Genomic DNA, 71,860 nt, shown 5'->3' on the forward strand with positions numbered 1-71,860 from the left:
CAAAAGCGGGAGGAGAGGTCTTCGGATGAAATTGGTTGAAAATTTCCAACCATAATGTATAAAATGCGGTGAAAAAAAAGGTGTGATAGAACACTAAAAGGTGGTACGGAAGTGTTCGGCTGCAAGAAGGTGTGAATGTCCGACTATATTTGGTGAAAAGCAGGTGAAGCAAGGTCTGAATGCCCAACCTTACATCATCAAAAGCAAGATCAGAGTTGTTTGGCTGCAAGAAGGCCATAGTTTGCCAAAAGCGGGTAAGGTGCGAATGTCCGACTAAATATCAACAAAATTTGGGGCGGAGGTCTTCGGATGCAAGTGGGTGGGAATATCCCACCATACAAGTATGGTGGAGAGGAAGCTGTGAATAGCCGACCATAGTTTGGAAAAAGCGGGTAAGAAAAGGTTTGAATGCCCGAACATACACCATCAAAAGAGGGAGCGGAGGTGTTCCGCTGTACGAAGGTGTGAATGTCCGACCATACTTGGTAAAAAGCGGGTAAGAAAAGGTTAAAATACCCGACTGTACACAATCAATAGCGGGAGCGGATGTGTTCGGCTACAAGAAGGTGTGACAGTCCGACAATGGTTTGTAAAAAGCGGGTAAGAAAAGGTGCGAATGTCCGAAAATGTATGATCAAAAGAGAGAGCGGAGGTTTTCGGATACACGAAGGTTTGAATGTCCTACCATAGTTTGTAAATAGCGGGTAAGAAAAGGTTCGAATGCCCGACTATAAACCATAAAAAGCGGGAGCGGAGGTGTTCCGCTGTAAGACGGTGTGAATGTCCGACCATAGTTGGTAAAAAGTGGGTAAGAAAAGGTTAAAATACCCGACTGTACACAATCAATAGCGGGAGCGGAAGTGTTCGGCTACAAGAAGGTGTGAAGAAGATGCAGTAGAAGAAGTTGAAATCCATCTACACATTGATAAATATGAAGGACAAAGCAGTTCCCACTTGCCCATAAGAAAATTAAGCTTATTCTCGGATTCCTGATCCTTCAGTGTTGCTCTTTCTTCTACTGCAAAATACAGTGTTGTTCTTTGTTGAAGTCGATCTAGACATTGAGAAATATGAAGGAAAAAGCAGTTTTAACTTGGTTTGAGTGAATGAATTCATTTTATACATAAAATCCGAAATCGTGCAGAACTCATGAAAATAAGCTTATTCTCGGATTCCTAAAACTTTTGATTGGCTCTTTCTTTTACTGCAAAGTACAACGTTGTTTTTTTGTTTAAATCTATCGAGACATTGATAAATATGAAGGAAAAAGCAGTTTTAACTTGGTTTGAGTGAATGAATTCATTTTATACATAAAATCCGAAATCGTGCAGAACTCATGAAAATAAGCTTATTCTCGGATTCCTAAAACTTTTGATTGGCTCTTTCTTTTACTGCAAAGTACAACGTTGTTTTTTTGTTTAAATCTATCGAGACATTGATAAATATGAAGGTAAAAGCCGTTTTAACATAGTTTGAGTGAAGGAATTGATTTTATAGAAAAAATCCCAAATCATGCAGAACTCCTCAAAAGGGGCGTATGGCTTAATCACAAGTGTGGTTCTTTCTCATTCAGGGTAGTATGAGGAAGTTTATGCTTGAAATATATGTAGAAATGGGAACATATGAAGGACAAAGCAGTGTTAACTTAGTTTGAGAGAAGGAATTCATTTTATACATAAAATCCCAAATCATGCAGAACGTATGAAAATAAGTTTATTCTCGGATTCCTAAAACTTTTGTTTTGCTCTTTCTTGTATTGCAAAGTACAACGTTGTTTTTTTTTATTAAATCTATTGAGACATTGATAAATATGAAGGAAAAAGCAGTTTTAACTTGGTTTGAGTGAATGAATTCATTTTATACATAAAATCCGAAATCGTGCAGAACTCATGAAAATAAGCTTGTTCTCGGATTCCTAAAACTTTTGATTTGCTCTTTCTTTTATTGCAAAGTACAACGTTGTTTTTTTTAATTAAATCTATTGAGACATTGATAAATATGAAGGAAAAAGCAGTTTTAACTTGGTTTGAGTGAATGAATTCATTTTATACATAAAATCCGAAATCGTGCAGAACTCATGAAAATAAGCTTATTCTCGGATTCCTAAAACTTTTGATTGGCTCTTTCTTTTACTGCAAAGTACAACGTTTTTTGTTTTTTTTTTAAATCTATCGAGACATTGATAAATATGAAGGTAAAAGCCGTTTTAACATAGTTTGAGTGAAGGAATTGATTTTATAGATAAAATCCCAAATCATGCAGAACTCCTCAAAAGGGGCGTATGGCTTAATCACAAGTGTGGTTCTTTCTCATTCAGGGTAGTATGAGGAAGTTTATGCTTGAAATATATGTAGAAATGGGTACATATGAAGGACAAAGCAGTGTTAACTTAGTTTGAGTGAAGGAATTCATTTTATACATAAAATCCCAAATCATGCAGAACGTATGAAAAGAAGCTTATTCTCGGATTCCTGATCCTTCAGTTTTGCTCTTTCTTCTACTGCAAAATACAATGTTGTTCTTTGTTGAAGTCGATCTAGACATTGATAAATATGAAGGAAAAAGCAGTTTTAACTTGGTTTGAGTGAATGAATTCATTTTATACATAAAATCCGAAATCGTGCAGAACTCATGAAAATAAGCTTATTCTCGGATTCCTAAAACTTTTGATTTGCTCTTTCTTTTATTGCAAAGCAAAGTACAACGTTGTTTTTTTGTTTAAATCTATCGAGACATTGATAAATATGAAGGTAAAAGCCGTTTTAACATAGTTTGAGTGAAGGAATTAATTTTATAGATAAAATCCCAAATCATGCAGAACTCCTCAAAAGGGAGGTATGGCTTAATCACAAGTGTGGCTCTTTCTCATTCAGGGTAATATGAGGAAGTTTATGCTTGAAATATATGTAGAAATGGGTACATATGAAGGACAAAGCAGTGTTAACTTAGTTTGCGTGAAGAAATTCATTTTATACATAAAATCCGAAATCGTGCAGAACTCATGAAAATAAGCTTATTCTCGGATTCCTAAAACTTTTGATTTGCACTTTCTTTTACTGCAAAGTACAACGTTGTTTTTTGTTGAAATCTATCTAGACATTGATAAATACCAGCCGAAACTCTGCTGCCGCTTTTGATAATTTATGGTTGGGCATTCTTACCTTTTCTTACCCGCTTTTTACAAATTATGATCTTACATTCACACCTACTTGCAGTCGAACACCTTCTCATCCACTTATGATCATGTGCGGTTGGGCTTTCGCACCTTTTCTTACCCATTTTTCAGTAATTATAGGTGGATATTCAGACCTTCTTGCAGCCGAAAACCTCCGCTCCTCTTTTGATCATACATTGTCGGGCATTCACACCTTGTCTTACCCGCTTTTTACAAACTTTAGTCGGACATTCAAACCTTCTTGCAGCTGAACCACCTCCACTCCCTGTTTTGATCATATATGGTCTGGTAATAGTACCTTTTCTTACCCGTTTGTGAGTAATTATGGCTGGACATTCACACCTTCTTGCAGCCAAACACAACCTCTCCCGCTTTTGATGATATATGGTCCGGCATTCTTACCTTTTCTAACACATTTTTCAGCAATTATGGTCGGACATTCACACCTACTCACAGACGAACACCTCCGCTCCCACATTTGATAGTGTATAGTCGGGCATTCTCACCCTTTCTCATCAGCTTTTTGCAAATTATGATCTGATATTCACACCTACTTGCAGTCGAACAGCTCTGCTCCCGCTTTTGATTATGTTTGGTTGGATATTCGAACATTTTCTTAATGCTTTTTACAAACTTTGGTCGGACGTTCACACCGTCTTGCAGCCGAACACCTCCGCTTCCGCTTTTGATGGTGTATAGTCGGGCATTCGAGCCTTTTCTTACCCACCTATTACTTACTATGGTTGGACATTCAAACCTTCTTGTAGCCGAACACATCCGCTCCTGCTTTTGATGATGTGTGATTTGGCATTCGCACCTTTTCTTACCCATTTTTCAGTAATTATTGGTCGGACATTCAGACCTTCTTGCACCTGAACACCTCTGCTCCCGCTTTTGATGGTGTATAGTCGGGCTTTCGAGCCTTTTCTTCCCCGATTTTTACAAATTATGGTTGGACATTCAGACCTTGCAGCCGAAAACCTCCGCTCCCTCTTTTGATCATACATTGTCGGGCATTCGCCCCTTGTCTTACACGGTTTTTACAAACTTTAGTCAGACATTCACACCTTGTAGCTGAACCACCTCCATTCCCTGTTTTGATCATGTGTGGTCTGGAAATACTACCTTTTCTTCCCCCGTTTGTGAGTAATTATGGCTGGACATTCACACCTACTTGCAGCCGAAAAACCACCTCTCCCGCTTTTGATGATGTATTGTCCGGCATTCTAGTCTTTTCTATCACATTTTTCAGCAATTATGATCTGACATTCACACCTACTTGCAGTCGAACAGCTCTGCTCCCGCTTTTGATTATGTTCGGTTGGATATTCAAACCTTTTCTTAACTGCTTTTTACAAACTTTGGTCGGACGTTCACACCTTCTTGCAGCCGAACACCCCCGCTTCCGCTTTTGATGGTATATATTCAGGTATTCGAACCTTCTCTTACCCGCTTTTTACAAACCATGGTTGGACTTTCATACCTTCTTGTAGCTGAACAACTCCACTCCTGCTTTTGATGATTTATGGTTGGACATTCGCATCTTTTCCTACCCATTTTTCAGTAATTATGGGTGGATATTCACATCTTCTTGCAGCTGAACACCTCCTCTCCCGCTAATGATCATGTAAGGTTTGATATTCGAAAATTTTCTTTCATGTTTTAAAGCAATTATTAATGGACATTCACACTTACTTGCAGCCGAACACCACCTCTCCCGCTTTTGATGATGTATGGACCGGCATTCTTACCTTTTCTAACACATTTTTCAGCAATTATGGTTGGAGAATCACACCTACTCACAGCCGAACAACTCCGCTACCGCATTTGATGGTGTATAGTCGGGATTTCTCACCCTTTTTCATCAGCTTTTTGCAAATTATTCTCTGACATTCACACCTACTTGCAGTCGAACAGCTCTGCTCCCGCTTTTGATTATGTTTGGTTAGATATTCGAACCTTTTCTTAACTGCTTTTTTACAAACCTTGGTCGGACGTTCACACCTTCTTGCAGCCGAACACCTACGCTTCCGGTTTTGATAGTGTATATTCGGGCATACGAACCTTTTCTTACCCGCTTTTTACAAACCATGGTCGGACTTTCACACCTTCTCTTAGCTGAACAACTCCGCTCCCTCTTTTGATTGTGTACAGTCGGGTATTTTAACCTTTTCTTACCCGCTTTTTACCAACTATGATCGGACATTCACACCGTCTTACAGCGGAACACCTCCGCTCCCTCTTTTGATGGTGTATGTTCGGGCATTCGAACCTTTTCTTACCCGCTTTTTACAAACCAGGGTCGGACTTTCACACCTTTTAGTAGCCGAACAACTCCGCTCCCGCTATTGATTGTGTACAGTCGGGTATTTTAACCTTTTCTTACCCGCTTTTTACCAACTATGGTCGGACATTCACACTGTCTTACAGCGGAACACCTCCTCTCCCGCTTATGATCATGTACGGTTTGATATTCGAAAATTTACTTTCTTGTTTTAAAGCAATTATTGATGGACATTCAAACCTTCTTTTTGATGGTGTATAGTCGGGCTTTCGAGCCTTTTCTTCCCGGTTTTTACAAACCATGATCGGACTTTCACACCTTCTTGTAGCCGAACACATCCGCTCCCGCATTTGATGATGTATAGTCGGGCATTCTCACCCTTTCTCATCAGCTTTTTGCAAATTATGATCTGACATTCACACCTACTTGCAGTCGAACAGCTCTGCTCCCGCTTTTGATTATGTTTGGTTGGATATTCGAATCTTTTCTTAACTTCTTTTTACATATTTTGTTTGGACGTTCACACCTTCTTGTAGCCGAACACTTCCACTCCTGCTTTTGATGATGTATGGTTGGGCATTCACACCTTTTTTTTGCCCATTTTTCAGGAATTATGGGTGGACATTCACACCTTGCAGCTGAACACCTCCTATCCCACTTATGATCATGTGCGGTTTGATTTTCGAAAAGTTTCTTTCATGTTTTCTAGCAATTATTGATGGACATGTAGACCTTCTTGCAGCTGAACACCTCCGCTCCCGCTTTTGATCATACATTGTCAGGCATTCGCACCTTGTCTTACCCACTTTTTACAAACTATGATCGGACATTCACACCGTCTTACAGCGGAACACCTCCGCTCCCTCTTTTGATGGTGTATGTTCGGGCATTCGAACCTTTTCTTACCCGCTTTTTACAAACCAGGGTCGGACTTTCACACCTTTTAGTAGCCGAACAACTCCGCTCCCGCTATTGATTGTGTACAGTCGGGTATTTTAACCTTTTCTTACCCGCTTTTTACCAACTATGGTCGGACATTCACACTGTCTTACAGCGGAACACCTCCTCTCCCGCTTATGATCATGTACGGTTTGATATTCGAAAATTTACTTTCTTGTTTTAAAGCAATTATTGATGGACATTCAAACCTTCTTTTTGATGGTGTATAGTCGGGCTTTCGAGCCTTTTCTTCCCGGTTTTTACAAACCATGATCGGACTTTCACACCTTCTTGTAGCCGAACACATCCGCTCCCGCATTTGATGATGTATAGTCGGGCATTCTCACCCTTTCTCATCAGCTTTTTGCAAATTATGATCTGACATTCACACCTACTTGCAGTCGAACAGCTCTGCTCCCGCTTTTGATTATGTTTGGTTGGATATTCGAATCTTTTCTTAACTTCTTTTTACATATTTTGTTTGGACGTTCACACCTTCTTGTAGCCGAACACTTCCACTCCTGCTTTTGATGATGTATGGTTGGGCATTCACACCTTTTTTTTGCCCATTTTTCAGGAATTATGGGTGGACATTCACACCTTGCAGCTGAACACCTCCTATCCCACTTATGATCATGTGCGGTTTGATTTTCGAAAAGTTTCTTTCATGTTTTCTAGCAATTATTGATGGACATGTAGACCTTCTTGCAGCTGAACACCTCCGCTCCCGCTTTTGATCATACATTGTCAGGCATTCGCACCTTGTCTTACCCACTTTTTACAAACTTTAGTCGAACAGTCACACCTTTTTGCAGCCGAACACCACCACTACCGCTTTTGATGATGTATGGTCCAGCATTCTTACCTTTTCTAACACATTCTTCAGCAATTATGGTCGGACATTCACACCTACTCAGAGCCGAACACCTCCGCTCCCGCATTTGATGGTCTATAGCCGGGCATTCTACAGCGGAAAAGACTCATTCTTATGTTTGGTTAGATATTCGAACCTTTTCTTAACTGCTTTTTACAAACTTTGGTCGGACGTTCACAATATCTTGCAGCCGAACACCTCCGCTTCCGCTTTTGATGGTGTATATTCGGGCATACGAACCTTTTCTTACCCGCTTTTTACAAACCAAGGTCGGACTTTCACACCTTCTCTTAGCTGAACAACTCCGCTCCCTCTTTTGATTGTGTACAGTCGGGTAATTTAACCTTTTCTTACCCGCTTTTTACCATCTATGGTCGGACATTCACACCGTCTTACAGCGGAACACCTCCGCTCCCTCTTTTGATGATGTATGGTTAGGCATTCGCACCTTCTCTTACCCATTTTTCAGTAATTATGGGTAGACATTCACACCTTCTTGCAGCTGAACACCTCCTCTCCTGCTTATGATCATGTGCAGTTTGATATTTGAAAATTTTCTTTCATGTTTTCTAGCAATTATTAATGGACATTCAGACCGTCTTGCAGCTGAACACCTCCGCTCCAGCTGTTGATGGTGTATAGTCGGGCTTTCGAGCCTTTTCTTCCCCGATTTTTACAAATTATGGATGGACATTCAGACCTTCTTGCAGCCGAAAACCTCCGCTCCCTCTTTTGATCATACATTGTCGGGCATTCGCACCTTTTCTTACCCGCTTTTTACAATTCATGGTCGGACTTTGACACCTTTTAGTAGCGGAACAACTCTGCTCCCGCTATTGATTGTGTACAATAGGGTATTTTAACCTTTTCTTACCTGCTTTTTGCCAATTATGGTTGGACATTCACACCTTCTTACAGCGGAACACCTCCGCTCCCTCCTTTGATGGTGTATGTTCGGGCATTCGAACCTTTTCTTACCCGCTTTTTACAAACTATGGTCAGACATTCAAACCTTCTTGTAGCCGAACACATCCACTCCTGCTTTTGATGATGGGTATTCAAACCTACTTGTTGCCCGCTTTTCATTAATTATGGGTGGACATACACACCTTGTCGCAGCCAAACACCTCCGCTCCCTGTTAGGATCATGTATGGTTGGGCATTCGTACCTTTTCTTACCCATTTTGCAGTAATTATGGGTGGACATTCACACCTTCTTGCATTTGAACACCTCCTCTCCCGCTTATGACCATGTGCGGTTTGATTTTCGAAAATTCTCTTCCATGTTTTCTAGCAATTATTGATGGACATTCAGACCTTCTTGCAGCTGAACACCTCCGCTCCAGCTGTTGATGGTGTATAGTCGGGCTTTCGAGCCTTTTCTTCCCAGATTTTTACAAAATATGGATGGACATTCAGACCTTGTTTCAGCCGAAAACCTCCGCTCCCTCCTTTGATCATACATTGTCGGGCATTCGCACCTTTTCTTACCCGCTTTTTACAAACCATGGTCGGACTTTCACACCTTTTAGTAGCGGAACAACTCTGCTCCCGCTATTGATTGTGTACAATCGGGTATTTTAACCTTTTCTTACCTGCTTTTTGCCAACTATGGTCGGACATTCACACCTTCTTACAGCGGAACACCTCCGCTCCCTCCTTTGATGGTGTATGTTCGGGCATTCGAACCTTTTCTTACCCGCTTTTTACAGACATTCACACCTTCTTGCAGCCGAACACTTCCGCTCTACCTTTTAGTGTTCTATGGGGTATTCACACCTTTTTTTTCACCGCATTTTATAGATTATGGTTGTAAATTCTCACCCACTCTTATCCGAAGACCTCTCCTCCTGCTTTGGTTAATATATAGTCGGGCATTCGAACCTTTTCTTACCCGCTTTTTACAAATTATGGTCGAACATTCACACCTACTTGCAGCCGAACACCTCCGCTCCCGCTTTTGATGGTGTATAGTCGGGCTTTCGAGCCTTTTCTTCCCCGGTTTTTACAAATTATGGTTGGACATTCAGACCTTGCAGCCGAAAACCTCCGCTCCCTCTTTTGATCATACATTGTCAGGCATTCGCACCTACTTGCAGCCGAATACTTCCGCTCCACCTTTTAGTGATGTATGGTTGGCATTTGCACCTTTTCTTACCCTTTCTTACCCTACTGATTGCTTAAGATTAAGTTGTTTTTTCTCAAACTACAACATTTTTTTAATTGTTGAAACTTGATTTGAAGTGGATAAATAAGGAGGACAAACAGTTTTGAGTCAGGCTGATAGAAGGAATTAATTTTATAGCAAAATCTGTATTTCGTCATATGTCGAGAGATGCTTATTGCTGAAGAAGTACAAAGTACAACGTTGTTTATCGTTGAAACTTGATTAGACATGAATAAATATGAAGGACAAAGCAGTCTTAACTTGGTTAGAGTTAAGGTTTTATAGGAGAATCCGAATTCGTGCATAACTCGTAAAATAGAGCTTATTTTCGGATTCCTGAAGAATGAGTCTGGTTCTTTCTCATAATACAAAGTTTGTTGTTTATTGTTGAAACTTCATCAGAAGTGAAGAAATAAATGAATGCCTATCAACAAATGTGGGATCTAAACTCTAGTGCTTCCTCTAAAATAATTTCCTTTCTCAATTCAGAAATGTGTGTGTGTAAGTTACAACACCCGTGACAACAAAACGGCTTTCTTTTCTCTCTTTTCTCTACACTCTGCACTGTGAGAACACACACCAAATCAGAAAGGCTTTTTTCTCTCTTTTCTACATTATGGACTGTGGGGACACAAAACCGCTCTCTCTTTTTTTTTTTGATTGTGTGCCAGGGCGTTGTCTCACGTATTAGATTATGCTTACGATACGAATGGGTTTATCAGTCACATCAGAATCCATACATACTGATCCTCCCGTAATAAAATGGTCGGATCTTATCAAACACACTTTGTTTCTTGTGACAATCAAGTCAGCGAAACAGCGTATACACGTCAAGACACTGAATCAAGTTTGCCACAAGAACTCATAAGTTTGGCAGTATTGCTCTGCCGTCAGCAATCATACACCCATTTTATTTTCGTGAGACATGTGCAGGCACCTGTTCATCTACTGTTCTATCACTATGAATTAGTTTATCTATTATCAATAAGGATACTTCTACAACTACTATCAAAGTATGTCCAGACTTCTTATGTTGTCAGTTGCTATCTATGAATAAGTGGGTAGCTACTGACAAGCATTAAGCATGTCACACAGCCCAAACATATAACATTTCAGGACACACCACACAGTTAACAACCACCGTGAAGTGTCAAAGCCCAAACATGTAACATTCAACAGGACACTTACACAAGACATTCTAATCAAACAGTCAGACAACATACAAGAACATATACCCCAGCCGGCATTGCTCCCTGCCTATTTTCCTACAGCTCACTATGTGTGCGCACACCTTTATTCACAAACTCTTCAACTTATACTCTTTTACCAAAGCTGCTACAGCTCGATTGGCCGAATACCCTTAGATCCTAATTCGGTGAATTTGACATCTGCCTTACATGTAACAGATTAGCGGTTTAGCAGTTTTAATTTAGTTTGAGTGAAGGAATTCATTTTATAGCAAAATCCGAAATCGTGAAGAACTCATGAAAGTAAGCTTATTCTCGGATTCCTGAAACTTTAGATTTGCTCTTTCTTTTACTGCAAAGTACAACGTTGTTTTTTTTTTTGTTTAAATCTTTCTAGACATGGTAAATATGAAGGACAAAGCAGTTTTAACATAGTTTGAGTGAAGGAATTCATTTTATAGATAAAATCCCAAGAGTCTGCTGAGAAAAGAGAGTGAATGCGAAGTAGACTTTAACACGGCTCTGGGAGCGAGCCGAGTGTGGGCTAACCGGGAGAATTGCTTGAAAGAAACGCGACACCGAATGAGCGGTCAGAACAAAGCCTCAATACGGTGTTCCCGTGGTGTTTTTGTTGCTGCCTTGTCGATTGCACAGGGGCAAGCGTTTCAACCAAGCAACGCTCACCATGGGGAAGGTGGCTATGGCAACTAGCCTGATGCCCTGCTCCCGCAGTGACGGATAATCGTACTCTGGTTTCTCTTCATAACATACAAGTCTTTCGCCTTTTACTAAAGACTTTCGTGGAGAGCAGCACTAATGAGTTGTTTCTATTTTTGGCAGGCTTTACCTTTGCGGGTGAAGCCCTTTCTGTCTGTGCAAAAGAAATCTTGTTACTGTGCAGAGTGACTTCTCTGAGTAGAGTCGCCTTACTTGTTGCGATTTTGCCGATATTCGAAGCTGGAGTGCAAAGTTGTTGCTTGAATGGTGCTTGCTGGAGCATGCGGGAGTGCAAAGTTATACCATTTAAAAGGGCTGAAGAGTGCTCAGTGCAGCGGGTGGGCGGAGGTGCAACGTGACACTCTGGCCACCTATGGCCATAAAAAGAACACTGCTACAAGTGCGCATTGTGCCAGCAAGGGCCCTCGGACCTGAAACAGTGGACAGTTATCGCTTCTCGGCCTTTTGGCTAAGATCAAGTGTAGTATCTGTTCTTATCAGTTTAATGTGTCCTCTATACGAGGACTACATATTAAATGGATTTTTAAGAATAGGAGTTGAAAAAGAAGCTTGCTCCGTTCACTCCAAGCATCGACCCAGTACTGCAGTGCCGCTGGGAACGGTGCGCTCTTCTCTGCTCTTGTGAAAAAGCAAACAGCGGTGCAGGATGGAAGTTTCAGGGAGCCCAAGATGAAACTTTCTTTTAATCTGCTGAGAAAAGAGAGTGAATGCGAAGTAGACTTTAACACAGCTCTGGAAGCGAGCCGAGTGTGGGCTAACCGGGAGAATTGCTTGAAAGAAACGCGACACCGAATGAGTGGTCAGAACAAAGCCTCAATACGGTGTTCCCGTGGTGTTTGTGGCTGCCTTGTCTTTTGCACAGAGTAAAAGACAAGGCAGCCATCGAATAGGGCCCGATTGTTCCTACTTGGTCAGCCGAGGAGCAAGGGGGGGGAGCAAGCGTCTCAACCAAGCAAATCTCACCAAGTAGGAACAATCGGGCCCTATTAGATTGCTGCAACACCTGAAAGAGATATTGATGCGAGACCCGATCAAAAGCTTTTTCAAAGTCTAAATTTAAGATGACAAGCCGGGTGTTTCTGTCTCTAGCGTAATCAATGATGTCTCGAATCAGTACGAGGCTGTCGGTGAGTTGTCTCTCTGAGATGGCACAAGCCTGGTCTGGGTGAATTACCTCCTCTAAAACAGAGGACATCCGTGTCGTTAAAACCTTGCTAAAAAGTTTACAGTCAAAGTTTAAAAGTGTGATGGGCCTCCAATTCTTTAGGTCAGTCTTATCATTTTTATCAGAAGTGAAGAAATAAATGAATGCCTATCAACAAATGTTGGATCTAAACTCTAGTGCTTCCTCTAAAATAATTTCCTTTCTCAATTTAGAAATGTGTGTGTGTAAGTCACAACACCCGTGACACCAAAACGGCTTTCTTTTCTCTACACTCTGCACTGTGAGCACACACACCAAATCAGAAAGGCTTTTTTCTCTCTTTTCTACATTATGGACTGTGGGGACACAAAACCGCTCTCTCTTTTTTTTTTTATCGTGTGCCAGGGCGTTGTCTCACGTATTAGATTGTGCTTAAGATACGAATGGGTTTTATCAGTCACATCAGAATCCATACATACTGATCCTCCCGTAATAAAATGGTCGGATCTTATCAAACACACTTTGTTTCTTGTGACAATCAAGTCAGCGAAACAGCGTATACACGTCAAGACACTGAATCAAGTTTGCCACAAGAACTCATAAGTTTGGCAGTATTGCTCTGCCGTCAGCAATCATACATCAATTTTATTTTCGTGAGACATGTGCAGGCACCTGTTCATCTACTGTTCTATCACTATGAATTAGTTTATCTATTATCAATAAGGATACTTCTACAACTACTCTATCAAAGTATGTCCGGACTTCTTACGTTGTCAGTTGCTATATATGAATAAGTGGGTAGCTACTGAGAAGCATTAAGCATGTCACACAGCCCAAACATATAACATTTCAGGACACACCACACAGTTAACAACCACAGTGAAGCGTGTCAAAGCCCAAACATGTAACATTCAACAGGACACTTACACAACACATTCAAATCAAACAGTCAGACAACATACAAGAACATATACCCCAGCCGGCATTGCTCCCTGCCTATTTTCCTACAGCTCACTATGTGTGCGCACACCTTTATTCACAAACTCTTCAACTTATACTCTTTTACCGAAGCTGCTACAGCTCGATTGGCCGAATACCGAATAATCCTAATTCGGTGAATTTGACATCTGCCTTACATGTAACAGATTAGCGGTTTAGCAGTTTTAATTTAGTTTGAGTGAAGGAATTCATTTTATAGCAAAATCCGAAATCGTGAAGAACTCATGAAAGTAAGCTTATTCTCGGATTCCTGAAACTTTAGATTTGCTATTTCTTTTACTGCAAAGTACAACGTTGGTTTTTTTTGTTTAAATCTTTCAAGACATGGTAAATATGAAGGACAAAGCAGTTTTAACATAGTTTGAGTGAAGGAATTCATTTTATAGATAAAATCCCAAGAGTCTGCTGAGAAAAGAGAGTGAATGCGAAGTAGACTTTAACACGGCTCTGGGAGCGAGCCGAGTGCGGGCTAACCGGGAGAATTGCTTGAAAGAAACGCGACACCGAATGAGCGGTCAGAACAAAGCCTCAATACGGTGTTCCCGTGGTGTTTTTGTTGCTGCCTTGTCGATTGCACAGGGGCAAGCGTTTCAACCAAGCAACGCTCACCATGGGGAAGGTGGCTATGGCAACTAGCCTGATGCCCTGCTCCCGCAGTGACGGATAATCGTACTCTGGTTTCTCTTCATAACATACAAGTCTTTCGCCTTTTACTAAAGACTTTCGTGGAGAGCAGCACTAATGAGTTGTTTCTATTTTTGGCAGGCTTTACCTTTGCGGGTGAAGCCCTTTCTGTCTGTGCAAAAGAAATCTTGTTACTGTGCAGAGTGACTTCTCTGAGTAGAGTCGCCTTACTTGTTGCGATTGTGCCGATATTCGAAGCTGGAGTACAAAGTTGTTGCTTGAATGGTGCTTGCTGGAGCATGCGGGAGTGCAAAGTTATACCATTTAAAAGGGCTGAAGAGTGCTCAGTGCAGCGGGTGGGCGGAGGTGCAACGTGACACTCTGGCCACCTATGGCCATAAAAAGAACACTGCTACAAGTGCGCATTGTGCCAGCAAGGGCCCTCGGACCTGAAACAGTGGACAGTTATCGCTTCTCGGCCTTTTGGCTAAGATCAAGTGTAGTATCTGTTCTTATCAGTTTAATGTGTCCTCTATACGAGGACTACATATTAAATGGATTTTTAAGAATAGGAGTTGAAAAAGAAGCTTGCTCCGTTCACTCCAAGCATCGACCCAGTACTGCAGTGCCGCTGGGAACGGTGCGCTCTTCTCTGCTCTTGTGAAAAAGCAAACAGCGGTGCAGGATGGAAGTTTCAGGGAGCCCAAGATGAAACTTTCTTTTAATCTGCTGAGAAAAGAGAGTGAATGCGAAGTAGACTTTAACACAGCTCTGGAAGCGAGCCGAGTGTGGGCTAACCGAGAGAATTGCTTGAAAGAAACGCGACACCGAATGAGTGGTCAGAACAAAGCCTCAATACGGTGTTCCCGTGGTGTTTGTGGCTGCCTTGTCTTTTGCACAGAGTAAAAGACAAGGCAGCCATCGAATAGGGCCCGATTGTTCCTACTTGGTCAGCCGAGGAGTAAGGGGGGGGAGCAAGCGTCTCAACCAAGGAAATCTCACCAAGTAGGAACAATCGGGCCCTATTAGATTGCTGCAACACCTGAAAGAGATATTGATGCGAGACCCGATCAAAAGCTTTTTCAAAGTCTAAATTTAAGATGACAAGCCGGGTGTTTCTGTCTCTAGCGTAATCAATGATGTCTCGAATCAGTACGAGGCTGTCGGTGAGTTGTCTCTCTGAGATGGCACAAGCCTGGTCTGGGTGAATTACCTCCTCTAAAACAGAGGACATCCGTGTCGTTAAAACCTTGCTAAAAAGTTTACAGTCAAAGTTTAAAAGTGTGATGGGCCTCCAATTCTTTAGGTCAGTCTTATCATTTTTATCAGAAGTGAAGAAATAAATGAATGCCTATCAACAAATGTTGGATCTAAACTCTAGTGCTTCCTCTAAAATAATTTCCTTTCTCAATTTAGAAATGTGTGTGTGTAAGTCACAACACCCGTGACACCAAAACGGCTTTCTTTTCTCTACACTCTGCACTGTGAGCACACACACCAAATCAGAAAGGCTTTTTTCTCTCTTTTCTACATTATGGACTGTGGGGACACAAAACCGCTCTCTCTTTTTTTTTTTATCGTGTGCCAGGGCGTTGTCTCACGTATTAGATTGTGCTTAAGATACGAATGGGTTTTATCAGTCACATCAGAATCCATACATACTGATCCTCCCGTAATAAAATGGTCGGATCTTATCAAACACACTTTGTTTCTTGTGACAATCAAGTCAGCGAAACAGCGTATACACGTCAAGACACTGAATCAAGTTTGCCACAAGAACTCATAAGTTTGGCAGTATTGCTCTGCCGTCAGCAATCATACATCAATTTTATTTTCGTGAGACATGTGCAGGCACCTGTTCATCTACTGTTCTATCACTATGAATTAGTTTATCTATTATCAATAAGGATACTTCTACAACTACTCTATCAAAGTATGTCCGGACTTCTTACGTTGTCAGTTGCTATATATGAATAAGTGGGTAGCTACTGAGAAGCATTAAGCATGTCACACAGCCCAAACATATAACATTTCAGGACACACCACACAGTTAACAACCACAGTGAAGCGTGTCAAAGCCCAAACATGTAACATTCAACAGGACACTTACACAACACATTCAAATCAAACAGTCAGACAACATACAAGAACATATACCCCAGCCGGCATTGCTCCCTGCCTATTTTCCTACAGCTCACTATGTGTGCACACACCTTTATTCACAAACTCTTCAACTTATATACTCTTTTACCGAAGCTGCTACAGCTCGATTGGCCGAATACCGAATAATCCTAATTCGGTGAATTTGACATCTGCCTTACATGTAACAGATTAGCGGTTTAGCAGTTTTAATTTAGTTTGAGTGAAGGAATTCATTTTATAGCAAAATCCGAAATCGTGAAGAACTCATGAAAGTAAGCTTATTCTCGGATTCCTGAAACTTTAGATTTGCTATTTCTTTTACTGCAAAGTACAACGTTGGTTTTTTGTTTAAATCTTTCAAGACATGGTAAATATGAAGGACAAAGCAGTTTTAACATAGTTTGAGTGAAGGAATTCATTTTATTGATAAAATCCCAAGAGTCTGCTGAGAAAAGAGAGTGAATGCGAAGTAGACTTTAACACGGCTCTGGGAGCGAGCCGAGTGCGGGCTAACCGGGAGAATTGCTTGAAAGAAACGCGACACCGAATGAGCGGTCAGAACAAAGCCTCAATACGGTGTTCCCGTGGTGTTTTTGTTGCTGCCTTGTCGATTGCACAGGGGCAAGCGTTTCAACCAAGCAACGCTCACCATGGGGAAGGTGGCTATGGCAACTAGCCTGATGCCCTGCTCCCGCAGTGACGGATAATCGTACTCTGGTTTCTCTTCATAACATACAAGTCTTTCGCCTTTTACTAAAGACTTTCGTGGAGAGCAGCACTAATGAGTTGTTTCTATTTTTGGCAGGCTTTACCTTTGCGGGTGAAGCCCTTTCTGTCTGTGCAAAAGAAATCTTGTTACTGTGCAGAGTGACTTCTCTGAGTAGAGTCGCCTTACTTGTTGCGATTGTGCCGATATTCGAAGCTGGAGTGCAAAGTTGTTGCTTGAATGGTGCTTGCTGGAGCATGCGGGAGTGCAAAGTTATACCATTTAAAAGGGCTGAAGAGTGCTCAGTGCAGCGGGTGGGCGGAGGTGCAACGTGACACTCTGGCCACCTATGGCCATAAAAAGAACACTGCTACAAGTGCGCATTGTGCCAGCAAGGGCCCTCGGACCTGAAACAGTGGACAGTTATCGCTTCTCGGCCTTTTGGCTAAGATCAAGTGTAGTATCTGTTCTTATCAGTTTAATGTGTCCTCTATACGAGGACTACATATTAAATGGATTTTTAAGAATAGGAGTTGAAAAAGAAGCTTGCTCCGTTCACTCCAAGCATCGACCCAGTACTGCAGTGCCGCTGGGAACGGTGCGCTCTTCTCTGCTCTTGTGAAAAAGCAAACAGCGGTGCAGGATGGAAGTTTCAGGGAGCCCAAGATGAAACTTTCTTTTAATCTGCTGAGAAAAGAGAGTGAATGCGAAGTAGACTTTAACACAGCTCTGGAAGCGAGCCGAGTGTGGGCTAACCGGGAGAATTGCTTGAAAGAAACGCGACACCGAATGAGTGGTCAGAACAAAGCCTCAATACGGTGTTCCCGTGGTGTTTGTGGCTGCCTTGTCTTTTGCACAGAGTAAAAGACAAGGCAGCCATCGAATAGGGCCCGATTGTTCCTACTTGGTCAGCCGAGGAGCAAGGGGGGGGGAGCAAGCGTCTCAACCAAGGAAATCTCACCAAGTAGGAACAATCGGGCCCTATTAGATTGCTGCAACACCTGAAAGAGATATTGATGCGAGACCCGATCAAAAGCTTTTTCAAAGTCTAAATTTAAGATGACAAGCCGGGTGTTTCTGTCTCTAGCGTAATCAATGATGTCTCGAATCAGTACGAGGCTGTCGGTGAGTTGTCTCTCTGAGATGGCACAAGCCTGGTCTGGGTGAATTACCTCCTCTAAAACAGAGGACATCCGTGTCGTTAAAACCTTGCTAAAAAGTTTACAGTCAAAGTTTAAAAGTGTGATGGGCCTCCAATTCTTTAGGTCAGTCTTATCATTTTTATCAGAAGTGAAGAAATAAATGAATGCCTATCAACAAATGTTGGATCTAAACTCTAGTGCTTCCTCTAAAATAATTTCCTTTCTCAATTTAGAAATGTGTGTGTGTAAGTCACAACACCCGTGACACCAAAACGGCTTTCTTTTCTCTACACTCTGCACTGTGAGCACACACACCAAATCAGAAAGGCTTTTTTCTCTCTTTTCTACATTATGGACTGTGGGGACACAAAACCGCTCTCTCTTTTTTTTTTAATCGTGTGCCAGGGCGTTGTCTCACGTATTAGATTGTGCTTAAGATACGAATGGGTTTTATCAGTCACATCAGAATCCATACATACTGATCCTCCCGTAATAAAATGGTCGGATCTTATCAAACACACTTTGTTTCTTGTGACAATCAAGTCAGCGAAACAGCGTATACACGTCAAGACACTGAATCAAGTTTGCCACAAGAACTCATAAGTTTGGCAGTATTGCTCTGCCGTCAGCAATCATACATCAATTTTATTTTCGTGAGACATGTGCAGGCACCTGTTCATCTACTGTTCTATCACTATGAATTAGTTTATCTATTATCAATAAGGATACTTCTACAACTACTCTATCAAAGTATGTCCGGACTTCTTACGTTGTCAGTTGCTATATATGAATAAGTGGGTAGCTACTGAGAAGCATTAAGCATGTCACACAGCCCAAACATATAACATTTCAGGACACACCACACAGTTAACAACCACAGTGAAGCGTGTCAAAGCCCAAACATGTAACATTCAACAGGACACTTACACAACACATTCAAATCAAACAGTCAGACAACATACAAGAACATATACCCCAGTCGGCATTGCTCCCTGCCTATTTTCCTACAGCTCACCATGTGTGCGCACACCTTTATTCACAAACTCTTCAACTTATACTCTTTTACCGAAGCTGCTACAGCTCGATTGGCCGAATACCGAATAATCCTAATTCGGTGAATTTGACATCTGCCTTACATGTAACAGATTAGCGGTTTAGCAGTTTTAATTTAGTTTGAGTGAAGGAATTCATTTTATAGCAAAATCCGAAATCGTGAAGAACTCATGAAAGTAAGCTTATTCTCGGATTCCTGAAACTTTAGATTTGCTATTTCTTTTACTGCAAAGTACAACGTTGTTTTTTTTGTTTAAATCTTTCAAGACATGGTAAATATGAAGGACAAAGCAGTTTTAACATAGTTTGAGTGAAGGAATTCATTTTATTGATAAAATCCCAAAAGTCTGCTGAGAAAAGAGAGTGAATGCGAAGTAGACTTTAACACGGCTGTGGGAGCGAGCCGAGTGCGGGCTAACCGGGAGAATTGCTTGAAAGAAACGCGACACCGAATGAGCGGTCAGAACAAAGCCTCAATACGGTTTTCCCGTGGTGTTTTTGTTGCTGCCTTGTCTTTTGCACAGAGTAAAAGACAAGGCAGCCATCGAATAGGGCCCGATTGTTCCTACTTGGTCAGCCGAGGAGCAAGGGGGGGGGGGGGGGGGAGCAAGCGTCTCAACCAAGCAAAGCTCACCATGGGGAAGGTGGCTATACCAACTAGCCTGATGCCCTGCTCCCGCAGTGACGGATAATCGTACTCTGGTTTCTCTTCATAACGTACAAGTCTTTCGCCTTTTACTAAAGACTTCTGTGGAGAGCAGCACTAATGAGTTGTTTCTATTTTTGGCAGTCTTTACCTTTGCGGGTGAAGCCCTTTCTGTCTGTGCAAAAGAAATCTTGTTACTGTGCAGAGTGACTTCTCTGAGTAGAGTCGCCTTACTTGTTGCGACTGTGCCGATGTTCGTAGCTGGAGTGCAAAGTTGTTGCTTGAATGGTGCTTGCTGGAGCGTGCGGGAGTGCAAAGTTATACCATTTAAAAGGGCTGAAGAGTGCTCAGTGCAGCAGGTGGGCGGAGGTGCAAAGTGACACTCTGGCCACCTATGGCCATAAAAAGAACAGGGGTGTTAGCGGACAAGTGCGCATTGTGCCAGGAAGGGCCCTCGGACGTGAACCAGTGGACAGTTGTCGCTTCTCGGCCTTTTGGCTAAGATCAAGTGTAGTATCTGTTCTTATCAGTTTAATATCTGATATGTCCTCTATACGAGGACTACATATTAAATGGATTTTTAGCAATAGGAGTTGAAAAAGTAGCTTGCTCCGTTCACTCCAAGCATTGACCCCGTACTGCAGTGCCGCTGGGAACGGTGCGCTCTTCTCTACTCTTGTGAAAAAGCAAACAGCGGTGCAGGATGCAAGTTTCAGGGAGCCCAAGATGAAACTTTCTTTTAGTCTGCTGAGAAAAGAGAGTGAATGCGAAGTAGACTTTAACACGGCTCTGGGAGCGAGTCGAGTGCGGGCTAACCGGGAGAATTGCTTGAAAGAAACGCCATACCAAATGAGCGGTCAGAACAAAGCCTCAATACGGTGTTCCCGTTGTGTTTTTGTTGCTGCCGCTGTTTGCTTTTTCACAAGAGCGCACCTGTTGAGGGGGGGCCTGGGGGGGCCTGGGTGATGGTGGGTCTCAGGCCCGGGCTGCTGCGACTGGTGTGACCGGGTGGTTTGTTTGTTTGTTTTTTGTTGTTGTTTGTTTGTTTTTTGTAGAGGTCCTCCGGAGTGGGGTTGGGTTGAGTGGGGTGGGGCGGGATGGGTACCTTCTGGGGGTACAGTAGCTCCCAGAATATGGTCGCTGCAGGCCCCGAGCCTGGTGGACATCAGGCCCTCCTGTCCTGTGTTGGCTCCCTTTTAAAAAGTACAGAACTTAGAACAGGTCTAGTCCCTGGCTTTCGGCAGAACTGTCTTCTTTACTTTTTTTTTTTTTCCCCTTATCGTGTTCAGCATTATGGCAGCAGAATTGTAGTCTGAATACCTTTGATGCCAAACAGATTTGCTTTGCCAAGGGAAGTTTTATAAATGTAAAGCTCCCCTTGATGCCCATTTATTTATTTCTGTTTACAATATATGACATGTAATAGAACTGAACCGGACCGGGGGACAAGGAAAGAAGAAGAGGAAAGAAGAGAAAAACAGAACATACATCGCATACAACACAGCTGTGGATATAGATGACCTGAGACGACATGATAATACATCAACTGCTTAGCGACCATGCTACTGGACTAATGAATGTGGTTGTGTGTGTGTGAGAACATGCAACACCCATGGCACAGGACCTACATGATAACCGTGCTTAGTTATGAGTGTATAAGCGTACAGGGCCACAATCCACAGCCCCCCCAAGCAATCAGAAGCAGGCAGAGAGGGCCACAAGACCCAGGCCACCAGCAGCCCCCACAGAGCACAGAACCCAGGAAGCCCACCGCAGGGGCAACCACGCATCCACCCAGAAGACTGCAGAGGAAGCCCCCGGAAAGAGCCCCCATAAGCATAGGGCAGAGGCCCTCCGGGAGCCAGGGGCAACAGCCCACCGACGTCGCCAGGCCCCAGCCGCCCAGACATGGGCCGTGCACTGGATCCGGGCCCCAGGAGCCCGAGCGCCCCCAAACCCCCCGACAGAGGCCCCACCCAATACCCAGGAGGGCCAAGCGCCCCAGACAGCCACACAGTGGGTCAGCGCCTGCCCCAGCACCCCTGGCCAAGTGCCCTGGGAGTCAAGACGTGCCCACAGGTGGGTGAAGTCGCGAGCAGCGGAGAGAGGCCACGCCGCCCCCCCCATCGGGAGAAGCACAGGCAGGCCAGGCGACAGCAAGTCCAAGATCCAGGCCCAATCATTACCACACACACTTTCATGTCCCATACATCCACACGTCCTCCCTCCCTCGACTCCGCTGGGGTGTAGTGCAGCGGGCACACCAGGGGGCCAGCAGCCCCCCAGCCACCACAGATCCCAAACCAGCAGAACAATTAATTAATCCTCCTGGCCCCTCCCGCCCCGAGCAGCAACCAGGAAGCAGGGGTGTGCGAAGAAGACCCCTCCCCTCACCCTTCTGGCTCTTCAATATTTTCTAATAGTGAGCAATTAAAATTGAGGGGCAGCCAAACTTGTAGAACTGGGAGCGTCGCCCTCTGGGCAGCCTACATACCCAAAGAGCCCCGCCCACCAGATGCCACTCAGTGTAACCACCCCCCAAGACCTAATGTGTGTGTGTGAGTGTGTTTGATAAGTAGTAATGTCTAAGGTGTAATTAAAACAGGGGTGGGAACTGCAGAGTGCAACTACTGCAGAGTCCACTACACCCCACCGAACACACACGCCCCCAAAACCCTTCATGTGTGAGTGTGTGCTGTGTACAGGAGCCAGAAGGGAAAATGGGGATATACACTGGGGGCAGCCAGGGACTGGCTGCAATAGGCATCCCCGCTACCAGGGAGCCAACACAGGACAGGAGGGCCTGATGTCCACCAGGCTCGGGGCCTGCAGCGACCATATTCTGGGAGCTACTGTACCCCCAGAAGGTACCCATCCCGCCCCACCCCACTCAACCCAACCCCACTCCGGAGGACCTCTACAAAAAACAAACAAACAACAACAAAAAACAAACAAACAAACCACCCGGTCACACCAGTCGCAGCAGCCCGGGCCTGAGACCCACCATCACCCAGGCCCCCCCAGAGCCCCCCTCAACAGGTGCGCTCTTGTGAAAAAGCAAACAGCGGCAGCAACAAAAACACAACGGGAACACCGTATTGAGGCTTTGTTCTGACCGCTCATTTGGTATGGCGTTTCTTTTAAGCAATTCTCCCGGTTAGCCGACACTCGGCTCGCTCCCATAGCCGGGTTAAAGTCTACATCGCATTCACTCTCTTTTCTCAGCAGACTAAAAGAAAGTTTCATCTTGGGCTCCCTGAAACTTGCATCCTGCACCGCTGTTTGCTTTTTCACAAGAGTAGAGAAGAGCGCACCGTTCCCAGCGGCACTGCAGTACGGGGTCAATGCTTGGAGTGAACGGAGCAAGCTACTTTTTCAACTCCTATTGCTAAAAATCCATTTAATATGTAGTCCTCGTATAGAGGACATATCAGATATTAAACTGATAAGAACAGATACTACACTTGATCTTAGCCAAAAGGCCGAGAAGCGACAACTGTCCACTTTTTCACGTCCGAGGGCCCTTCCTGGCACAATGCGCACTTGTCCGCTAACACCCCTGTTCTTTTTATGGCCATAGGTGGCCAGAGTGTCACTTTGCACCTCCGCCCACCCGCTGCACTGAGCACTCTTCAGCCCTTTTAAATGGTATAACTTTGCACTCCCGCACGCTCCAGCAAGCACCATTCAAGCAACAACTTTGCACTCCAGCTTCGAACATCGGCACAGTCGCAACAAGTAAGGCGACTCTACTCAGAGAAGTCACTCTGCACAGTAACAAGATTTCTTTTGCACAGACAGAAAGGGCTTCACCCGCAAAGGTAAAGCCTGCCAAAAATAGAAACAACTCATTAGTGCTGCTCTCCACAGAAGTCTTTAGTAAAAGGTGAAAGACTTGTACGTTATGAAGAGAAACCAGAGTACGATTATCCGTCACTGCGGGAGCAGGGCATCAGGCTAGTTGGCATAGCCACCTTCCCCATGGTGAGCTTTGCTTGGTTGAAACGCTTGCTCCCCCCCCCCCCCCCCCCCCTTGCTCCTCGGCTGACCAAGTAGGAACAATCGGGCCCTATTCGATGGCTGCCTTGTCTTTTACTCTGTGCAAAAGACAAGGCAGCAACAAAAACACCACGGGAAAACCGTATTGAGGCTTTGTTCTGACCGCTCATTCGGTGTCGCGTTTCTTTCAAGCAATTCTCCCGGTTAGCCCGCACTCGGCTCGCTCCCAGAGCCGTGTTAAAGTCTACTTCGCATTCACTCTCTTTTCTCAGCAGACTCTTGGGATTTTATCAATAAAATGAATTCCTTCACTCAAACTATGTTAAAACTGCTTTGTCCTTCATATTTACCATGTCTTGAAAGATTTAAACAAAAAAAACCAACGTTCTACTTTGCAGTAAAAGAAATAGCAAATCTAAAGTTTCAGGAATCCGAGAATAAGCTTACTTTCATGAGTTCTTCACGATTTCGGATTTTGCTATAAAATGAATTCCTTCACTCAAACTAAATTAAAACTGCTAAACCGCTAATCTGTTACATGTAAGGCAGATGTCAAATTCACCGAATTAGGATTATTCGGTATTCGGCCAATCGAGCTGTAGCAGCTTCGGTAAAAGAGTATAAGTTGAAGAGTTTGTGAATAAAGGTGTGCGCACACATAGTGAGCTGTAGGAAAATAGGCAGGGAGCAATGCCGGCTGGGGTATATGTTCTTGTATGTTGTCTGACTGTTTGATTAGAATGTCTTGTGTAAGTGTCCTGTTGAATGTTACATGTTTGGGCTTTGACACTTCACGGTGGTTGTTAACTGTGTGGTGTGTCCTGAAATGTTATATGTTTGGGCTGTGTGACATGCTTAATGCTTGTCAGTAGCTACCCACTTATTCATATATAGCAACTGACAACATAAGAAGTCTGGACATACTTTGATAGTAGTTGTAGAAGTATCCTTATTGATAATAGATAAACTAATTCATAGTGATAGAACAGTAGATGAACAGGTGCCTGCACATGTCTCACGAAAATAAAATTGGTGTATGATTGCTGACGGCAGAGCAATACTGCCAAACTTATGAGTTCTTGTGGCAAACTTGATTCAGTGTCTTGACGTGTATACGCTGTTTCGCTGACTTGATTGTCACAAGAAACAAAGTGTGTTTGATAAGATCCGACCATTTTATTACGGGAGGATCAGTATGTATGGATTCTGATGTGACTGATAAACCCATTCGTATCGTAAGCATAATCTAATACGTGAGACAACGCCCTGGCACACAATCAAAAAAAAAAAGAGAGAGCGGTTTTGTGTCCCCACAGTCCATAATGTAGAAAAGAGAGAAAAAAGCCTTTCTGATTTGGTGTGTGTTCTCACAGTGCAGAGTGTAGAGAAAAGAGAGAAAAGAAAGCCATTTTGGTGTCACGGGTGTTGTAACTTACACACACACATTTCTGAATTGAGAAAGGAAATTATTTTAGAGGAAGCACTAGAGTTTAGATCCCACATTTGTTGATAGGCATTCATTTATTTCTTCACTTCTGATGAAGTTTCAACAATAAACAACAAACTTTGTATTATGAGAAAGAACCAGACTCGTTCTTCAGGAATCCGAAAATAAGCTCTATTTTACGAGTTATGCACGAATTCGGATTCTCCTATAAAACCTTAACTCTAACCAAGTTAAGACTGCTTTGTCCTTCATATCTATTCATGTCTAATCAAGTTTCAACGATAAACAACGTTGTACTTTGTACTTCTTCAGCAATAAGCATCTCTCGACATATGACGAAATACAGATTTTGCTATAAAATTAATTCCTTCTATCAGCCTGACTCAAAACTGTTTGTCCTCCTTATTTATCCACTTCAAATCAAGTTTCAACAATTAAAAAAATGTTGTAGTTTGAGAAAAAACAACTTAATCTTAAGCAATCAGTAGGGTAAGAAAGGGTAAGAAAAGGTGCAAATGCCAACCATACATCACTAAAAGGTGGAGCGGAAGTATTCGGCTGCAAGTAGGTGCGAATGCCTGACAATGTATGATCAAAAGAGGGAGCGGAGGTTTTCGGCTGCAAGGTCTGAATGTCCAACCATAATTTGTAAAAACCGGGGAAGAAAAGGCTCGAAAGCCCGACTATACACCATCAAAAGCGGGAGCGGAGGTGTTCGGCTGCAAGTAGGTGTGAATGTTCGACCATAATTTGTAAAAAGCGGGTAAGAAAAGGTTCGAATGCCCGACTATATATTAACCAAAGCAGGAGGAGAGGTGTTCGGATAAGAGTGGGTGAGAATTTACAACCATAATCTATAAAATGCGGTGAAAAAAAAGGTGTGAATACCCCATAGAACACTAAAAGGTAGAGCGGAAGTGTTCGGCTGCAAGAAGGTGTGAATGTCTGACCATAGTTTGTAAAAAGCGGGTAAGAAAAGGTTCGAATGCCCGAACATACGCCATCAAAAGAGGGAGCGGAGGTTTTCGGCTGAAACAAGGTCTGAATGTCCATCCATATTTTGTAAAAATCTGGGAAGAAAAGGCTCGAAAGCCCGACTATACACCATCAACAGCTGGAGCGGAGGTGTTCAGCTGCAAGAAGGTCTGAATGTCCATCAATAATTGCTAGAAAACATGGAAGAGAATTTTCGAATATCAAACCGCACATGATCTAAGCGGGAGAGGAGGTGTTCAAATGCAAGAAGGTGTGAATGTCACCCATAATTACTGCAAAATGGGTAAGAAAAGGTACGAATGCCCAACCATACATGATCCTAACAGGGAGCGGAGGTGTTTGGCTGCGACAAGGTGTGTTTGTCCACCCATAATTAATGAAAAGCGGGCAACAAGTAGGTTTGAATACCCATCATCAAAAGCAGGAGTGGATGTGTTCGGCTACAAGAAGGTTTGAATGTCTGACCATAGTTTGTAAAAAGCGGGTAAGAAAAGGTTCGAATGCCCGAACATACACCATCAAAGGAGGGAGCGGAGGTGTTCCGCTGTAAGAAGGTGGGAATGTCCAACAGTAATTGGCAAAAAGCGGGTAAGAAAAGGTTAAAATACCCTATTGTACACAATCAATGGCGGGAGCAGAGTTGTTCCGCTACTAAAAGGTGTCAAAGTCCGACCATGAATTGAAAAAGCGGGTAAGAAAAGGTGCGATTGCCCGACAATGTATGATCAAAAGAGGGAGCGGAGGTTTTCAGCTGAAAGAAGGTCTGAATGTCCATCCATAATTTGTAAAAATCGGGGAAGAAAAGGCTCGAAAGCCCGACTATACACCATCAACAGCTGGAGCGGAGGTGTTCAGCTGCAAGAAGGTCTGAATGTCCATCAATAATTGCTAGAAAACATGGAAGAGAATTTTCAAATATCAAACCGCACATGATCATAAGCGGGAGAGGAGGTGTTAAAATGCAAAAAGGTGTGAATGTCCACCCATAATTACTGCAAAATGGGTAAGAAAAGGTACGAATGCCCAACCATACATCATCAAAAGGAGGAGTGGATGTGTTCGGCTACAAGAAGGTTTTAATGTCCGACCATAGTTTGTAAAAAGCGGGTAAGAAAAGGTTCGAATGCCCGAACATACACCATCAAAAGAGGGAGCGGAGGTGTTCCACTGTAAGAAGGTATGAATGTCTGACCATAGTTGGTAAAAAGCGAGTAAGAAAAGGTGAAAATACCCGACTGTACACAATCAATAGCGGGAGCGGAGTTGTTCGGCTACTAAAAGGTGTGAAAGTCCGACCCTGGTTTGTAAAAAGCGGGTAAGAAAAGGTGCGAATGCCCGACAATGTATGATCAAAAGAGGGAGCGGAGGTTTTCGGCTGCAAGAAGGTCTGAATGTCCAACAATAATTTTGTAAAAACCGGGGAAGAAAAGGCTCGAAAGCCCGACTATACATCATCAAAAGCGGGAGCGGAGGTGTTCAGCTGCAAGAAGGTCTGAATGTCCATCAATAATTGCTAGAAAACATGAAAGAAAATTTTCGAATATCAAAGCACACATCATCATAAGCGGGAGAGGAGGTGTTCAGCTGCAAGAAGGTGTGAATGTCCGACCATAGTTTGTAAAAAATGGGTAAGAAAAGGTGCGAATGCTCAACCGTACATCATCAAAAGCAGGAGTGGATGTGTTCGGCTAAAAGAAGTTTTGAATGTCCGACCATAGTTCGTAAAATGCGGGTAAGAAAAGGTTCGAATGCCCGAACATACACCATCAAAAGAGGGAGCGGAGGTGTTCCGCTGTAAGACGGTGTGAATGTCCAACAATAGTTGGTAAAAAGCGGGTAAGAAAAGGTTAAAATACCCGACTGTACACAATCAATAGCGGGAGCGGAGTTGTTCGGCTACAAGAAGGTGTGAAAGTCCGACCATGGTTTGTAAAAAGCGGGTAAGAAAAGGTTCGAATGCCCGAATATATACCATCAAAAGCGGAAGCGGAGGTGTTCGGCTGCAAGAAGGTGTGAACGTCCAACCAAAGTTTGTAAAAAGCAGTGAAGAAAAGTTTCGAATATCCAACCAAACATAATCAAAAGCGGGAGCAGAGCTGTTCGACTGCAAGTAGGTGTGAATGTCAGATCATAATTTGCAAAAAGCTGATGAGAAAGGGTGAGAATGCCCGACTATACACCATCAAATGCGGTAGCGGAGTTGTTCGGCTGTGAGTAGGTGTGATTCTCCAACCATAATTGCTGAAAAATGTGTTAGAAAAGGTAAGAATGCCGGTCCATACATCATCAAAAGCGGGAGAGGTGGTGTTCGGCTGCAAGTAGGTGTGAATGTCCATTAATAATTGCTTTAAAACATGAAAGAAAATTTTCGAATATCAAACCTTACATGATCATTAGCGGGAGAGGAGGTGTTCAGCTGCAAGAAGATGTGAATATCCACCCATAATTACTGAAAAATGGGTAGGAAAAGATGCGAATGTCCAACCATAAATCATCAAAAGCAGGAGTGGAGTTGTTCAGCTACAAGAAGGTATGAAAGTCCAACCATAGTTTGTAAAAAGCGGGTAAGAGAAGGTTCGAATACCTGAATATATACCATCAAAAGCGGAAGCGGGGGTGTTCGGCTGCAAGAAGGTGTGAACGTCCGACCAAAGTTTGTAAAAAGCAGTTAAGAAAAGGTTTGAATATCCAACCGAACATAATCAAAAGCGGGAGCAGAGCTGTTCGACTGCAAGTAGGTGTGAATGTCAGATCATAATTGCTGAAAAATGTGATAGAAAAGACTAGAATGCCGGACAATACATCATCAAAAGCGGGAGAGGTGGTTTTTCGGCTGCAAGTAGGTGTGAATGTCCAGCCATAATTACTCACAAACGGGGGAAGAAAAGGTAGTATTTCCAGACCACACATGATCAAAACAGGGAATGGAGGTGGTTCAGCTGCAAGGTGTGAATGTCTGACTAAAGTTTGTAAAAACCATGTAAGACAAGGGGCGAATGCCCGACAATGTATGATCAAAAGAGGGAGCGGAGGTTTTCGGCTGCAAGGTCTGAATGTCCAACCATAATTTGTAAAAATCGGGGAGGAAAAGGCTCGAAAGCCCGACTATACACCATCAAAAGCGGGAGCAGAGGTGTTCGGCTGCAAGACGGTGTGAACGTCCGACCAAAGTTTGTAAAAAGCATTGAGAAAATGTTCGAATATCCAACCAAACATAATCAAAAGCGGGAGCAGAGCTGTTCGACTGCAAGTAGGTGTGAATATCAGATCATAATTTGCAAAAAGCTGATGAGAAAGGGTGAGAATGCCCGACTATACACTATCAAATGTGGGAGCGGAGGTGTTCGTCTGTGAGTAGGTGTGAATGTCCGACCATAATTGCTGAAAAATGTGTTAGAAAAGGTAAGAATGCCGGACCATATATCATCAAAAGCGGGAGAGGTTGTGCTTGGCTGCAAGAAGGTGTGAATGTCCAGCCATAATTACTCACAAACGGGTAAGAAAAGGTACTATTGCCAGACCATATATGATCAAAACAGGGAGTGGAGGTGGTTCAGCTGCAAGAAGGTTTGAATGTCCGACTAAAGTTTGTAAAAAGCGGGTAAGACAAGGTGTGAATGCCCGACAATGTATGATCAAAAGAGGAGCGGAGGTTTTCGGCTGCAAGAAGGTCTGAATGTCCACCCATAATTACTGAAAAATGGGTAAGAAAAGGTGCGAAAGCCCAACCGCACATGATCATAAGTGGATGAGAAGGTGTTTGACTGCAAGTAGGTGTGAATGTAAGATCATAATTTGTAAAAAGCGGGTAAGAAAAGGTAAGAATGCCCAACCATAAATTATCAAAAGCGGCAGCAGAGTTTCGGCTGGTATTTATCAATGTCTAGATAGATTTCAACAAAAAACAACGTTGTACTTTGCAGTAAAAGAAAGTGCAAATCAATAGTTTTAGGAATCCGAGAATAAGCTTATTTTCATGAGTTCTGCACGATTTCGGATTTTATGTATAAAATGAATTTCTTCACGCAAACTAAGTTAACACTGCTTTGTCCTTCATATGTACCCATTTCTACATATATTTCAAGCATAAACTTCCTCATATTACCCTGAATGAGAAAGAGCCACACTTGTGATTAAGCCATACCTCCCTTTTGAGGAGTTCTGCATGATTTGGGATTTTATCTATAAAATTAATTCCTTCACTCAAACTATGTTAAACCGGCTTTTACCTTCATATTTATCAATGTCTCGATAGATTTAAACAAAAAAACAACGTTGTACTTTGCAATAAAAGAAAGAGCAAATCAAAAGTTTTAGGAATCCGAGAATAAGCTTATTTTCATGAGTTCTGCACGATTTCGGATTTTATGTATAAAATGAATTCATTCACTCAAACCAAGTTAAAACTGCTTTTTCCTTCATATTTATCAATGTCTAGATCGACTTCAACAAAGAACAACATTGTATTTTGCAGTAGAAGAAAGAGCAAAACTGAAGGATCAGGAATCCGAGAATAAGCTTCTTTTCATACGTTCTGCATGATTTGGGATTTTATGTATAAAATGAATTCCTTCAATCAAACTAAGTTAACACTGCTTTGTCCTTCATATGTACCGATTTCTACATATATTTCAAGCATAAACTTCCTCATACTACCCTGAATGAGAAAGAACCACACTTGTGATTAAGCCATACGCCCCTTTTCAGGAGTTCTGCATGATTTGGGATTTTATCTATAAAATCAATTCCTTCACTCAAACTATGTTAAAACGGCTTTTACCTTCATATTTATCAATGTCTCGATAGATTTAAACAAAAAAAAAAACAACGTTGTACTTTGCAGTAAAAGAAAGAGCCAATCAAAAGTTTTAGGAATCCGAGAATAAGCTTATTTTCATGAGTTCTGCACGATTTCGGATTTTATGTATAAAATGAATTCATTCACTCAAACCAAGTTAAAACTGCTTTTTCCTTCATATTTATCAATGTCTAGATCGACTTCAACAAAGAACAACATTGTATTTTGCAGTAGAAGAAAGAGCAACACTGAAGGATCAGGAATCCGAGAATAGGCTTATTTTCTTATGGGCAAGTGGGAACTGCTTTGTCCTTCATATTTATCAATGTGTAGATGGATTTCAACTTCTTCTACTGCAAAGTCCAATGTTTTTCTTTGTTGAAGTCGATCTAGACATTGATGAATATGGAAGGACAAAGCAGTTTTAACTTGGTTTGAGCAAAGCAATTCATTTTATAGCAAAATCCGAAATCGTGCAGAACTCATGAAAGCAGGCTTATACTCGGATTCCTGAAACTTTAGATTTGCTCTTTCTTTTACTGCAAAGTACAACGTTGTTTTTTTGTTTAAATATTTCTAGACATGGTAAATATGAAGGACAAATCAGTTTTAACATAGTTTGAGTGAAGTAATGCATTTTATAAGCAAAATCCCAAATCATGCAGAACTCACAAAATGCTTTTTGTCGCTTTTCACTGCTTTTTACAAACTTTGGTCGGACGTTCACACCTTCTTGCATCCGAACACCTCCGCTTCCGCTTTTGATGATGTATATTCGGGCATTCGAACCTTTTTTTACCCGCTTTTTACAAACCATTGTCGGACTTTCACACCTTCTTGCAGCCGAACACCACCTCTCCTGCTTTTGATGATGTATGGTCCAGTATTCTTACCTTTTCTAACACATTTTTCAGCAATTATGGTCGGACATTCACACCTACTCACAGCTGGACACCTCCGCTCCCGCTTTTGATCATACAATGTCGGGACATAGCTCCTTGTCTTACCAGCTTTTCACAAACTTTAGTCGAACATTCACACCTTCTTGCAGCTGAACACCTCCGCTCCCACTTTTGATGATGTATAGTCGGGCTTTCGAGCCTTTTCTTACCCGGTTTTTACAAATTATGGTTGGACATTCAGACCTTGCAGCCGAACACCTCCGCTCTCTCTTTTGATCATACATTGTTGGGCATTCGCACCTTGTCTTACCCGCTTTTTACAAACTATAGTCAGACATTCACACCTTGCAGCTGAACCTCCGCTCCCTGTTTTGATCATGTATGGTCTGGCAATACTACCTTTTCTTCCCCCGTTTGTGAGTAATTATGGCTGGACATTCACACCTACTTGCAGTCGAACAGCTCTGCTCCCGCTTTTGATTATGTTTGGTTGGATATTCGAACCTTTTCTTAACTGCTATTTACAGACCATGGTCGGACTTTCACACCTTCTTGTAGCCGAACAACTCCGCTCCCGCTATTGATTGTGTACAGTCGGGTATTTTAACCTTTTCTTACCCGCTTTTTACCAACTATGGTCGGACATTAACACCGTCTTACAGCGGAACAACTCCGCTCCCGCTTTTTATAGTGTATAGTCGGGCATTCGAACCTTTTCTTACCCGCTATTTACAAACTATGGTAGGACATTCAAACCTTCGTGTATCCGAAAACCTCCGCTCTCTCTTTTGATCATACATTGTCGGACATTCGCACCTTTTCTTACCCGCTTTTTACAAACCATGGTCGGACTGTCACACCTTCTTGTAGCCGAACACATCCGCTCCCGCTATTGATTGTGTACAGTAGGGTATTTTAACCTTTTCTTACCCGCTTTTTACCAAGTATGGTCGGACATTCACACCTTCGTACAGCGGAACACCTCCGCTCCCTCTTTTGATGGTGTATGTTCGGGCATTCAAACCTTTTCTTACCCGCTTTTTCCAAACTATGGTCGGCTATTCACAGCTTCCTCTCCACCATACTTGTATGGTGGGATATTCACACCCACTTGCATCCGAAAACCTCCGCCCCAAATTTTGTTGATATTTAGTCGGACATTAGCACCTTACCCGCTTTTGGCAAACTATGGCCTTCTAGCAGCCAAACAACTCTGATCTCGCTTTTGATGATGTAAGGTTGGGCATTCAGACCTTGCTTCACCTGCTTTTCACCAAATATAGTCGGACATTCACACCTTCTTGCAGCCGAACACTTCCGCTCCACCTTTTAGTGTTCTATCACACCTTTTTTTTCACCGCATTTTATACATTATGGTTGGAAATTTTCAACCACTTTCATCCGAAGACCTCTCCTCCCGCTTTTGTTCATATATTTGAACTTTAGTTTGACATTCAAACCTTCTTGCAGCTGAACCACCTCCGCTCCCTGTTTTGATCATATATGGTCTGGCAATACTACCTTTTCTTACCCGTTTGTGAGTAATTATGGCTGGACATTCACACCTACTTGCAGCCGAACACAACCTCTCTCGCTTTTGATGATGTATGGACCGGCATTTTTACCTTTTCTAACACATTTTTCAGCAATTATGGTCGGAGATTCACACCTACTCACAGCCGAACAACTCCGCTCCCGCATTTGATGATGTATAGTCGGGCATTCTCACCTTTTCTCATCAGCTTTTTGCAAATTATGATCTGACATTCACACCTACTTGCAGTCGAACAGCTCTGCTCCCGCTTTTGATTATGTTTGGTTGGATATTCGAACCTTTTCTTAACTTCTTTTTACATATTTTGTTTGGACGTTCACACCTTCTTGTAGCCGAACACTTCCACTCCTGCTTTTGATGATGTATGGTTGGGCATTCACACCTTTTTTTTGCCCATTTTTCAGGAATTATGGGTGGACATTCACACCTTGCAGCTGAACACCTCCTATCCCACTTATGATCATGTGCGGTTTGATTTTCGAAAAGTTTCTTTCATGTTTTCTAGCAATTATTGATGGACATGTAGACCTTCTTGCAGCTGAACACCTCCGCTCCCGCTTTTGATCATACATTGTCAGGCATTCGCACCTTGTCTTACCCACTTTTTACAAACTTTAGTCGAACAGTCACACCTTTTTGCAGCCGAACACCACCACTACCGCTTTTGATGATGTATGGTCCAGCATTCTTACCTTTTCTAACACATTCTTCAGCAATTATGGTCGGACATTCACACCTACTCAGAGCCGAACACCTCCGCTCCCGCATTTGATGGTCTATAGTCGGGCATTCTACAGCGGAAAAGACTCATTCTTATGTTTGGTTAGATATTCGAACCTTTTCTTAACTGCTTTTTACAAACTTTGGTCGGACGTTCACAATATCTTGCAGCCGAACACCTCCGCTTCCGCTTTTGATGGTGTATATTCGGGCATACGAACCTTTTCTTACCCGCTTTTTACAAACCAAGGTCGGACTTTCACACCTTCTCTTAGCTGAACAACTCCGCTCCCTCTTTTGATTGTGTACAGTCGGGTAATTTAACCTTTTCTTACCCGCTTTTTACCATCTATGGTCGGACATTCACACCGTCTTACAGCGGAACACCTCCGCTCCCTCTTTTGATGATGTATGGTTAGGCATTCGCACCTTCTCTTACCCATTTTTCAGTAATTATGGGTAGACATTCACACCTTCTTGCAGCTGAACACCTCCTCTCCTGCTTATGATCATGTGCAGTTTGATATTCGAAAATTTTCTTTCATGTTTTCTAGCAATTATTGATGGACATTCAGACCGTCTTGCAGCTGAACACCTCCGCTCCAGCTGTTGATGGTGTATAGTCGGGCTTTCGAGCCTTTTCTTCCCCGATTTTTACAAATTATGGATGGACATTCAGACCTTCTTACAGCCGAAAACCTCCGCTCCCTCTTTTGATCATACATTGTCGGGCATTCGCACCTTTTCTTACCCGCTTTTTACAATTCATGGTCGGACTTTCACACCTTTTAGTAGCGGAACAACTCTGCTCCCGCTATTGATTGTGTACAATAGGGTATTTTAACCTTTTCTTACCTGCTTTTTGCCAATTATGGTTGGACATTCAAACCTTCTTGTAGCCGAACACATCCACTCCTGCTTTTGATGATGGGTATTCAAACCTACTTGTTGCCCGCTTTTCATTAATTATGGGTGGACATACACACCTTGTCGCAGCCAAACACCTCCGCTCCCTGTTAGGATCATGTATGGTTGGGCATTCGTACCTTTTCTTACCCATTTTGCAGTAATTATGGGTGGACATTCACACCTTCTTGCATTTGAACACCTCCTCTCCCGCTTATGATCATGTGCGGTTTGATTTTCGAAAATTCTCTTCCATGTTTTCTAGCAATTATTGATGGACATTCAGACCTTCTTGCAGCTGAACACCTCCGCTCCAGCTGTTGATGGTGTATAGTCGGGCTTTCGAGCCTTTTCTTCCCAGATTTTTACAAAATATGGATGGACATTCAGACCTTGTTTCAGCCGAAAACCTCCGCTCCCTCCTTTGATCATACATTGTCGGGCATTCGCACCTTTTCTTACCCGCTTTTTACAAACCATGGTCGGACTTTCACACCTTTTAGTAGCGGAACAACTCTGCTCCCGCTATTGATTGTGTACAATCGGGTATTTTAACCTTTTCTTACCTGCTTTTTGCCAACTATGGTCGGACATTCACACCTTCTTACAGCGGAACACCTCCGCTCCCTCCTTTGATGGTGTATGTTCGGGCATTCGAACCTTTTCTTACCCGCTTTTTACAAACTATGGTCAGACATTCACACCTTCTTGCAGCCGAACACTTCCGCTCTACCTTTTAGTGTTCTATGGGGTATTCACACCTTTTTTTTCACCGCATTTTATAGATTATGGTTGTAAATTCTCACCCACTCTTATCCGAAGACCTCTCCTCCTGCTTTGGTTAATATATAGTCGGGCATTCGAACCTTTTCTTACCCGCTTTTTACAAATTATGGTCGAACATTCACACCTACTTGCAGCCGAACACCTCCGCTCCCGCTTTTGATGGTGTATAGTCGGGCTTTCGAGCCTTTTCTTCCCCGGTTTTTACAAATTATGGTTGGACATTCAGACCTTGCAGCCGAAAACCTCCGCTCCCTCTTTTGATCATACATTGTCAGGCATTCGCACCTACTTGCAGCCGAATACTTCCGCTCCACCTTTTAGTGATGTATGGTTGGCATTTGCACCTTTTCTTACCCTTTCTTACCCTACTGATTGCTTAAGATTAAGTTGTTTTTTCTCAAACTACAACATTTTTTTAATTGTTGAAACTTGATTTGAAGTGGATAAATAAGGAGGACAAACAGTTTTGAGTCAGGCTGATAGAAGGAATTAATTTTATAGCAAAATCTGTATTTCGTCATATGTCGAGAGATGCTTATTGCTGAAGAAGTACAAAGTACAACGTTGTTTATCGTTGAAACTTGATTAGACATGAATAAATATGAAGGACAAAGCAGTCTTAACTTGGTTAGAGTTAAGGTTTTATAGGAGAATCCGAATTCGTGCATAACTCGTAAAATAGAGCTTATTTTCGGATTCCTGAAGAATGAGTCTGGTTCTTTCTCATAATACAAAGTTTGTTGTTTATTGTTGAAACTTCATCAGAAGTGAAGAAATAAATGAATGCCTATCAACAAATGTGGGATCTAAACTCTAGTGCTTCCTCTAAAATAATTTCCTTTCTCAATTCAGAAATGTGTGTGTGTAAGTTACAACACCCGTGACACCAAAACGGCTTTCTTTTCTCTCTTTTCTCTACACTCTGCACTGTGAGAACACACACCAAATCAGAAAGGCTTTTTTCTCTCTTTTCTACATTATGGACTGTGGGGACACAAAACCGCTCTCTCTTTTTTTTTTTGATTGTGTGCCAGGGCGTTGTCTCACGTATTAGATTATGCTTACGATACGAATGGGTTTATCAGTCACATCAGAATCCATACATACTGATCCTCCCGTAATAAAATGGTCGGATCTTATCAAACACACTTTGTTTCTTGTGACAATCAAGTCAGCGAAACAGCGTATACACGTCAAGACACTGAATCAAGTTTGCCACAAGAACTCATAAGTTTGGCAGTATTGCTCTGCCGTCAGCAATCATACACCCATTTTATTTTCGTGAGACATGTGCAGGCACCTGTTCATCTACTGTTCTATCACTATGAATTAGTTTATCTATTATCAATAAGGATACTTCTACAACTACTATCAAAGTATGTCCAGACTTCTTATGTTGTCAGTTGCTATATATGAATAAGTGGGTAGCTACTGACAAGCATTAAGCATGTCACACAGCCCAAACATATAACATTTCAGGACACACCACACAGTTAACAACCACCGTGAAGTGTCAAAGCCCAAACATGTAACATTCAACAGGACACTTACACAAGACATTCTAATCAAACAGTCAGACAACATACAAGAACATATACCCCAGCCGGCATTGCTCCCTGCCTATTTTCCTACAGCTCACTATGTGTGCGCACACCTTTATTCACAAACTCTTCAACTTATACTCTTTTACCAAAGCTGCTACAGCTCGATTGGCCGAATACCCTTAGATCCTATTTCGGTGAATTTGACATCTGCCTTACATGTAACAGATTAGCGGTTTAGCAGTTTTAATTTAGTTTGAGTGAAGGAATTCATTTTATAGCAAAATCCGAAATCGTGAAGAACTCATGAAAGTAAGCTTATTCTCGGATTCCTGAAACTTTAGATTTGCTCTTTCTTTTACTGCAAAGTACAACGTTGTTTTTTTTTTGTTTAAATCTTTCTAGACATGGTAAATATGAAGGACAAAGCAGTTTTAACATAGTTTGAGTGAAGGAATTCATTTTATAGATAAAATCCCAAGAGTCTGCTGAGAAAAGAGAGTGAATGCGAAGTAGACTTTAACACGGCTCTGGGAGCGAGCCGAGTGTGGGCTAACCGGGAGAATTGCTTGAAAGAAACGCGACACCGAATGAGCGGTCAGAACAAAGCCTCAATACGGTGTTCCCGTGGTGTTTTTGTTGCTGCCTTGTCGATTGCACAGGGGCAAGCGTTTCAACCAAGCAACGCTCACCATGGGGAAGGTGGCTATGGCAACTAGCCTATACCCTGCTCCCGCAGTGACGGATAATCGTACTCTGGTTTCTCTTCATAACATACAAGTCTTTTGCCTTTTACTAAAGACTTTCGTGGAGAGCAGCACTAATGAGTTGTTTCTATTTTTGGCAGGCTTTACCTTTGCGGGTGAAGCCCTTTCTGTCTGTGCAAAAGAAATCTTGTTACTGTGCAGAGTGACTTCTCTGAGTAGAGTCGCCTTACTTGTTGCGATTGTGCCGATGTTCGAAGCTGGAGTGCAAAGTTGTTGCTTGAATGGTGCTTGCTGGAGCATGCGGGAGTGCAAAGTTATACCATTTAAAAGGGCTGAAGAGTGCTCAGTGCAGCGGGTGGGCGGAGGTGCAACGTGACACTCTGGCCACCTATGGCCATAAAAAGAACACTGCTACAAGTGCGCATTGTGCCAGCAAGGGCCCTCGGACCTGAAACAGTGGACAGTTATCGCTTCTCGGCCTTTTGGCTAAGATCAAGTGTAGTATCTGTTCTTATCAGTTTAATGTGTCCTCTATACGAGGACTACATATTAAATGGATTTTTAAGAATAGGAGTTGAAAAAGAAGCTTGCTCCGTTCACTCCAAGCATCGACCCAGTACTGCAGTGCCGCTGGGAACGGTGCGCTCTTCTCTGCTCTTGTGAAAAAGCAAACAGCGGTGCAGGATGGAAGTTTCAGGGAGCCCAAGATGAAACTTTCTTTTAATCTGCTGAGAAAAGAGAGTGAATGCGAAGTAGACTTTAACACAGCTCTGGAAGCGAGCCGAGTGTGGGCTAACCGGGAGAATTGCTTGAAAGAAACGCGACACCGAATGAGTGGTCAGAACAAAGCCTCAATACGGTGTTCCCGTGGTGTTTGTGGCTGCCTTGTCTTTTGCACAGAGTAAAAGACAAGGCAGCCATCGAATAGGGCCCGATTGTTCCTACTTGGTCAGCCGAGGAGCAAGGGGGGGGAGCAAGCGTCTCAACCAAGCAAATCTCACCAAGTAGGAACAATCGGGCCCTATTCGATTGCTGCAAAACCTGAAAGAGATATTGATGCGAGACCCGATCAAAAGCTTTTTCAAAGTCTAAATTTAAGATGACAAGCCGGGTGTTTCTGTCTCTAGCGTAATCAATGATGTCTCGAATCAGTACGAGGCTGTCGGTGAGTTGTCTCTCTGAGATGGCACAAGCCTGGTCTGGGTGAATTACCTCCTCTAAAACAGAGGACATCCGTGTCGTTAAAACCTTGCTAAAAAGTTTACAGTCAAAGTTTAAAAGTGTGATGGGCCTCCAATTCTTTAGGTCAGTCTTATCATTTTTATCAAAAGTGAAGAAATAAATGAATGCCTATCAACAAATGTTGGATCTAAACTCTAGTGCTTCCTCTAAAATAATTTCCTTTCTCAATTTAGAAATGTGTGTGTGTAAGTCACAACACCCGTGACACCAAAACGGCTTTCTTTTCTCTACACTCTGCACTGTGAGCACACACACCAAATCAGAAAGGCTTTTTTCTCTCTTTTCTACATTATGGACTGTGGGGACACGAAACCGCTCTCTCTTTTTTTTTTTATCGTGTGCCAGGGCGTTGTCTCACGTATTAGATTGTGCTTAAGATACGAATGGGTTTTATCAGTCACATCAGAATCCATACATACTGATCCTCCCGTAATAAAATGGTCGGATCTTATCAAACACACTTTGTTTCTTGTGACAATCAAGTCAGCGAAACAGCGTATACACGTCAAGACACTGAATCAAGTTTGCCACAAGAACTCATAAGTTTGGCAGTATTGCTCTGCCGTCAGCAATCATACATCAATTTTATTTTCGTGAGACATGTGCAGGCACCTGTTCATCTACTGTTCTATCACTATGAATTAGTTTATCTATTATCAATAAGGATACTTCTACAACTACTCTATCAAAGTATGTCCGGACTTCTTACGTTGTCAGTTGCTATATATGAATAAGTGGGTAGCTACTGAGAAGCATTAAGCATGTCACACAGCCCAAACATATAACATTTCAGGACACACCACACAGTTAACAACCACAGTGAAGCGTGTCAAAGCCCAAACATGTAACATTCAACAGGACACTTACACAACACATTCAAATCAAACAGTCAGACAACATACAAGAACATATACCCCAGTCGGCATTGCTCCCTGCCTATTTTCCTACAGCTCACCATGTGTGCGCACACCTTTATTCACAAACTCTTCAACTTATACTCTTTTACCGAAGCTGCTACAGCTCGATTGGCCGAATACCGAATAATCCTAATTCGGTGAATTTGACATCTGCCTTACATGTAAGAGATTAGCGGTTTAGCAGTTTTAATTTAGTTTGAGTGAAGGAATTCATTTTATAGCAAAATCCGAAATCGTGAAGAACTCATGAAAGTAAGCTTATTCTCGGATTCCTGAAACTTTAGATTTGCTATTTCTTTTACTGCAAAGTACAACGTTGGTTTTTTTGTTTAAATCTTTCAAGACATGGTAAATATGAAGGACAAAGCAGTTTTAACATAGTTTGAGTGAAGGAATTCATTTTATTGATAAAATCCCAAAAGTCTGCTGAGAAAAGAGAGTGAATGCGAAGTAGACTTTAACACGGCTCTGGGAGCGAGTCGAGTGCGGGCTAACCGGGAGAATTGCTTGAAAGAAACGCCATACCAAATGAGCGGTCAGAACAAAGCCTCAATACGGTGTTCCCGTTGTATTTTTGTTGCTGCCGCTGTTTGCTTTTTCACAAGAGCGCACCTGTTGAGGGGGGGCCTGGGGGGGCCTGGGTGATGGTGGGTCTCAGGCCCGGGCTGCTGCGACTGGTGTGACCGGGTGGTTTGTTTGTTTGTTTTTTGTTGTTGTTTGTTTGTTTTTTGTAGAGGTCCTCCGGAGTGGGGTTGGGTTGAGTGGGGTGGGGCGGGATGGGTACCTTCTGGGGGTACAGTAGCTCCCAGAATATGGTCGCTGCAGGCCCCGAGCCTGGTGGACATCAGGCCCTCCTGTCCTGTGTTGGCTCCCTTTTAAAAAGTACAGAACTTAGAACAGGTCTAGTCCCTGGCTTTCGGCAGAACTGTCTTCTTTACTTTTTTTTTTTTTCCCCTTATCGTGTTCAGCATTATGGCAGCAGAATTGTAGTCTGAATACCTTTGATGCCAAACAGATTTGCTTTGCCAAGGGAAGTTTTATAAATGTAAAGCTCCCCTTGATGCCCATTTATTTATTTCTGTTTACAATATATGACATGTAATAGAACTGAGCCCGGGCCTGAGACCCACCATCACCCAGGCCCCCCCAGAGCCCCCCTCAACAGGTGCGCTCTTGTGAAAAAGCAAACAGCGGCAGCAACAAAATCACAACGGGAACACCGTATTGAGGCTTTGTTCTGACCGCTCATTCGGTGTCGCGTTTCTTTCAAGCAATTCTCCCGGTTAGCCCGCACTCGGCTCGCTCCCAGAGCCGTGTTAAAGTCTACTTCGCATTCACTCTCTTTTCTCAGCAGACTCTTGGGATTTTATCAATAAAATGAATTCCTTCACTCAAACTATGTTAAAACTGCTTTGTCCTTCATATTTACCATGTCTTGAAAGATTTAAACAAAAAAACCAACGTTGTACTTTGCAGTAAAAGAAATAGCAAATCTAAAGTTTCAGGAATCCGAGAATAAGCTTACTTTCATGAGTTCTTCACGATTTCGGATTTTGTTATAAAATGAATTCCTTCACTCAAACTAAATTAAAACTGCTAAACCGCTAATCTGTTACATGTAAGGCAGATGTCAAATTCACCGAATTAGGATTATTCGGTATTCGGCCAATCGAGCTGTAGCAGCTTCGGTAAAAGAGTATAAGTTGAAGAGTTTGTGAATAAAGGTGTGCGCACACATAGTGAGCTGTAGGAAAATAGGCAGGGAGCAATGCCGGCTGGGGTATATGTTCTTGTATGTTGTCTGACTGTTTGATTAGAATGTCTTGTGTAAGTGTCCTGTTGAATGTTACATGTTTGGGCTTTGACACTTCACGGTGGTTGTTAACTGTGTGGTGTGTCCTGAAATGTTATATGTTTGAGCTGTGTGACATGCTTAATGCTTGTCAGTAGCTACCCACTTATTCATATATAGCAACTGACAACATAAGAAGTCTGGACATACTTTGATAGTAGTTGTAGAAGTATCCTTATTGATAATAGATAAACTAATTCATAGTGATAGAACAGTAGATGAACAGGTGCCTGCACATGTCTCACGAAAATAAAATGGGTGTATGATTGCTGACGGCAGAGCAATACTGCCAAACTTATGAGTTCTTGTGGCAAACTTGATTCAGTGTCTTGACGTGTATACGCTGTTTCGCTGACTTGATTGTCACAAGAAACAAAGTGTGTTTGATAAGATCCGACCATTTTATTACGGGAGGATCAGTATGTATGGATTCTGATGTGACTGATAAACCCATTCGTATCGTAAGCATAATCTAATACGTGAGACAACGCCCTGGCACACAATCAAAAAAAAAAAGAGAGAGCGGTTTTGTGTCCCCACAGTCCATAATGTAGAAAAGAGAGAAAAAAGCCTTTCTGATTTGGTGTGTGTTCTCACAGTGCAGAGTGTAGAGAAAAGAGAGAAAAGAAAGCCGTTTTGGTGTCACGGGTGTTGTAACTTACACACACACATTTCTGAATTGAGAAAGGAAATTATTTTAGAGGAAGCACTAGAGTTTAGATCCCACATTTGTTGATAGGCATTCATTTATTTCTTCACTTCTGATGAAGTTTCAACAATAAACAACAAACTTTGTATTATGAGAAAGAACCAGACTCATTCTTCAGGAATCCGAAAATAAGCTCTATTTTACGAGTTATGCACGAATTCGGATTCTCCTATAAAACCTTAACTCTAACCAAGTTAAGACTGCTTTGTATTTATTCATATCTAATCAAGTTTCAACGATAAACAACGTTGTACTTTGTACTTCTTCAGAAATAAGCATCTCTCGACATATGACGAAATACAGATTTTGCTATAAAATTAATTCCTTCTATCAGCCTGACTCAAAACTGTTTGTCCTCCTTATTTATCCACTTCAAATCAAGTTTCAACAATTAAAAAAATGTTGTAGTTTGAGAAAAAACAACTTAATCTTAAGCAATCAGTAGGGTAAGAAAGGGTAAGAAAAGGTGCAAATGCCAACCATACATCACTAAAAGGTGGAGCGGAAGTATTCGGCTGCAAGTAGGTGCGAATGCCTGACAATGTATGATCAAAAGAGGGAGCGGAGGTTTTCGGCTGCAAGGTCTGAATGTCCAACCATAATTTGTAAAAACCGGGGAAGAAAAGGCTCGAAAGCCCGACTATACACCATCAAAAGCGGGAGCGGAGGTGTTCGGCTGCAAGTAGGTGTGAATGTTCGACCATAATTTGTAAAAAGCGGGTAAGAAAAGGTTCGAATGCCCGACTATATATTAACCAAAGCAGGAGGAGAGGTCTTCGGATAAGAGTGGGTGAGAATTTACAACCATAATCTATAAAATGCGGTGAAAAAAAAGGTGTGAATACCCCATAGAACACTAAAAGGTAGAGCGGAAGTGTTCGGCTGCAAGAAGGTGTGAATGTCTGACCATAGTTTGTAAAAAGCGGGTAAGAAAAGGTTCGAATGCCCGAACATACACCATCAAAGGAGGGAGCGGAGGTGTTCCGCTGTAAGAAGGTGTGAATGTCCGACCATAGTTGGCAAAAAGCAGGTAAGAAAAGGTTAAAATACCCGATTGTACACAATCAATAGCGGGAGCAGAGTTGTTCCGCTACTAAAAGGTGTGAAAGTCCGACCATGGTTTGTAAAAAGCGGGTAAGAAAAGGTGCGAATGCCCGACAATGTATGATCAAAAGAGGGAGCGGAGGTTTTCGGCTGAAACAAGGTCTGAATGTCCATCCATATTTTGTAAAAATCTGGGAAGAAAAGGCTCGAAAGCCCGACTATACACCATCAACAGCTGGAGCGGAGGTGTTCAGCTGCAAGAAGGTCTGAATGTCCATCAATAATTGCTAGAAAACATGGAAGAGAATTTTCGAATATCAAACCGCACATGATCATAAGCGGGAGAGGAGGTGTTCAAATGCAAGAAGGTGTGAATGTCCACCCATAATTACTGCAAAATGGGTAAGAAAAGGTACGAATGCCCAACCATACATGATCCTAACAGGGAGCGGAGGTGTTTGGCTGCGACAAGGTGTGTTTGTCCACCCATAATTAATGAAAAGCGGGCAACAAGTAGGTTTGAATACCCATCATCAAAAGCAGGAGTGGATGTGTTCGGCTACAAGAAGGTTTGAATGTCTGACCATAGTTTGTAAAAAGCGGGTAAGAAAAGGTTCGAATGCCCGAACATACACCATCAAAGGAGGGAGCGGAGGTGTTCCGCTGTAAGAAGGTGGGAATGTCCAACAGTAATTGGCAAAAAGCGGGTAAGAAAAGGTTAAAATACCCTATTGTACACAATCAATAGCGGGAGCAGAGTTGTTCCGCTACTAAAAGGTGTCAAAGTCCGACCATGAATTGAAAAAGCAGGTAAGAAAAGGTGCGAATGCCCGACAATGTATGATCAAAAGAGGGAGCGGAGGTTTTCAGCTGAAAGAAGGTCTGAATGTCCATCCATAATTTGTAAAAATCGGGGAAGAAAAGGCTCGAAAGCCCGACTATACACCATCAACAGCTGGAGCGGAGGTGTTCAGCTGCAAGAAGGTCTGAATGTCCATCAATAATTGCTAGAAAACATGGAAGAGAATTTTCGAATATCAAACCGCACATGATCAAAAGCGGGAGAGGAGGTGTTAAAATGCAAAAAGGTGTGAATGTCCACCCATAATTACTGCAAAATGGGTAAGAAAAGGTACGAATGCCCAACCATACATCATCAAAAGCAGGAGTGGATGTGTTCGGCTACAAGAAGGTTTTAATGTCCGACCATAGTTTGTAAAAAGCGGGTAAGAAAAGGTTCGAATGCCCGAACATACACCATCAAAAGAGGGAGCGGAGGTGTTCCACTGTAAGAAGGTATGAATGTCTGACCATAGTTGGTAAAAAGCGGGTAAGAAAAGGTGAAAATACCCGACTGTACACAATCAATAGCGGGAGCGGAGTTGTTCGGCTACTAAAAGGTGTGAAAGTCCGACCATGGTTTGTAAAAAGCGGGTAAGAAAAGGTTCGAATGCCCGAATATATACCATCAAAAGCGGAAGCGGAGGTGTTCGGCTGCAAGAAGGTGTGAACGTCCAACCAAAGTTTGTAAAAAGCAGTGAAGAAAAGTTTCGAATATCCAACCAAACATAATCAAAAGCGGGAGCAGAGCTGTTCGACTGCAAGTAGGTGTGAAGGTCAGATCATAATTTGCAAAAAGCTGATGAGAAAGGGTGAGAATGCCCGACTATACACCATCAAATGCGGGAGCGGAAGTGTTCGGCTGTGAGTAGGTGTGAATGTCAAACCATAATTGCTGAAAAATGTGTTAGAAAAGACTAGAATGCCGGACCATACATCATCAAAAGCTGGAAAAGTGGTGTTCGGCTGCAAGTAGGTGTGAATGTCCAGCCATAATTACTCACAAACCGGTAAGAAAAGGTAGTATTGCCAGACCATACATTATCAAAACAGGGAGCGGAGGTGGTTCAGCTGCAAGGTGTGAATGTCTGACTAAAGTTTATAAAAAGCGGGTAAGACAAGGTGCGAATGCCTGACAATGTATGATCAAATGAGGGAGCGGAGGTTTTTGGCTGCAAGGTCTGAATGTACAAACATAATTTGTAAAAACCGGGGAAGAAAAGGCTCGAAAGCCCGACTATACACCATCAAAAGCGGGAGCGGAGGTGTTCGGCTGCAAGTAGGTGTGAATGTTCGACCATAATTTGTAAAAAGCGGGTAAGAAAAGGTTTGAATGCCCGACTATATATTAACAAAAGCAGGAGGAGAGGTCTTCGGATAAGAGTGGGTGAGAATTTACAACCATAATCAATAAAATGCGGTGAAAAAAAAGGTGTGAATACCCCATAGAACACTAAAAGGTGGAGCAGAAGTGTTCAGCTGCAAGAAGGTGTGACTGTTCGACTATTTTTGGTGAAAAGCAGGTGAAGCAAGGTCTGAATGCCCAACCTTACATCATCAAAAACGAGATCAGAGGTGTTTGGCTGCAAGAAGACCATAGTTTGTAAAAAGCGGGTAAGAAAAGGTTCGAGTGCCCGAACATACACCATCAAAAGAGGGAGCGGAGGTGTTCCGCTGTAAGACGGTGTGAATGTCCAACCATAATTGGTAAAAAGCGGGTAAGAAAAGGTTAAAATACCCGACTGTACACAATCAATAGCGGGAGCGGAGTTGTTCGGCTACAAGAAGGTGTGAAAGTCCGACCATGGTTTGTAAAAAGCGGGTAAGAAAAGGTGCGAATGCCCGACAATGTATGATCAAAAGAGGGAGTGGAGGTTTTCGGCTGCAAGAAGGTCTGAATGTCCAACCATAATTTGTAAAAACCGGGGAAGAAAAGGCTCGAAAGCCCGACTATACACCATCAAAAGTGGGAGCGGAGGTGTTCAGCTTCAAGACGGTCTGAATGTCCATCAATAATTGCTAGAAAACATGAAAGAAAATTTTCGAATATCAAACTGCACATGATCATAAGCAGGAGAGGAGGTGTTCAGCTGCAAGAAGGTGTGAATGTCTACCCATAATTACTGAAAAATGGGTAAGAAAAGGTGCGAATGCCTAACCATACATCATCAAAAGAGGGAGCGGAGGTGTTCCGCTGTAAGACGGTGTGAATGTCCGACCATAGATGGTAAAAAGCGGGTAAGAAAAGGTTAAATTACCCGACTGTACACAATCAAAAGAGGGAGCGGAGTTGTTCAGCTAAGAGAAGGTGTGAAAGTCCGACCTTGGTTTGTAAAAAGCGGGTAAGAAAAGGTTCGTATGCCCGAATATACACCATCAAAAGCGGAAGCGGAGGTGTTCGGCTGCAAGATATTGTGAACGTCCGACCAAAGTTTGTAAAAAGCAGTTAAGAAAAGGTTCGAATATCTAACCAAACATAAGAATGAGTCTTTTCCGCTGTAGAATGCCCGACTATAGACCATCAAATGCGGGAGCGGAGGTGTTCGGCTCTGAGTAGGTGTGAATGTCCGACCATAATTGCTGAAGAATGTGTTAGAAAAGGTAAGAATGCCCAACCATACATCATCAAAAGCAGGAGTGCATGTGTTCGGCTACAAGAAGGTGTGAACGTCCAACCAAAAAAAGCAGTTAAGAAAAGGTTTGAATATCTAACCAAACATAAGAATGAGTCTTTTCCGCTGTAGAATGCCCGACTATAGACCATCAAATGCGGCAGAGGAGGTGTTCAGCTGCAAGAAGGTGTGAATGTCCACCCATAATACCTGAAAAATGGGTAAAAAAAAGGTGCGAATGCCCAACCATACATCATCAAAAGCAGGAGTGCATGTGTTCGGCTACAAGAAGGTGTGAACGTAAAACCAAAGTTTGTAAAAAGCAGTTAAGAAAAGGTTCGAATATCCAACCAAACATAATCAAAAGCGGGAGCAGAGCTGTTCGACTGCAAGTAGGTGTGAATGTCAGATCATAATTTGCAAAAAGCTGATGAGAAAGAGTGAGAATGCCCGACTATACACCATCAAATGCGGGAGCGGAGTTGTTCGGCTGTGAGTAGGTGTGAATCTCCGACCATAATTGCTGAAAAATGTGTTAGAAAAGGTAAGAATGCCGGTCCATACATCATCAAAAGTGAGAGAGGTTGTGTTCGGCTGCAAGTAGGTGTGACTGTTCGACTAAAGTTTGTAAAAAGTGGGTAAGACAAGGTGCGAATGCCTGACAATGTATGATCATAAGTGGGATAGGAGGTGTTCAGCTGCAAGGTGTGAATGTCCACCCATAATTCCTGAAAAATGGGCAAAAAAAAGGTGTGAATGCCCAACCATACATCATCAAAAGCAGGAGTGGAAGTGTTCGGCTACAAGAAGGTGTGAACGTCCAACCAAAATATGTAAAAAGCAGTTAAGAAAAGGTTCAAATATCCAACCAAACATAATCAAAAGCGGGAGCAGAGCTTTTCGACTGCAAGTAGGTGTGAATGTCAGATCATAATTTGCAAAAAGCTGATGAGAAAGGGTGAGAATGCCCGACTATACATCATCAAATGCGGGAGCGGAGTTGTTCGGCTGTGAGTAGGTGTGAATCTCCGACCATAATTGCTGAAAAATGTGTTAGAAAAGGTAGAAATGCCGGTCCATACATCATCAAAAGCGAGAGAGGTTGTGTTCGGCTGCAAGTAGGTGTGAATGTCCAGCCATAATTACTCACAAACGGGTAAGAAAAGGTAGTATTGCCAGACCATATATGATCAAAACAGGGAGCGGAGGTGGTTCAGCTGCAAGAAGGTTTGAATGTCTCCGACTAAAGTTCAAATATATTAAAGAAAGCGGGAGGAGAGGTCTTCGGATGAGAGTGGTTGAAAATTTCCGACCATAATGTATAAAATGCGGTGAAAAAAAGGTGTGATAGAACACTAAAAGGTGGAGCGGAAGTGTTCGGCTGCAAGAAGGTGTGAATGTCCGACTATATTTGGTGAAAAGCAGGTGAAGCAAGGTCTGAATGCCCAACCTTACATCATCAAAAGCGAGATCAGAGGTGTTTGGCTGCAAGAAGGCAATAGTTTGCCAAAAGCGGGTAAGGTGCGAATGTCCGACTAAATATCACCAAAATTTGGGGCAGAGGTCTTCGGATGCAAGTGGGTGTGAATATCCAACCATACAAGTATGGTGGAGAGGAAGCTGTGAATAGCCGACCATAGTTTGGAAAAAGCGGGTAAGAAAAGGTTTGAATACCCGAACATACACCATCAAAAGAGGGAGCGGAGGTGTTCCGCTGTACGAAGGTGTGAATGTCCGACCATAGTTGGTAAAAAGCGGGTAAGAAAAGGTTAAAATACCCGACTGTACACAATCAATAGCGGGAGCGGATGTGTTCGGCTACAAGAAGGTGTGAAAGTCCGACCATGGTTTGTAAAAAGCGGGTAAGAAAAGGTGCGAATGTCCGACAATGTATGATCAAAAGAGAGAGCGGAGGTTTTCGGATACAAGAAGGTTTGAATGTCCCACCATAGTTTGTAAAAAGCGGGTAAGAAAAGGTTCGAATGCCCGACTATACACAATCAATAGCGGGAGCGGATGTGTTCGGCTACAAGAAGGTGTGAAAGTCCGATCATGGTTTGTAAAAACCGGGAAGAAAAGGCTCGAAAGCCCGACTATACACCATCAAAAAGAAGGTTTGAATGTCCATCAATAATTGCTTTGAAACAAGAAAGTAAATTTTCGAATATCAAACCGTACATGATCATAAGCGGGAGAGGAGGTGTTCCGCTGTAAGACAGTGTGAATGTCCGACCATAGTTGGTAAAAAGCGGGTAAGTAAAGGTTAAAATACCCGACTGTACACAATCAATAGCGGGAGCGGAGTTGTTCGGCTACTAAAAGGTGTGAAAGTCCGACCCTGGTTTGTAAAAAGCGGGTAAGAAAAGGTTCGAATGCCCGAACATACACCATCAAAAGAGGGAGCGGAGGTGTTCCGCTGTAAGACGGTGTGAATGTCCGATCATAGTTGGTAAAAAGCGGGTAAGAAAAGGTTAAAATACCCGACTGTACACAATCAAAAGAGGGAGCGGAGTTGTTCAGCTAAGAGAAGGTGTGAAAGTCCGACCATGGTTTGTAAAAAGCGGGTAAGAAAAGGTTCGTATGCCCGAATATACACTATCAAAACCGGAAGCGTAGGTGTTCGGCTGCAAGAAGGTGTGAACGTCCGACCAAAGTTTGTAAAAAAGCAGTTAAGAAAAGGTTCGAATATCTAACCAAACATAATCAAAAGCGGGAGCAGAGCTGTTCGACTGCAAGTAGGTGTGAATGTCAGAGAATAATTTGCAAAAAGCTGATGAAAAAGGGTGAGAAATCGCGACTATACACCATCAAATGCGGTAGCGGAGTTGTTCGGCTGTGAGTAGGTGTGATTCTCCAACCATAATTGCTGAAAAATGTGTTAGAAAAGGTAAGAAAGCCGGTCCATACATCATCAAAAGCGGGAGAGGTGGTGTTCGGCTGCAAGTAGGTGTGAATGTCCATTAATAATTGCTTTAAAACATCAAAAAAAATTTTCGAATATCCAACCGCACATGATCATAAGTGGGAGAGGAGGTGTTCAGCTGCAAGAAGGTGTGAATGTCCACCCATAATTCCTCAAAAATGGGTAAAAAAAAAGGTGCGAATGCCCAACCACACATCATCAAAAGCAGGACTGGAAGTGTTCGGCTACAAGAAGGTTTGAATGTCCAGCATACACCATCAAAAGAGGGAGCGGAGGTGTTCCGCCATAAGAAGGTGTGAATGTCCGACCATAGTTGGTAAAAAGTGGGTAAGAAAAGGTTAAAATACCCGACTGTACACAATCAATAGCGGGAGCGAATGTGTTCGGCTACAAGAAGGTGTGAAAGTCCGACCATGTTTTGTAAATAGCGGGTAAGAAAAGGTGCGAATGCCCGACAATGTATGATCAAAAGAGGGAGCGGAGGTTTTCGGCTAAAAGAAGGTCTGAATGTCCAACCATAATTTGTAAAAACCGGGGAAGAAAAGGCTCGAAAGCCCAATTATACACCATCAAAAGCGGGAGCAGAGGGGTTCAGCTGCAAGAAGGTCTGAATGTCCATCAATAATTGCTAGAAAACATTAAAGAAGATTTTCGAATATCAAACCGCACATAATCAAAAGTGGGAGCAGAGCTGTTCGACTGCAAGTAGGTGTGAATGTCCACCCATGATTCCGGAAAAATGGGTAAGAAAAGGTGCGAATGCCCAACCATACATCATCAAAATAAGAAGTGGATGTGTTCTGCTACAAGAAGGTTTGAATGTCCGACCATAGTTTGTAAAAAGCGGGTATGAAAAGGTTCGAATGCCTGAACATACACAATCAAAAGAGGGAGCGGAGGTGTGTCGCTGCAAGAAGGTGTGAATGTCCGAGCATAGTTTGTAAAAAGTGGGTAAGAAACGGTTCGAATGCCAGAACATACACCATCAAAAGAGGGAGCGGAGGTGTTCCGCTGTAAGAAGGTGTGAATGTCCGACCATAGTTGGTAAAAAGCGGGTAAGAAAATGTTCGAATGCCCGAATATATACCATCAAAAGCGGAAGCGGAGGTGTTCGGATGCAAGAAGGTGTGAACGTCCGACCAAAGTTTGTAAAAAGCAGTTAAGAAAAGGTGCGAATATCCAACTAAACATAATGAAAAGTGGGAGCAGAGCTGTTCGACTGCAAGTAGGTGTGAATGTCCACCCATAATTCCTGAAAAATGGGTAAGAAAAGGTGCGAATGCCCAACCATACATCATCAAAATAAGAAGTGGATGTGTTCTGCTACAAGAAGGTTTGAATGTCCGACCATAGTTTGTAAAAAGTGGGTAAGAAAAAGTTCGAATGCCCGAACATACACCATCAAAAGAGGGAGCGGAGGTGTTCCGCTGTAAGACGGTGTGAATGTCCGACCATAATTGGTAAAAAGCGGGTAAGAAAAGGTTAAAATACCCGACTGTACACAATCAATAGCGGGAGCGAATGTGTTCGGCTACAAGAAGGTGTGAAAGTCCGACCATGGTTTGTAAAACGCGGGTAAGACACGGTGCGAATGCCCGACAATGTATGATCAAAAGAGGGAGCGGAGGTGTTCGGCTGCAAGGTCTGAATTTCCAACCATAATTTGTAAACACCGTTGAAGAAAAGCCTCGAAAGCCCGACTATACACCATCAAAAGCGGGAGCGGAGGTGTTCAGCTGCAAGAAGGTCTGAATGTCCACCAATAATTACTGAAAAATGGGTAAGAAAAGGTGTGAATGCCCAACTATACATCATCAAAAGCAGAAGTGGATGTGTTCGGCCACAAGAAGGTGTGAATGTCAAACCATAATTGGTAAAAAGCGGGTAAGAAAAGGTTAAAATACCCGACTGTACACAATCAATAGCGGGAGCGGAGTTGTTTGGCTACTAAAAGGTGTGAAAGTCCAACCATGGTTTGTAATTAGCGGGTAAGAAAAGGTGCGAATGCCCGACAATGTATGATCAAAAGAGGGAGCGGAGGTTTTCGGCTGCAAGAAGGTCTAAATGTCCAACCATAATTTGTAAAAACCGGGGAAGAAAAAGCTCGGAAGCCCGACTATACACCATCAAAAGGGGGAGCGGAGGTGTTCATTTGCAAGAAGGTCTGAATGTCCATCAATGATTGCTAGAAAACATGAAAAAAAATTTTCGAATATCCAACCGCACATGATCATAAGTGGGAGAGGAGGTGTTCAGCTGCAAAAAGGTGTGAATGTCCACCCATGATTCCTCGAAAATGGGTAAAAAAAAAAGGTGCGAATGCCCAACCATACATCATCAAAAGCAGGACTGGAAGTGTTTGGCTACAAGAAGGTTTGAATGTCCGAGCATACACCATCAAAAGAGGGAGCGGAGGTGTTCCGCCATAAGAAGGTGTGAATGTCCGACCGTAGTTGGTAAAAAGTCGGTAAGAAAAGGTGCGAATGCCTGACAATGTATGATCAAAAGAGGGAGCGGAGGTGTTCGGCTAAAAGAAGGTCTGAATGTACAACCATAATTTGTAAAAACCGGAGAAGAAAAGGCTCGAAAGCCCGACTATACACCATCAAAAGTGGGAGCAGAGGTGTTCAGCTGCAAGAAGGTCTCAATGTCCATCAATAATTGCTAGAAAACATGAAAGAAAATTTTCGAATATCAAACCGCACATGATCATATGCGGGAGAGGATGTGTTCAGCTGCAAGAAGGTGTGAATGTCCACCCATAATTCCTGAAAAATGGGTAAAAAAAGGTATGAATGTCAGATCATAATTTGCAAAAACCTGATGAGAAATGGTGAGAATGCCCGACTATACACCATCAAATGCGGGAGCGGAGGTGTTCGGCTGTGAGTAGGTGTGAATGTCCGACCATACTTGCTGAAAAATATGACAAAGCAGTTTTCACTTTGTTTGAGTGAAGGAATTAATTTTATATCAAAATCCGGAATTGTGTAGAACTCGTGGAAATAAGTTTATTCTTGGATTCCTAAAGGTTTAGTGTTGTTCTTTGGTATACTGCAAAGTAATACTTTCTATTTTGTTGAAACCGATTCAGACATGGATAAATATGAAGAACAAAGCAGTTTTAACTTGGTTTGAGTGAAGGAATTCATTTTATATCAAAATCCGAAATTGTGTAGAACTCGTCAATCGACGCTTATTCTCGGATTCCTGAAAAGGTTTAGAGTTGTTCTTTCTTATCCTACAAAGTACAACGTTCTTTTTTTGTTTAAAGCTATTTAGACATGGATAAATATGAAGGACAAAGCAGTTCCTTCTGGGGGTACACTAGCTCCCGGAATATGGTGACTGCAGGCCCTGAGCCTGGTGGACATCAGGCCCTCCTGCCCTGTGTTGGGTCCCAGGTTGCGGGGATGCCTATTGCAGCCAGTCTCTGGCTGCCCTCTCCGGGGTGGGAGGGACCAGGAGGATGAATTAATTATTCTGCGTTTATATATTTTAAACATAAACAATAAACATTTATAAAACTTCCCTTGGCAAGACAAATCTGTTTGGCATAAAAGGTATTCAGACTACAATTCTGCTGCCATAATGCACAACTCTGGATTTTGATATAAAATGAATTCCTTCACTCAAACAAAGTTAAAACTGCTTTGTCCTTCATATTTATCCATGTCTAAATAGCTTTAAACAAAAAAGAACGTTGTACTTTGCAGGATAGAAAAGAACAACTCTAAACCTTTGGGAATCCGAGAATAAGCTTCTTTTCACGAGTTCTACACAATTTCGGATTTTGATATAAAATGAATTCCTTCACTCAAACCAAGTTAAAACTGCTTTGTCCTTAATATTTATCCATGTCTGAATAGGTTTCAACAAAAAAGAAAGTATTACTTTGCAGTATACCAAAGAACAACACTAAACCTTTAGAAATCCGAGAATAAGCTTCTTTTCACCAGTTCTACACAATTTTAGATTTTGATATAAAATGAATTCCTTCACTCAAACCAAGTTAAAACTGCTTTGTCCTTCATATTTACCCATGTCTAAATAGCTTTAAACAAAAAAGAACGTAGTACTTTAAAGGATAGGAAAGAACAACACTAAATTTTTTCAGGAATCCGAGGATAAGCTTCTTTTCACGAGTTCTACACAATTTCGGATTTTGATATAAAATGAATTTCTTCACTCAAACCAAGTTAAAACTGCTTTGTCCTTAATATTTATCCATGTCTGAATAGGTTTCAACAAAAAAGAAAGTATTACTTTGCAGTATACCAAAGAATAACACTAAACCTTTAGTAATCCGAGAATAAGCTTCTTTTCACCAGTTCTACACAATTTCGGATTTTGATATAAAATGAATTCCTTCACTCAAACCAAGTGAAAACTGCTTTGTCATATTTTTCAGCAAGTATGGTTGGACATTCACACCTACCCTACTCACAGCCGAACACCTCCACTCCCGCATTTGATGGTGTATAGTCGGGCATTCTCACCATTTCTCATCAGGTTTTTGCAAATTATGATCTGACATTCACACCTTTTTTTTACCCATTTTTCAGGAATTATGGGTGGACATTCAAGCCTTCTTGCAGCTGAACACCTCCTCTCCCGCATATGATCATGTGCGGTTTGATATTCGAAAATTTTCTTTAATGTTTTCTAGCAATTATTGATGGACATTGAGACCTTCTTGCAGCTGAACACCTCTGCTCCCGCTTTTGATGGTGTATAGTCGGGCTTTCGAGCCTTTTCTTCCCCGGTTTTTACAAATTATGGTTGAACATTCAGACCTTCTTGCAGCCGAAAACCTCCGCACCCTCTTTTGATCATACATTGTCGGGCATTCGCACCTGTTCTTAACCGCTTTTTACAAAACATGGTCGGACTTTCACACCTTCTTGTAGCCGAACACATCTCTTCCCGTTATTGATTGTGTACAGTCGGGCATTTTAACCTTTTCTTACCCGCTTTTTACCAACTACGGTCGGTCATTCACACCTTCTTATAGCGGAACACCTCCGCTCCCTCTTTTGATGGTGTATGTTCGGGCAGTCGAACCTTTTCTTACCCGCTCTTTACAAAAGATGCTCGGACATTCAAACCTTCTTGTAGCCGAACACATCCAGTCCTGCTTTTGATGATGTATGGTTGGGCATTCGCACCTTTTTTTTTTACCCATTTTTGAGGAATTATGGGTGGACATTCACACCTTCTTGCAGCTGAACACCTCCGCTCCCAATTATGATCATGTGCGGTTTGATATTCGAAAATTTTCTTTAATGTTTTCTAGCAATTATTGATGGACATTCAGACCTTCTTGCAGCTGAACCCCTCTGCTCCCGCTTTTGATGGTGTATAGTCGGGCTTTCGAGCCTTTTCTTCCCCGGTTTTTACAAATTATGGTTGGACATTCAGACCTTTTAGCCGAAAACCTCCGCTCCCTCTTTTGATCATACATTGTCGGGCATTCGCACCTTTTCTTAACCGCTATTTACAAAACATGGTCGGACTTTCACACCTTCTTGTAGCCGAACACATTCGCTCCCGCTATTGATTGTGTACAGTTGGGTATTTTAACCTTTTCTTACCCACTTTTTACCAACTATGGTCGGACATTCACTCCTTCTTATGGCGGAACACCTCCGCTCCCTCTTTTGATGGTGTATGCTCGGACATTCAAACCTTCTTGTAGCCGAACACTTCCAGTCCTGCTTTTGATGATGTATGGTTGGGCATTCGCACCTTTTTTTTTACCCATTTTCGAGGAATTATGGGTGGACATTCACACCTTCTTGCAGCTGAACACCTCCTCTCCCACTTATGATCATGTACGGTTGGATATTCGAAAAATTTTTTTCATGTTTTCTAGCAATTATTGATGGACATTCAGACCTTCTTGCAAATGAACACCTCCACTCCCGCTTTTGATGGTGTATAGTCTGGCTTCCGAGCCTTTTCTTCCCTGGTTTTTACAAATTATGGTTGGACATTTAGACCTTCTTACAGCGGAACACAACTCCGCTCCCTCTTTTGATGGTGTATGTTCGGGCATTCGCACCTTTTCTTACCCGCTTTTTACAAACTATGGTCGGACATTCAAACCTTCTTGCAGCCGAAAACCTCCGCTCCCTCTTTTGATCATACATTGTCGGGCATTCGCACCTTTTCTTACCCGCTTATTACAAACCATGGTTGGACTTTCACACCTTTTAGTAGCCAAACAACTCCGCTCCCGCTATTGATTGTGTACAGTCGGGTATTTTAACCTTTTCTTAGCCGCTTTTTACCAATTATGGTTGGACATTCACACCTTCTTACAGCGGAACACCTCCGCTCCCTGTTTTGATCAATTATGGTCTGGCAATACTACCTTTTCTTACCCGTTTTTGAGTAATTATGGCTGGACATTCACAGCTTCTTGCAGCCGAACACCTCTTCTCCCGCTTTTGATGATGAATGGTCCGGCATTCTTACTTTTTTTAACACATTTTTCCGCAATTATTGTCGGTCATTCACACCTTTCTCCTCAGCTTTTTGCAAATTATGATGTGACATTCACACCTACTTGCAGCCGAACACCTCGGCTTCCGCTTTTGATGGTGTATATTTTGGCATTCGAACCTTTTCTTACCCGCTTTTTACAAACCATGGTCGGACTTTCACACCTTCTTTTAGCCGAGCAACTCCGCTCACGCTATTGATTGTGTAGAGTCGGGTACTTTAACCTTTTCTTACCCGCTTTTTACCAACTATGGTCGGACATTCACACCTTCTTGCAGCGGAACACCTCCGCTCCCTCTTTTGATTGTGTATGTTCGGGCATTCGAACCTTTTCTTACCCGCTTTTTACAAACGATGCTCGGACATTCAAACCTTCTTGTAGCCAAACACATCGACTCCAGCTTTTGTTGATGTATGGTTGGGCATTCGAACCTACTCTTTGCCCGCTTTTCATTCATTATGGGTGGACATTCACACCTTGTCGCAGCCAAACACCTCCGCTCCCTGTTTTGATCATGTATGGTTGGACATTCGCACCTTTTCTCACCCGCTTTTTGCAAACTATGGTCAGCCATTCACAGCTTCCTCTCCACCATACTTGTATGGTGGGATATTATCACCCACTTGCATCCGAAGACCTCCGCCCCCACTTTTGTTGATATTTAGTCGGTCATTCACACCTTACCCGTTTTCTTGCAGCCAAACACCTCTGATCTCGCTTTTGATGATGTAAGATTGGGCATTCAGACCTTGCTTTTCCTGCTTTTCACCAACTATAGACGGACATTCACACCTTCTTGCAGCCGAACACTTCCGCTCCATCTTTTAGGTTTCTATCACACCTTTTTTTTCACCGCATTTTATAGATTATGGTTGGAAATTCTCAACCACTCATCCGAAGACCTCTCCTCCCGCTTTTGTTAATATATTTGAACTTAAGTCAGACATTCACACCTACTTGCAGCCAAACACCACCTCTCTAGCTTTTGATCATACATTGTCGGGCATTCGCACCTTGTCTTACCCGCGTTTTACAAACCATGGTCGGACTTTCACACTTTCTTGTAGCCAAACAACTCCGCTCCCGCTATTGATTGTGTACAGTCGGGTATTTTAACCTTTTCTTACCCACTTTTTACAAACTATGGTTGGACATTCAAACCTTCTTGTAGAAGAACACATCCACTTCTTCTTTTGATGATGTATGGTTGGGCATTCGCACCTTTTCTTACCCATTTTTCTGGAATTATTGGTGGACATTCACACCTACTTGCAGTCGAACAGCTCTGCTCCCACTTTTGATTATGTTTTGTTAGATATTCGAACCTTTTCTTAACTGCTTTTTACAAACTTTGGTTGGACGTTCACACCTTCTTGCAGCTGAACACCTCCGCTTGCGCTTTTGATGGTATATATTCGGGCATTCGAACCTTTTCTTAACCGCTTTTTACCAACTATGGTCGGACATTCACACCGTCTTACAGCGGAACACAACTCCGCTCCCTCTTTTGATGGTGTATGTTCGGGCATTCGCACCTTTTCTTACCCGCTTTTTACAAACTATGGTCGGACATTTAAACCTTCTTGTAGCCGAAAACCTGCACTCCCTCTTTTGATCATACATTGTCGGGCATTCGCACCTTTTCTTACCCGCTTTTTACAAACTATGCTCGGACATTCAAACCTTGTTGTAGCCAAACACATCCACTCCTGCTTTTGTTGATGTATGGTTGGGCATTCGAACCTACTTGTTGACCGCTTTTCATTAATTATGGTTGGACATTCACACCTTGTCGCAGCCAAACACCTCCGCTCCCTGTTTTGATCATGTATGGTTGGACATTCGCACCTTTTCTAACCCGCTTTTTGCAAACTATGGTCGGCCATTCACAGCTTCCTCTCCACCATACTTGTATGGTGGGATATTCACACCCACTTGCATCCGAAGACCTCCGCCCCCACTTTTGTTGATATTTAGTCGGTCATTCACACCTTACCCGTTTTCTTGCAGCCAAACACCTCTGATCTCGCTTTTGATGATGTAAGATTGGGCATTCAGACCTTGCTTTTCCTGATTTTCACCAACTATAGACGGACATTCACACCTTCTTGCAGCCGAACACTTCCGCTCCACCTTTTAGGTTTCTATCACACCTTTTTTTTCACCGCATTTTATAGATTATGGTTGGAAATTCTCAACCACTCATCCGAAGACCTCTCCTCCCGCTTTTGTTAATATATTTGAACTTTAGTCAGACATTCACACCTCATTGCAGCCAAACACCACCTCTCTAGCTTTTGATGATGTATGGTCCGGCATTCTTACCGTTTCTAACACATTTTTCAGCAATTATGGTAGGACATTCACACCTTCTTGCAGCTGAACACCTCCTCTCCCACTTATGATCATGTGCGGATTGATTTTCGAAAATTTTCTTTCATGTTTTCTAGCAATTAATGATGGACATTTAGACCTTCTTGCAGCTGAACACCTCCGCTCCCGCTTTTGATCATACATTGTCAGGCATTCGCACCTTGTCTTACCCGCTTTTTACAAACTTTAGTCGAACATTCACACCTTTTTGCAGCCGAACACAGTTTTTTGCAGCCGAATTTGGGCATTCGAACCTTTTCATACCCACTTTTTACCAACTATGGTCGGACATTCACACCTTCTTACAGCGGAACACGTCCGCTCCCTCTTTTGATGGTGTATGTTCGGGCATTCGAACCTTTTCTTACCCGCTTTTTACAAACTATGCTCGGACATTCAAACCTTCTTGTAGCCGAACACATCCATTCCTGCTTTTGATGATGTATAGTTGGGCATTCGAACCTACTTGTTGCCAGCTTTTCATTAATTATGGGTGGACATTCACACCTTGTCGCAGCCAAACACCTCCGCTCCCTGTTTTGATCATGTATGGTTGGACATTCGCACCTTTTCTCACCCGCTTTTTGCAAACTATGGTCGGCCATTCACAGCTTCCTCTCCACCATACTTGTATGGTGGGATATTCACACCCACTTGCATCCGAAGACCTCTGCCCCCACTTTTGTTGATATTTAGTCGGTCATTCACACCTTACCCGCTTTTGGCAAACTATGGCCTTCTTGCAGCCAAAAACCTCTGATCTCGCTTTTGATGATGTAAGGTTGGGCATTCAGACCTTGCTTCACCTGCTTTTCACCAAATATAGTCGGACATTCACACCTTCTTGCAGCCGAACACTTCCGCTCCACCTTTTAGTTTTCTATGGGGCATTCACACCTTTTTTTTCACCGCATTTTATAAAAACACCACAGGAACACCGTATTGAGGCTTTGTTCTGCGGGAGCAGGGCATCAGGCTAGTTGGCATAGCCACCTTCCCCATGGTTAGCTTTGCTTGGTTGAGACGCTTGCTCCCCCCCCCCTTGCTCCTCGGCTAACCAAGTAGGAACAATCGGGCCCTTTTCGATGGCTGCCTTGTCTTTTACTCTGTGCAAAAGACAAGGCAGCCACAAACAACACGGGAACACCGTATTGAGGCTTTGTTCTGACCGCTCATTCAGTGTCGCGTTTCTTTAAAGCAATTCTCCCGGTTAGCCCGCACTCGGCTCGCTCCCAGAGCCGTGTTAAAGTCTGCTTCGCATTCACTCTCTTTTCTCAGCAGATTAAAAGAAAGTTTCATCTTGGGCTCCCTGAAACTTCCATCCTGCACCGCTGTTTGCTTTTTCACAAGAGCAGAGGAGAGCGCACCGTTCCCAGCGGCACTGCAGTACCGGGTCGATGCTTGGAGTGAACGGAGCAAGCTCCTTTTTCAACTCCTATTGATAAAAATCCATTTAATATGTAGTCCTCGCATAGAGGACATATCAGACATTAAACTGATAAGAACAGATACTACACTTGATCTTAGCCAAAAGGCAGAGAAGCGATAACTGTCCACTGGTTCACGTCCGAGGGCCCTTCCTGGCACAATGCGCACTTGTAGCGGTGTTCTTTTTATGGCCATAGTGTCACTTTGCACCTCCGCCCACCCGCTGCACTGAGCACTCTTCAGCCCTTTTAAATGGTATAACTTTACACTACCGCACGCTCCAGCGAGCACCATTCAAGCAACAACTTTGCACTCCAGCTTCGAACATCGGCACAGTCGCAACAAGTAAGGCGACTCTACTCAGAGAAGTCACTCTGCACAGTAACAAGATTTCTTTTGCACAGACAGAAAGGGCTTCACCCGCAAAGGTAAAGCCTGCCAAAAATAGAAACAACTCATTAGTGCTGCTCAACGTTGTACTTTGCAGTAAAAGAAAGAGCAAATCTAAAGTTTCAGGAATCCGAGAATAAGCTTACTTTCACGAGTTCTTCACGGTTTCGGATTTTGCTATAAAATGAATTCCTTCACTCAAACTAAATTAAAACTGCTAAACCGCTAATCTGTTACATGCAAGGCAGATGTCAAATTCACAGAAAAAGGATCTAAGGGTATTTGGCCAATCGAGCTGTAGCAGCTTCGGTAAAAGAGTATAAGTTGAAGAGTTTGTGAATAAAGGTGTGCGCACACATAGTGAGTTGTAGGAAAATAGGCAGGGAGCAATGCCGGCTGGGGTATATGTTCTTATATGTTGTCTGACTGTTTGATTTGAATGTGTTGTGTAAGTGTCCTGTTGAATGTTACATGTTTGGGCTTTGACACGCTTCACTGTGGTTGTTAACTGTGTGGTGTGTCCTGAAATGTTATATGTTTGGGGTGTGTGACATGCTTAATGCTTTTCAGTAGCAACCCACTTATTCATATATAGCAACTGACAACATAAGAAGTCCGGACGTACTTTGATAGTAGTTGTAGAAGTATCCTTATTGATAATAGATAAACTAATTCATAGTGATAGAACAGTAGATGAACAGGTGCCTGCACATGTCTCATGAAAATAAAATGGGTGTATGATTGCTGACGGCAGAGCAATACTGCCAAACTTATGAGTTCTTGTGGCAAACTTGATTCAGTGTCTTGACGTGTATACGCTGTTTCGCTGACTTGTCACAAGAAACAAAGTGTGTTTGATAAGATCCGACCATTTTATTACGGGAGGATCAGTATGTATGGATTCTGATGTGACTGATAAACCCATTCGTATCTAAAGCATAATCTAATACGTGAGACAACGCCCTGAAACACAATCAAAAAAAAAAAAAGAGAGAGTGGTTTTGTGTCCCCACAGTCCATAATGTAGAAAAGAGAGAAAAAAGCCTTTCTGATTTGGTGTGTGTGCTCACAGTGCAGAGTGTAGAGAAAAGAGAGAAAAGAAAGCCGTTTTGGTGTCACAGGTGTTGTGACTTACACACACACATTTCTGAATTGAGAAAGGAAATTATTTTAGAGGAAGCACTAGAGTTTAGATCCCACATTTGTTGATAGGCATTCATTTAATTTTTCTTTTAATCAGTTTTAAAGTGAATACTAACTGAGAAGTGAAAAAGGTGAAGAGTTTAGAAGCTTGGTTCAAGAGCAAAACTTGGTTTATGATCAGCTGAGTCTCTAAACAGAACAGCAAAGGGCTTCATCGAACATTTAAAAAAGATTCAGATTGTTAGAATATCCAGAATTTATAGGAATGGTGGTGATTACTCTTATTTTCTAGAATGGAAATAACTGTGTCTGTTTTATGAATTTAAGGGGCTAAAAAGTTTTGTTCTCGTTTTTCTATGATTAACCGAATGTATGTGAGAGTCCAAACAGACAGAAGGGTTACGGCCGAGCGCTGGACCTTCCCAAAAAGATGAGACAGGCTGGACCCGTGCCATACTAGTTAAGACCTGCCTGTGGATAACAGGTTCTTTAAACTCTCACAAACTCACACACGTTCGCACACATACACCCATACACACACACATTCTTGAACTTGCTGCAAGACTAAACCTTTGCATTAACTGACTCCAGCAACTCTGAGTCTCATTGAGAGACTTTTCTCAACAATTGGGTCCTCAAACCAGATCTCAACGTTTTTTCCGCTGTCCAGGGTCGGAGCTGAAACCGTGCACGGGGGAGTCCAGTACTCCTAATTAAAGACCCCCTGCTGAATTGCGGTAATTAGGGGCCAGTGTCCACTGAAAGCGGGAAAAAGGGACGAAATCGTACTTTTGAATCAATGGCCAGAAGCCATTGGCAGTAAAGGCATCAACAATAATGGTGTTATTTCACCCATTAACACTTAAGGTACCTCATGCAGTGGCTGTGATATGGTTACTTAACAAAATATCTTTACCAGACATCTCTCCTACATAACAGTTATTCTTTCACAGCCACACCTTGTTGTCGAGAGATGTGCTACACTTAATCCATCCACACTGCTACCTACCCCACAGATGGAAAGCCTCATGATTGCATGTCAGAAATAACCATGAGTGTTTTACCCAGGCCAGACTTAACTGATATACGTTATGAAAATGCAGAAATAACTATATTTATTCAACAGGTCAAGCAAAAAACCCCGATGGCACAAATGCTACAGGATTTGCAGTAGTAACAGAAACTGAAGTTTTCTTAAAACAACCACTACCAAAAAATTACTCTGTTCAAGCAGTCGAATTGGTAGCTTTAACTGAAGCTTGTAAATTAAATAACAAAAAGGTTGTTAACGTTTACACTGACAGTCAGTATGCCTTCTCAACTGTACATGTGTTAACACAGCATTGGAAAAACAGGTATGTTGACATCCACAGCTAAATATATAAACTACAAATATTTTAGCATTATTAGATGTTATTCAATTGCCATCTACAATAGACTCGTATGAATGACCGGAAGGAAAACCATACTGCCAAAGAATTTGTTTAAATATGCTGCAGTATTGAGCCACGGACCATGTCATGTCTCAACAGGAGGGATAGAAGCAATAATGAACAAGGTTTTTACAGCATATGGTTTTACTAATTATTGAAATTTTTTTTTTAGAATAAATAAATGAATAAAGTTTTGTCTAGCAGGTCAAATATGTGCAAAATACATTCCACAGGGCAATCTAAGACCAAAACGAAGATAATTCCCTAAGCCAGTGTATCTTTTTCAACATATTTGTTTGGATTTCATTATTTGATTATTGTGTAGATTTCATTGAACTAAATTAATGTTAAGGGAAACGATTCTGCTCAGTGACAACAGAGGTTTTTACCAAATGGTCTGAAATATTTCCATGTGCACAAGCAGATGCACTCTCAGTAGCAAAATCACGCGTAAAATAACTAATTTCTAGATTTGAAATTCCTGAAAAGATCTTCAGTGATAATTTGACACACTTTGTAAACAATGTCATCTCACTGATGGCAAAGAACTTAAAATAGACCTTAGAAACCACTGTGATATAGAAGGTTTCGCTAACACATTGGAATTGTTTTACTATTTACATATGCATGTGCAGTGAAGAATTGCTTGCTGCTGATAAATGCAAAGAAGAACAGCTTACACATAAATGCTCACATATAGGCTGCTGAATGCAATGAAGACCTGCTTATCCAGTAAAGTTCAATGTCAATGTGTAATATTCAATTAGGATTTGCAAAACAGTGAAGTTAAACAATGAATGGGTCCATAGTCGGTATGAGAAGACTACAGGAATATTTACCTGGGTGTACCAAACAGAGATGAGAAAATTGCGATAAATTATTGTTTGTTTGTTTGTTAGTATGTATATGAATGTTATGTGTATAAACTGTGTTGAGTTGTAGTTACTCAGTAGTGTCTCAGTGAAACAACCCACGGGGGAAGCCTTGCGGTGACAACAAAAGCAGTGTTTTACTGATCAGTCAAGTTGCTCCAGTGTACTCCATACAAACTGGTTGGCTACTGAAGGGATAGAAAATGGGGAATACTTGTTTTAAAGCAAACAAGGAATTAGATGGGGAAAATACATGTTTTAATGGGACCCAGACAATATTAAATACTCAGACAGATGGGAGAAGAAGTGTAGTTTTGTAGGAAATCACAAAATTATTACATAAAGTTAGTGAAATCAATTGAAGAATGCCTTTCTGAAGAGCTGTTTACCACAGATGAGCAGCTTTGCGACCAAGCACATTGTAGATCGCTTTACTGCCAAAATGATCTAATTTAATGGATTGGTTTAGACATGCATAACAGCATTTTAAGAACAAAGAGAGAAACAAAAAGGGACAACGCTTCATGGTGGAAGGTGATGTATAAATAACTGTGTATATGATGAAGGAGAGACCATTTGAGCAGCACAGCCATTTCGCAGCACAGGGACAGCAGTCCAAGTTAAAGGATCTCCCACGTGGTATCACCTGTCACACTGTGTCAAGGCATCAAAAGAAGAAAAAATCACCAAACTCAAGGACAAAGAGACGAAGACTCCGGTGAACGAAGAGAGAGGACTTACAAACCAGAAATACAAAAGGATGCTCGATATCAAGATCCAGAAGAAGAGGCTAACAATGCCACGAACACTTACGATGCTGGGAATGATGCCAGCAATGAACAGAGAAGAAGATTCAGTGTCATCAATCTGCAACACGTGCCTCTAATGAGGGGGTAAATATAGAATCCTCAACGATTACAACGTCTCTGGGAACTGTGACAACAACAAGGTTTAAACCATTTTGATATATATTGTAACCTATTGGCTAAGGAATAGTGCTGAAAATGAGGTAAATCTAATCTACCACTGTCCTTGGTCTTCTGTAGGGTTTTTAAACTAATACGTGGTGGTTTGTTTTTCCACAGAAATTTGGAGATGCATGAATCTAGTGACTTAAACCAAGTAGCAGATGGTTTTATGGGGATCATTGAGAACAAATAGTTAACTTTTGGTAGTATCATCATTTTAATGGTTGTAACTCTCCCCATAAGTGATATAGGTAAGGACTTCCAATGAGAGAGATCGTCCTCTACTCTCTTTAATAATTGCACATAATTTAGCTTTGTTAGCTCTGAGAGCCTGGAGGAAATGTTTATGCCTAAATATCTAATATTTCCTGACTGTAAAGTGATCGCAGGTATATTCTGGACCCTACAGTTAATGGGCAGAACTGTGGTCTTAGACCAGTTGATAGAGTAGTCAGAAAGTGCCGAGAATTTATTTATGAGTGTGATCGTGTGAGTGAGAGACGTCTCTGAGTTCTGAAGGAAAAATAATACATCATCAGCATAAAGACTTATTTTATGCTCAATATTTTGGGGTTGGATGCCTTTAATATTTCTATCTTGTCTGATAGCAGCTGCTAAAGGTTTGATGAAAATAGCAAAAAGTGAGGGAGAAAGTGAGCAACCCTGTCTTGTACCTCTCTGCAGACTGAAGCTTGGAGAAGTTTGATCATTTGTCCTGACACTTGCATTTGGGGAGCTATATAATATCCTTATCCAGTTGATGAAGTGTGACCCAAACCCGAATTTGTTTAATGCTGCGAATAAAAATTTCCAGTTCACTCCATTAAATGCTTTTTCTGCATCTAGAGAGTCGATTGTGGTTTCCAAGTTGTTGATGGTAGAATAGTCTATGAGATTAATTATCCGGTTTGTGAACGAACTGTTGTGCCTACTGCTCTTCAGCCTGTCAAATGAAACGTAGAATTTAAAACGTGACAAATGAACGAAGACCCAAGGAGTTGAGTCGTAAACTAATCAATACTGTTTCCTGTGCGAGGACCCGTCAGTCGAGGAGTTGAGTCATGAACGAATCAATACTAATCACTCACCTAGTCCTGCTCCCCAGAGCTCTCTCCACAGCTCTCTCCTGCAGCTGATGCACCACGCCACCTCCACAGCCATGTTGATAGGTCCACAGAGACTTCAAGCCAGAACTTCTGGACAGGCGCACAAAACCACAAAGCGTGTGCATAATCATCAGGTGTGTTATCTGTGCAATGTCAGCAGTTGTTTGAGTGTGTTAGACCCATCCTGAACATCCTTTGTCCTGTATAGTGTGTTCTATGAAAAATTCTGTATTGTATGAGCTGTAAATTAGGATTTTGAGTCATTCTGAAGGTGTTCAAACATATTTGTGGCCAGAAGCTATAACTAGAACTGATGGATAAATCTGCCTCCCATTTTGAGGACGGTAGAGACATTGTGTCATCTATCTTAGACAATAATTTATATATTTTTGATAGTAGTTTTGGGGTGCAGATGCTTAGAAATTCTGCTACCCTAATCGGGAGTTGTAAGTCTGGTTGGTGGAGGATATATTTCTTTGTTATTATAGACTTAAGTTGTTGATATTCTAGGAATTTATTGCTGCCTATCTCATGTTGTGATATGAGCTCATCAAATGAAATAAAATGTCCATTTTGGATTATATGTTCCAGATGTTTGATTCTTTTGATCTTCCACAGAGTAAAGTTTAGCATTTTTTTGTTTTGCAGGATGTCAGGATTGTTCCAGATGGGTGTAAGCTTACACGGGACAAGTGAAGACTTTGTTATTTTAAGAAATTCCCACCAGGCTGTCAGAGAGGTGCTGATGTTAATGCTTTTGAAACATTTGTGATTTTTTACGTTTTGACTAATAAGTGGCAGGTCAGAGATTTCCAGATTATCACACAATGCTTGTTCTATATTTATCCATGTTCATCTATTGGGCTAGGTTTAAACCATTTTGATATATACCGTAACCTATTGGCTAAGGAAGAGTGCTGAAAATTAGGTAAATCTAATCCACCACTGTCCTTGGTCTTCTGTAGGGTTTTTAAACTAATACGTGGTGGTTTGTTTTTCCACAGAAATTTAGAGATGCATGAATCTAGTGACTTAAACCAAGTAGCAGGTGGTTTTATGGGGATCATTGAGAACAAATATTTAACTTTTGGTAGTATCATCATTTTTAATGGTTTTAACTCTCCCCATAAGTGATATAGGTAAGGACTTCCAACGAGAGAGATTGTCCTCTACTGTCTTTAATAATTGCACATAATTTAGCTTTGTTAGCTCTGAGAGCCTGGAGGAAATGTTTATGCCTAAATGTCTAATATTTCCTGACTGTAAAGTGATCGCAGGTATATTCTGGACCCTACAGTTAATGGGCAGAACTGTGGTCTTACACCAATTGATAGAGTTTTTTTTTCTGTGGCTGGAAGGGCTGCTTTTACTGTCTGTGAAACTTGAGATAGAACAGTGGAAAGGTTTCGACAGTAAGACAACATAGCATCATCACAAACAGTTGTGGAAGGGAGGGGTCTAGTTACAGGTCCCAATCCCAGTTTAGGAGGTCTGCCAAATAAAATTTCAAATGGGCTGAGATTCACTCGAGCTCTGATTCTCATTCTCATGTAGGTAAGCAAAATAGGTAATGCTTTTGTCCATGGCACACCTATTTCTTCACAACATTTGGCTAACTTGGACTTTCATGAACCATTTTCTCTTTCCACAGCACCTCCACTCAAAAGCCCGACTATACACCATCAAAAGCGGGAGCAGAGGTGTTCAGCTGCAAGAAGGTCTCAATGTCCATCAATAATTGCTATAAAACATGAAAGAAAATTTTCGAATATCAAACCGCACATGATCATATGCGGGAGAGGAGGTGTTCAGCTGCAAGAAGGTGTGAATGTCCACCCATAATTCCTGAAAAATGGGTAAAAAAAGGTGTGAATGTCAGATCATAATTTGCAAAAACCTGATGAGAAATGGTGAGAATGCCCGACTATACACCATCAAATGCGGGAGCGGAGGTGTTCGGCGGTGAGTAGGTGTGAATGTCCGACCATACTTGCTGAAAAATATGACAAAGCAGTTTTCACTCTGTTTGAGTGAAGGAATTCATTTTATATCAAAATCCGGAATTGTGTAGAACTCGTGGAAATAAGTTTATTCTTGGATTCCTAAAGGTTTAATGTTGTTCTTTGGTATACTGCAAAGTAATACTTTCTATTTTGTTGAAACCGATTCAGACATGGATAAATATGAAGGACAAAGCAGTTTTAACTTGGTTTGAGTGAAGGAATTCATTTCATATCAAAATCCGAAATTGTGTAGAACTCGTCAATCGACGCTTATTCTCGGATTCCTGAAAAGGTTTAGAGTTGTTCTTTCCTATCCTACAAAGTACAACGTTCTTTTTTTGTTTAAAGCTATATAGACATGGATAAATATGAAGGACAAAGCAGTTCCTTCTGGGGGTACAGTAGCTCCCGGAATATGGTGACTGCAGGCCCTGAGCCTGGTGGACATCAGGCCCTCCTGCCCTGTGTTGGGTCCCAGGTTGCGGGGATGCCTATTGCAGCCAGTCTCTGGCTGCCCTCTCCGGGGTGGGAGGGACCAGGAGGATGAATTAATTATTCTGCTAGTTTATATATTTTAAACATAAACAATAAAAATTTATAAAACTTCCCTTGGCAAGGCAAATCTGTTTGGCATAAAAGGTATTCAGACTACAATTCTGCTGCCATAATGCACAACTCTGGATTTTGATATAAAATGAATTCCTTCACTCAAACAAAGTTAAAACTGCTTTGTCCTTCATATGTATCCATGTCTAAATAGCTTTAAACAAAAAAGAACGTTGTAATTTGCAGGATAGAAAAGAACAACTCTAAACCTTTAGGAATCCGAGAATAATCTTATTTTCACGAGTTCTACACAATTTCGTATTTTGATATAAAATGAATTCCTTCACTCAAACCAAGTTAAAACTGCTTTGTCCTTCATATTTACCCATGTCTAAATAGCTTTAAACTAAAAAGAACGTAGTACTTTAAAGGATAGGAAAGAACAACACTAATTTTTTTCAGGAAACCGAGAATAAGCTTCTTTTCACGAGTTCTACACAATTTCGGATTTTGATATAAAATGAATTCCTTCACTCAAACCAAGTTAAAACTGCTTTGTCCTTCATATTTATCCATGTCTAAATAACTTTAAACAAAAAAAGAACGTTGTACTTTGCAGGATAGGAAAGAACAACTCTAAACCTTTTCAGGAATCCGAGAATAAGCGTCGATTGACGAGTTCTACACAATTTCGGATTTTGATATAAAATGAATTCCTTCACTCAAACCAAGTTAAAACTGCTTTGTCCTTCATATTTATCCATGTCTAAATAACTTTAAACAAAAAAAGAACGTTGTACTTTGCAGGATAGGAAAGAACAACTCTAAACCTTTTCAGGAATCCGAGAATAAGCGTCGATTGACGAGTTCTACACAATTTCGGATTTTGATATAAAATGAATTCCTTCACTCAAACTAAGTTAAAACTGCTTTGTCCTTCATATTTATCCATGTCTGAATAGGTTTCAACAAAAAAGAAAGTATTACTTTGCAGTATACCAAAGAACAACACTAAACCTTTAGAAATCCGAGAATAAGCTTCTTTTCACCAGTTCTACACAATTTTAGATTTTGATATTAAATGAATTCCTTCACTCAAACCAAGTTAAAACTGCTTTGTCCTTCATATTTACCCATGTCTAAATAGCTTTAAACAAAAAAGAACGTAGTACTTTAAAGGATAGGAAAGAACAACACTAAATTTTTTCAGGAATCCGAGAATAAGCTTCTTTTCACGAGTTCTACACAATTTCGGATTTTGATATAAAATGAATTTCTTCACTCAAACCAAGTTAAAACTGCTTCGTCCTTCATATTTATCCATGTCTGAATCGGTTTCAACAAAATAGAAAGTATTACTTTGCAGTATACCAAAGAACAACCCTAAACCTTTAGGAATCCGAGAATAAACTTATTTCCACGAGTTCTACACAATTTCGTATTTTGATATAAAATGAATTCCGTCACTCAAACCAAGTGAAAACTGCTTTGTCATATTTTTCAGCAAGTATGGTTGGACATTCACACCTACCCTACTCACAGCCGAACACCTCCACTCCCGCATTTGATGGTGTATAGTCGGGCATTCTCACCATTTCTCATCAGGTTTTTGCAAATTATGATCTGACATTCACACCTTTTTTTACCCATTTTTCAAGAATTATGGGTGGACATTCACACCTTCTTCCAGCTGAACACCTCCTCTTCCGCATATGATCATGTGCGGTTTGATATTCGAAAATTTTCTTTCATGTTTTCTAGCAATTATTGATGGACATTGAGACCTTCTTGCAGCTGAACACCTCTGCTCCCGCTTTTGATGGTGTATAGTCGGGCTTTCGAGCCTTTTCTTCCCCGGTTTTTACAAATTATGGTTGGACATTCAGACCTTCTTGCAGCCGAAAACCTCCGCTCCCTCTTTTGATCATACATTGTCGGGCATTCGCACCTGTTCTTAACCGCTTTTTACAAAACATGGTCGGACTTTCACACCTTCTTGTAGCCGAACACATCTCTTCCCGTTATTGATTGTGTACAGTCGGGCATTTTAACCTTTTCTTACCCGCTTTTTACCAACTACGGTCGGTCATTCACACCTTCTTATAGCGGAACACCTCCGCTCCCTCTTTTGATGGTGTATGTTCGGGCAGTCGAACCTTTTCTTACCCGCTCTTTACAAACGATGCTCGGACATTCAAACCTTCTTGTAGCCGAACACATCCAGTCCTGCTTTTGATGATGTATGGTTGGGCATTCGCACCTTTTTTTTTTACCCATTTTTGAGGAATTATGGGTGGACATTCACACCTTCTTGCAGCTGAACACCTCCGCTCCCAATTATGAACATGTGCGGTTTGATATTCGAAAATTTTCTGTAATGTTTTCTAGCAATTATTGATGGACATTCAGACCTTCTTGCAGCTGAACCCCTCTGCTCCCACTTTTGATGGTGTATAGTCGGGCTTTCGAGCCTTTTCTTCCCCGGTTTTTACAAATTATGGTTGGACATTCAGACCTTCTTTTAGCCGAAAACCTCCGCTCCCTCTTTTGATCATACATTGTCGGGCATTCGCACCTTTTCTTTCCCGCTATTTACAAAACATGGTCGGACTTTCACACCTTCTTGTAGCCGAACACATTCGCTCCCGCTATTGATTGTGTACAGTCGGGTATTTTAACCTTTTCTTACCCACTTTTTACCAACTACGGTCGGACATTCACACCTTCTTATGGAGGAACACCTCCGCTCCCTCTTTTGATGGTGTATGCTCGGA

General features: G+C 42.1%; 13 non-coding genes across 13 annotated transcripts; 10 read left to right on the plus strand and 3 right to left on the minus strand.

The window, feature by feature from the left end:
- Nucleotides 1–11,370: 11,370 nt before the first annotated feature.
- On the plus strand, nucleotides 11,371–11,484 carry LOC140317307 (U5 spliceosomal RNA). The gene has a single exon (XR_011917632.1). It is a non-coding gene; the product is annotated as a U5 spliceosomal RNA (small nuclear RNA).
- A 308-nt stretch (nucleotides 11,485–11,792) lies between these two features.
- On the plus strand, nucleotides 11,793–11,976 carry LOC140317076 (U2 spliceosomal RNA). Its single transcript, XR_011917424.1, has one exon. It is a non-coding gene; the product is annotated as a U2 spliceosomal RNA (small nuclear RNA).
- A 2,200-nt stretch (nucleotides 11,977–14,176) lies between these two features.
- LOC140317308 (U5 spliceosomal RNA) lies at nucleotides 14,177–14,290 on the plus strand. The gene has a single exon (XR_011917633.1). It is a non-coding gene; the product is annotated as a U5 spliceosomal RNA (small nuclear RNA).
- A 308-nt stretch (nucleotides 14,291–14,598) lies between these two features.
- LOC140317077 (U2 spliceosomal RNA) lies at nucleotides 14,599–14,782 on the plus strand. Its single transcript, XR_011917425.1, has one exon. It is a non-coding gene; the product is annotated as a U2 spliceosomal RNA (small nuclear RNA).
- Nucleotides 14,783–16,982: 2,200 nt separating this feature from the next.
- Nucleotides 16,983–17,096, plus strand: LOC140317309 (U5 spliceosomal RNA). The gene has a single exon (XR_011917634.1). It is a non-coding gene; the product is annotated as a U5 spliceosomal RNA (small nuclear RNA).
- A 308-nt stretch (nucleotides 17,097–17,404) lies between these two features.
- Nucleotides 17,405–17,588, plus strand: LOC140317079 (U2 spliceosomal RNA). Its single transcript, XR_011917427.1, has one exon. It is a non-coding gene; the product is annotated as a U2 spliceosomal RNA (small nuclear RNA).
- A 2,280-nt stretch (nucleotides 17,589–19,868) lies between these two features.
- LOC140317181 (U5 spliceosomal RNA) lies at nucleotides 19,869–19,982 on the plus strand. The gene has a single exon (XR_011917517.1). It is a non-coding gene; the product is annotated as a U5 spliceosomal RNA (small nuclear RNA).
- Nucleotides 19,983–20,298: 316 nt separating this feature from the next.
- Nucleotides 20,299–20,489, plus strand: LOC140317176 (U2 spliceosomal RNA). Its single transcript, XR_011917512.1, has one exon. It is a non-coding gene; the product is annotated as a U2 spliceosomal RNA (small nuclear RNA).
- Nucleotides 20,490–23,123: 2,634 nt separating this feature from the next.
- Nucleotides 23,124–23,314, minus strand: LOC140317188 (U2 spliceosomal RNA). Its single transcript, XR_011917523.1, has one exon. It is a non-coding gene; the product is annotated as a U2 spliceosomal RNA (small nuclear RNA).
- Nucleotides 23,315–23,630: 316 nt separating this feature from the next.
- Nucleotides 23,631–23,744, minus strand: LOC140317387 (U5 spliceosomal RNA). The gene has a single exon (XR_011917706.1). It is a non-coding gene; the product is annotated as a U5 spliceosomal RNA (small nuclear RNA).
- Nucleotides 23,745–38,221: 14,477 nt separating this feature from the next.
- Nucleotides 38,222–38,335, plus strand: LOC140317371 (U5 spliceosomal RNA). The gene has a single exon (XR_011917691.1). It is a non-coding gene; the product is annotated as a U5 spliceosomal RNA (small nuclear RNA).
- A 308-nt stretch (nucleotides 38,336–38,643) lies between these two features.
- LOC140317080 (U2 spliceosomal RNA) lies at nucleotides 38,644–38,827 on the plus strand. Its single transcript, XR_011917428.1, has one exon. It is a non-coding gene; the product is annotated as a U2 spliceosomal RNA (small nuclear RNA).
- A 21,726-nt stretch (nucleotides 38,828–60,553) lies between these two features.
- On the minus strand, nucleotides 60,554–60,744 carry LOC140317042 (U2 spliceosomal RNA). Its single transcript, XR_011917393.1, has one exon. It is a non-coding gene; the product is annotated as a U2 spliceosomal RNA (small nuclear RNA).
- Nucleotides 60,745–71,860: the final 11,116 nt, after the last annotated feature.

This window comes from Leuresthes tenuis, unplaced genomic scaffold (assembly GCF_036924035.1).
Source record: "Leuresthes tenuis unplaced genomic scaffold, fLeuTen1.0.hap1 SCAF_10, whole genome shotgun sequence".
NCBI lineage: Eukaryota > Metazoa > Chordata > Actinopteri > Atheriniformes > Atherinopsidae > Leuresthes > Leuresthes tenuis.